Consider the following 65,883-nt stretch of genomic DNA (forward strand, 5'->3'; position numbering starts at 1 on the left):
TGTGGTTAGTTGTTTTGAAAAATATAAATAGATGTTTCAACGTAATGTTAACATATACTTTGTGAATTTATGTCTTAAATTTTTACTGCAAATGTCACATCCATGGAGTTGCTCCCGTACAGTTTGATATAGTGCTTGGACCCAGAAGCTACTTCACGTGACATCCCTTTTAACAGGTGGATACTCTCACCTTAGGCCAATTTACCTTACAGGACAAGTTTTTCTCATCCTGTTAAAGCGCACTATTGGTTATTTCTCCTTTTTGTTTAATACGTAATGTTGCTTGTTTCTTTTATACATTTATTTTAATTCCCCCAACCAATACCTTTAAATGTCTCTTTAGACTTTACCCAGTTTTATCATTGATTTAAAATTAAGAGATCAGTTCCATTAATAAAATGTTTCTATTCTACAGTGAAGTGGTTGCTGACAATCTCACCAGTTGTGTCGTTCTCCGGAGTGTTCTCTGGAGGAGAAATCTCATTCGGCATCTCCTCCGGCATCTCATCTGGTACTGCACCGGCATCTGAAGCTGCAGTCCAGTCTTCGTCCAGCCACGGACAGAAGTCACTGCAAAAGCTGATGGTCTCCAAATGTGACACTGAACAACAAAATGAGACACAAGGGTTCATTTTTAGAAACTGAGATTTATTCATAACACAATGTCTTCAAGAAACATAATCTTTACTTAATATTCTGATGATTGTTGGGATAAGGAAAATCAATAATTTATTTTTGACTATTCCTAAAAACTTAGCACATGCAGAACACATTATGTATATATATATATATATATATATATATATATATATATATATATATATATATATATATATATATATATATATATATATATATATATATATATATACTACCAGTCAAAAAAAAATTGTGTTTCTTTTGTTGTTTTTTAAGAGAATTATGCTGTTCATCAAGAAGGCATTTATTAAATGTAAAAAAAAATTGTAAAATCAATAAATATTTATTACAATTTTAAATAACTACTTTCTTATCGTATGTAGTTTCAAATGAAATTATTACTCCAGTCATTATTGCTTTTATCACTATTACATTAATGATAATAATTAATATTAGAGTGATTTCTGAAGGATCATGTGACTCTGAAGACTGGAGTAATCAAGCTGAAAATTCATCTTTAAAATCACTGGAATAAGTAATTTAATTAAATAATAAACTACTTTTGAGCAGTTATTTTATAGTGCAATAACATTTCACAATTTACAATTTGTACTGTATTTTTTCTTAAATTTAGCTTCGGTGAGCAGGATAAGCTCATTTTAAAGCATTTAAAATCTTACTGACTATGATTGTGTATATATATATATATATATATATATATATATATATATATATATATATGTAATACATTTGTTATTAAAAACAAACACCTTTTGCATTACTCAACTATAAAAACTGGCTAACATTTGATGTAATTTAATGCACGACATGTAATTATTAAAAAAAATAAATAATAATAATTGAGCATCATTTGGGGTCTGTCTGCCTGCCTGCCTGCCTGCCTGATTTTTGTCCAGGTACTGGGTTGTGGCTAGAAAGACGGATGAATCCAAGTGTGCGTGAGTGGATGCTAGGCATTTAACGCTTTGACTAGGCCAAAGTTTCACTTTAGGACAATTTACCTCGCACACATTTTTTCTGTTAAAACCCTATTATTGTTTATTTATCATTTTTGTTTTATATGTAACGTCTTCTCTGCCATTTATACATTATTTTAATTCCCTAAAAGCTTTTTTCCGCCCAGTTTTTATCATTTTTAAACCTTAGACAGCTTGAGTGTTTGCTGACAGTCTCACCGTTTGTTTTCTCCACATTGACAGAAGAGGGCTCATCAAGTGTCGTACTGGCATCTGACCCCGCAGTCCACTCCTCGTCCAGCCAGGGACAGAAGTTTCTACAGAAGTCCATGTTTTCCAGCACTGTAGCCGTCTCTCCGTTCTCTCCTTCACCAAACACAGGTGCTGTTGCTGCCATCGCGTGGACAACCACAGGCTGTGTCGTTTCACTCAGAAAGTCTTCGAGTTCACTCATGTGTGCACTCGTAAAATTAGTCGACAGATATTGGTTAATCATTAGATTTTGTCAAAATCTGCAAGCGCGTCCAAATAATAATCTTCACTGTAGCTTGGATAATCACTGAACTGACGTAAGAATTGTTAACGAGCGCTTATGTTCTATCGAGTGACGTCATTTTTGGAATATTTCGAACAGCTTCTCAGAGCCTCCTGTTTTTTTATAAATATTTCTTATGTATTACTCCACTAACACTGTTTTGGGGTCATTTTTATTTACTTATTTATTCACAGTGTATCGTCGTAAACAATAAACAACAGCCCTGTCGTGTTCTGCCTCAGAAACGATAGCTAGCTAATAATATCAAAATGCTAGCCAATCAAATCAATTTATTTTAAATTATAATTAATTTTTTTATTAAAATTTATTTTCTAATGTCCTAAAATTCAAAATTAGTACTCAAGTTAAAAAATATATAACATTTTATAATCAGTAAGTTCTTGACAGGCAATTTTAGTGTACACAATACTGTAATACATATTATGGTTTTATAAAGGAATAAAAAGGACATTACATACAAATATTGAATTATTTTATAGAGGATTATTTTAATTAATATAATTCTTTACAAGATATTTAGTCATTCTAGCATTTTGATGTAAATATGAATAAATAAAACATATTTACACACTCAAGCCAGTATTATTCTTGTAATATATATTTTTGAACTAATATGAAATTGGTGGTTCATTTCACTGTGGCGACCCCTGATAAACAGGGATTGAGTAATATGAAATTTATTTACATGTACATTTCCCCGCACACACATACATACACGTTTTATGTTTCTCTTGATTCTTCCTGTTTATTACTATTTAATTGTATATATTTCCCCAATAACTTTTCCCATATTAATTTTGGGGTACTAAATTTTGCACTGTGATCTTAAGTCTTTTTGATAGATTAGCTCTAGCTTTGGTATTGACTAATCTAATATAAACAAATATATTATTGCAAATCATCCTATTTTTATCTAAAAGAGATCTGTGAGGGGCAGCTGGGGTGCTGGAAAAAATGGTAAAAGAATGGGCACATTATATTAAAGAAATATTTTTGTAATATATACATTTCTCAGCATAACTGAGAACGCCCCATTTTGAAAATGAATATTTTTATCCATTTCTCACTGAAAATAGTCAATGTATTTTTGGTGCATTTAAACAAAACAGATTTATTAAACAGACATATTTATTAAAATAATATTTTAGTCATCAAACATATTTAGAAATTGAAAGATAATACAATGAAATTAAAGCAGAATAATGCGAAACAAATTTCAACCTACAAAATATTTAAAAAATAGTTTCTCTTAGTTAAGTTTATTTGTTTACAGGGTCAATGCACATTAATAAACATTACTGTAAAATGTGCCAGAATTAGCCAAGAATGGCTATTTTTTAACTGTAGACCCCTTACAGAATGTTAAGTCACACCTAAAATAGAAGCACAGAATAATAACATAAAATACATCTTGATTTTTCCTCTTTTTTTATTTTATTTGTATTTAATATTTTTCTATAACATATAAATTTGGGTGTACTAGTTTTGGACCGTTATCGTTATTTTTTTAGATTAGCTCCAGATTTGGCTTCAGTACTGACTAATCTAATATACAGTTGAAGTCAGAATTATAAGCCCCTCTGAATTATTAGCCCCCAGTTTATTTTTTTCCCCAAATTCTGTTTATCGGAGAGATTTTTTTCAACACATTTCTAAACATAATAGTTTTAATAACTCATTTCTAATAACTTTGTTTGAAATTTTATCTTTGCCATGATGACAGTAAATAATATTTGACTAGATATTTGTCAAGACACTTCTATACAGCTTAAAGTGACATTTAAAGGCTTAACTAGGTTAATTAGGTTAACTAAGCAGGTTGGGGTAATCAGGCAAGTTATTGTATAACGATGGATTGTTCTGTAGACTATCGAAAAAATGTAGCTCAAAGGGGCTAATAATTTTGACCTTAAAATGATGTGTAAAAAAATTACCTGAACTTATGAGCTCCTTTGAAAAATAACCGTCACTCTCGGGGCTCTCGAAAGCAAGGATAAAGCAACACGTGTTCGCCACCAGGGGGCAGTTTTGTGATGATTTGTTTTTAATAGTTAAAACCACACCAACGTGGTAGGATACTGAACAGTCTGAAGAACTGGTTAGTTTATTTATTTCAGAAAATAATTTGTGAAAAAAGTAGAATATTCTGTGTTAGGAAATATGTTTCATGTCAATGTAAAATTGTCATATAATCATACAATGATTAGGTGTTTTGACCCCAGCAGTAATTTTTTTTTTCATCAAAACCTTTGAGATGATGTTGTGCAGGTGTAAAATTATTGTGTAATCTTTAGTGTTCACTTAAGTCATAAATGAAAATCAACATTTAGAACATTTTTAATCAAAGGTTCCATTAGTAAGTAAGTAATGTGCATTTAGCCTATAAACACATGGCCATACACCAGAAGCGCTTTACAATCATGAGGGGGTCTCTCCACACCACCACCAGTGTGCAGCATCCACTTAGATAATGTGACTGCAGCCAAAGGATGACGACGCAAGTGCGCTCACCACACTCAAGCGATAGGTGTAGTAGAGAGACAGTAATGGAGCCAATTCGATGGATAGGGATGATTGGGCAACCATGATGTATAAGGCCCCCTGCTGCCCTCGGTAACACCACCTCCAACAGCATGTGGTCTCCCATCCAGGAACTGACCAGGCTCAGTCCTGTGGCTCCTGCCTAGCTTCAGTGAGCAACCGTCTTGGGCTGCAGGGTGATATGGCTGTGGCCATGTATACAACCCCAAGGGTTCTATATAGAACCTCAAGGAACCCTTTATTTTTTACAGAGTAGTGTTTACACTGGATATGTAGCCTAAATTAACAGTAGAGAACATGTATATAATGTGTAACATAATCATATTTGTCAAAAGGCAGACCAAGTTTACGTGCATGTAACCCCACCAGCCATAATGCCCACCCAGCCACTCTGAGCAGGGCGCAACCCACTGAATTTATGGAAGTGAATTTTTTATCTGAAATAAAATGAACTGAAAATTGCCTTTTGAATATTATATATTGTATCTTTAAACGGGAATGAATATTTTTAAGTGAATATGCCTTTACTGGAATTCAGTAAATATGAAGAATTAATTTAAGTATGAAAATGTGTTTAAGATATTTTAAGCTTTAAATAAACAGCTATGTTAAATTTCAGGACCTAAAAATACAAACCTTGGCAATCCAAGTCATTAAAATGCAAATAATTGATTCAATGATTGAAAATTCATCCTTGAATCACATGAGTAAATTCAGTTTTGAATGATATGCAAATAGATATTTATTCATTCATTAATTTTCTTTCAGCTTATTCCGTCACTATTTCAGACATCGCCACCGCAGAATGAACCGCCAACTATTCCAGCATTTTACACAGCGGGTGCCTTTCTAGCCACATCCCAGTATTGGGAAACACCCATACACACTCATTCACACACACACACATATACACTCAGACAATTTCTTTTATTCAATTCACCTATACCCAATGTCTTTGGACTGTGGGGGAAACCGAAGCACCCGAAGGAAACCCACGCCAACACGGGAAGAACATGCAAACTCCACACATAAATGCCAACTGGCCCAGCTGGGACTCGAACCAACAACCTTCTTGCTGTGATGTGACAGTACTAACCACTGAGCCATCATGTCAAATATATATTTCGCATGTAAAATAGTAGTATGTAGCCTAGCTAAATTACTAATATAGCCTATAGTCGAGTAGCTATTTGGTGATTTAGAAGTTCAGCAAATCTGTAAAATAAAGATTAAATAAATAGAAAGATTTGGTAACAAAAAAATAAAATAAATAAAAAATAAAACAAAGAATAGCCTGTACAACTAGTAACACAGCCCCCAACCTGAGTTAGAAGCCTTTTCTGGATAAACTTTTACAATGTATTTAATATCTTGTCAATAATTAATATATATAATAAAAAAATACCGTATGAACTGAGCTGACAGCTTATTTTGATGAATTAGGTGGATAATTGAACAATGACAAATATTCGCAGTATGAAAGAATAGGCTATGTGTAAGATTCTATGAAACGTTTAAATATTTAGGCATACTTAACTATTTAGTGTATTTAATGATAGTAATATGAATGCAAATATAATGTTTGCACACGATTTTAATACATTTAATTAACAAATTGACTCTAAAATCACTTCTAGGTAAAGTAAAGCGCATTTTTAAGTAAAGGTTTTTTTTTAATTGAGCAAAAATATAATATTCAACATTTATTAAAACGTTACTATTTAACACTATTCCATGGCATGTGACTTTAATATGTTTTCAGTAAACTTTGAGTAGCCTAATTAAATATTTTATATGCTATACTTCATGAGAGGGATTTACATTTAGGGAAAATTCGGGTTACCACAGAATGCAGGTCTAGTCTCCCCCATTTCAGATGAACATTGACAAAATCAAAAGCGCTTTGTCGTCATAGAGTCAGATTCCTGAAAGAGTTCTGGGAAGCTTTGCTATTTTGATGCGGGGTTTCCCCCCGTGCGGTTTCACATGCGTGCCTGCGGGCTGAGATTTGATAGTCCGCATCCAGTTTGACGTGCTTCACTAAAGGCGGGGTTTCGTGTCTTCCGGCAACCCTCGCGAGCACCTGACTCACCTGTGGACAGGTAAAGAGCTCCTAGATTAGGATGACGGCACGTAGACCTCTTCAAATAGACAGCTGGCGGCGGTTGTGATACTCAGTGCACGAGTTGTCTTTTCATTTCTTTTTCACGTTAACTTGGTTATGACAAAGCACTGAACGCGCAGGTGGACATTTAAGCGTGTTCTTTCAGAGAGCCTACTTAAACAGTTTTATAAATTTGTATTATCTGCACTTATGGCAGGAGCAAATCGCAATAGACGAGGAAGAGCTCAGCTGCCAACATGCTATCACGAAGGCTTTCTCGAGAAGAAATCCATCAAAGACAAGGTGAGTCAGCGTGTGTTTACACTTTTTTTTTTACGCCTTTTACACTTTTTTGTTCTCAATACAATGTTTTTTTCATAGTTTTTGAGGAAAAAATGTTTAATTTTTGACTTTTGAAGCAGTTAAATGTTTTAAAAAGTGCACTATAAAGCCCTTACCACAGCTCAGCTTGTTTATAAGGTCGATAAAGATGCTTTTTTTTGTCAATTTTATTGAAGGCACAGATATAGAAAGAAAAGGATTCTCTGTTTTATATGCTTTGTCTACATTTAACATAGGCAAAGAAAAGGGAAAAACAATATGATAATCATACTATAAGTAATAAAATAAAAAAACTCCCACATAACAAGCTAACTTGTTTTCAAAGACCTGTTTGAACAAACGAATATGACGACAAAGCATATCAAAACATTACAGAAATGATGCATTATTCCACTAGGTTTTTTCAAGGTAACTTTTAAAAGGATTACAAATTTTGTCAAATTATTCAAGTTGTCTTTTCAAATAGTATCTAATTCGCTCCAAATGTAACAGAGAGATTCTCTTCTCCAAGCCACAGTTTACATGTAGGGGATTGTTTCCCCTTTTTTGCAAAACAGTAGTAGTAACTTCTTGGCAGTATTTAAGCAGTATGGGAGCAATTTATGTTGTGTATTTGACAACAAATGCGTTTGTTCAGAGAATCCCAGAAATAAAAGCATTGGATCCAGTCGTAATTGCATTTTCAAGATCTCAGAAAGCACTTCAAAATTTTCAAGATGCTTATATTAAAGGGTTTATTTCTGTTACCTTTTTGTTATTTGTATGATTGAAGTCATTTGGGTTATAGACTAAAAAGTGAAGCTTTCCATAGAGGCTAATACAAAATTTAAAAAGGTTCTTATAGTTAATGATAATGTATTTACTGACACAAACTAAAAATTAACAACATGCAGAATTTATTAATCATATTAATGCTGAAATCAGTGTTAACTAATGCATTTTTCAAATCTATAGCTGATGCACTCACTGGAAGCAAGAACTAACAATGAACGACTGTATTTTTATAACGTTAACAAAGATGACTACTGTAATATATTGTTCATGTTGGTAAATAATTTAAATAATATTATAATAGAGTGAACCTTAGTAATGTATTTGTGTAACCCATGTAATCATATATTTAATAATATAAAATAGGGCTATGCCGATAAACGATATAATATCGTATCGCAATAAAATTAATGTCAATAACAATAATCTCTGGACATTTTACTCTATACTGATCTAAGAGCTTATCACACAGCAGAAATGTGTGACAATGGGAATCTGAAAGTGTGTTGATATTAGAGATTTTTGGCCACCGGCAATTTTTCAACCGAAAAGATGTTATTCCATTTAATTGACCCTTTAATTTTTGTGGCTTTAGTCATTGTTGGGATGCTCTTTTTTTAAATCTGGAAGCATTAACAACAATCAAAATATATATCGTTATCGTTCAATATGGAAAATAATCATCGAGATTGCATTTTTTGCCAAATCGCCCAGCCCTAATATAAACTACATTTTAAATTGATATCCTGCATAAATGGTCAATTATCTGATTTTGCTATATACTATACTTAAGTTGGGGTTTAGCACTTTGGACTAATTTATTACTACCATTCTTTTACATTCACACAAATATTTACTCAGGACTTATCTCGATATTTCTGTAATAAGATCATCACTCTCTAATTGGTACAATATTTGAATTCCTTTCAAGTTAATCTTTTACATATTATATTCAATCTTTAACTTATTTAACTTATATGTTTTTAAAAATGGATGTGTTTATTTGCTTATTGTAAAACTGTAATTACTTTTTACACTTGGAAATATCTTATTTTAGACCTCAATTTTAATACAAGAATACAATAATTTGATTTTGATTGTATTATACCCATAATGTAATGAGCATTTTTAATATAGTTTTGCAGAACAATATATATTGGACCCAGCGTGCTTGCTTTAAATTTATTTGTATCTAGATTGTAATTAGTTTCAGTGTAAAAATGTCACTATTGATCCTCAAGAAACAGAAGTGGCCAATAAAAGATTGTTGCACAATCGTCTGTCGCAACATGTAAATTGTTTGCTTACAGATGTGGAAATGTCAACAAAAACTTGTTTGGTTGCGTACTTGCATGCAAATTGAACAATACAGATAAAACATTTGCATTTCGTGAAATGGTAAGAGGGTTTTCTGTGTTACTGTCATGTTCTGTTCACAACACTCATGAGCTAGGCTATTTGTGGAAAATTAGTATTTTTGTTAGTTCACAATTCAAGCAAAGAATAAATATTTCATATTGTGATACTGCATGCACTTTGATTATAAACCTGATTGTAACCGTTATGCGAATTATTACAACTGTTAGTCCATGGATCAGAAACAGATTTATAAGCTTTAAAAATAATAATAATAAATTGAAATACACCATGATTACTTTATTTTATTAAGAATATGTTGTTTCAAAAATGAATATGCTACATTAAACAGTAGCATATTCCATATTTTGATGTTCTTCACAAAACATTTAAAATGAGACACTTGCAGCTAGCATTTAATTTGCTTTCTATCTACAGTATGTATAGAAAATCACTTTGTAAATTTGATTTGATGCCGACACCACAAAACAAAACATATTAAGCCGTTCATAATCTAATTTAGTTGGAACTTGATTGGAAAATGAGCATGAAATAAAATCAAGCCTCTGGGTTATGTGTTGTTTCTAAGCGTTTCTAATGAAAGGAGGAAAAAATCCTTTGTTTTCGTCATTCCTTTTTTCTGTCAAACTGGTTTGGTCGTTACATGTGTATGTTTTATAAACAAACTCCCTTTCAATGGAAAATGTATGCTGTTGAGAAACCACATATCCAGATCACATTTAAATGCAAAATGCAATTTCTCTTTGTACAGATGGGTCGTAAACTCTGGACCAGTTTGTGTGGAGATTCACTCTTTTTCTTCAATAGCAGCAAAGACAGTGTGGTAAGTGTATTTTACAAGCTGCATATTTTATTTAATTCGTTGTATCCCATAATATTTTCAGTTTGTGTATTTCCTAATAATATGTGAAATTGGATGGTTAAAATCTTTTTGCTTGTGTATGTTTGACTAGACAAGATTATTATACATGCACCATATACAACAACTGTTTGCTTATGAATACAGTATATCGAGAAGCTGGAGCTGTCGGATCTCAACTCGGTGTCAGATGATGGCTCTCGTGAGCGAAACCTAGATGCTGCTGGATTCACCCTGCACATGAAAAAAGAAGACGTCAGGATGATTGTATGGCTTTTGTCATTTTATTATTCTTTTATACAAATCACATTTTTTTGCATTTGTTTTATGTTATTTCAAATTGGTAACACTCACCCAGTGTCATACACTTTTTTTTTTTTTTTCAGGCCCCCAGCCTTGAAGCCAGAGAGCTGTGGAAAGGCTACATGCTCTCGATTGCTAAGGTTGGTTGTGCTTTTGAAAAGATCCTGATCAATATCTGATATACAGAGGGTAAAATAAGATATCACTGTTTTCTATGAATTCATATTTAAAGGCACTGTTGACTTGAAATTTTCACCAGATACTGGTAACAACCAAAGTATTCAAAACAAACAAAGAACCCAAAACTAATGCCTCATTCACACTAGCAGTGACTTTGTAGCCGTCTGTCGCTCTGTGTGCCGATCTGCTGCAAACACAGGTCTGTGGATGTCTACAGCACAGAAAATTACAACCGGCCTCTAAGGGAGCTGAGAGAGGATCACGTGAGCTCTACTGGTGCTCCTATTGGCTGTCGCTCAAGAAAGTTGAAGGATTCTCAACTTTTTAGCGTCGCTCAACACGCCCACCAACGGTCACTGTTGTTCACGTAGACAGAGGTTGCCAGAAGTCACTCACTCTCCTTTGAAATTAACGGTTGCTTGTCGCTTTGCCGTTGCGATACACTCGCTAGTGTGAATGGTGCTTAATAAGTTCAGAAATTAAGTTAGCTGTATTGAAAAAGTGTATTGGGGTGGTTATTATTATTATTATTATTACTACATAGGGGTAGGGGTTAGGGGTGTGTTTGCAAGTAAGCATGTGTGTGTTTGAGAGAGGGTGGGAAGAATGGAAGTTGGGAAAAAAATGATTAGTCTGTAAACCAAACCTCTGGTCCACACTCCGGAGGTGAAGGTGGCGGTAATGCACCAAAACGCTGGATGCTAACCGGCGTAAAATTCCAAAAAGAAGTAGCAGCTGTATTGAAAATGGAATTGTGAATTGGATGAAGATGAAACAAGGGTGGACATTTTAGCAAGACAAATGTCCCAAATGCAGGCAAGAAAACTCTCAGTTGGTTTCAGAAAAAAAAATAACGCAGCTAGAATGACCCTGACTAGAAATAAAGACTATAGAATACACAAGACATGTCACTTGTATGTTTTTGAATGGAGAAAAGTGTAACCGTTAATTTGGTCAATACAGCCCAGATTACTAGTACAGGAGCCAATCATCGATCGCTATTGACTGACGATACTTTGGGGGAGGGGCTCAGACCAGACGTGAGTTTCTGCAGATTGTGTGTTTCTAACGTTTAGAAATTAAACTAAAGAGACAGCTGTTGTTTAATTTTATTGGTGATTCCTAATATGAAGTGCTTGGCAAGGAGTTTTGAAGAATTTGATGTTTCCCTATCCAAACAGAATGCCCGCACATACCCTAGAGGCGTTTCAAAGATGGCCGCCAAATAAAATTACTTTACTTATAGGGAATTTGCTTGAATTCAATAGAAAATAAGAACTAAAGATCAGAGTTTATAGAAGGAACTCACAGAACCTTACAAAGTATTAAATCATTTTCAGTAGTTCTTTTCCCTTTTTCACACAACTTAATTCATGAAGTTGTTTGTTTAGTTGTAAGGTTGTTGTTTTGTTTACTTGTATGTTGTTTGGATTGTTACCAACATATGGTAATTTTTATGCCTACAGCACCTCACACTCATTTTACCCATTGTACAATGATTTCTAAAATCTCAGAGCACATCATGTTACAGAAAGTTTTAGTAATTGAAGTATAATTATATATATATGTTGAATGTTCTTCGAGTTTATTTGCAGTTAAACCCTCATTGCTGAATAATAAGCTTGTTAGAATAATTCATAGAGGTAACAGTTTGAGTGGTCATTTTTTATACTCGTCTTATTCATAATCTCTTTATTATGGATCTCCAAAGTTAATGATTATCCAACGAGAATGTTTTTCACTTGACTTATTGTTCGTAAGCGTATTAGATAATAGTTCTCACTGTTTGTGTCTCTCAGCTCTCTGTTCCAGTCTCTCTGAACCTGCTGCCTGGACAGATTCACGTGATGAGGGAAATCATTGAAAAAGAGAAAATACGACAGCGGCTTCCTTCAGCTTCACCGCCAGAACAGAGCTTTGACCCTTATGTTTGCGTATTACCAGACATGCCTATGTAAGTTAAAACAGCTTGATTTAATAGCGTAATGATGAAGCTGACGTGACGTTTTTGGTGTTAAAAGCTTTCTTCATTCCTAGCAGCGACAAACCGATAATGTCCCGCCATTGGTTAAGCTCATGTTGGAGTGTCGGATTGGTCAACTAGTGGCGTGACTTGGTCTTGGCTCTGCTTGAAAAAAATATTAATTATTTTTACTAATTATACTGCTACACAGTATTACACACATGCATTCAAAAATGCACAATGAAAAGACAATATATTATTCTTTAAGCTGTTTAAAAGTCGTCTAATGCACTTTTTTGTCCCATTGACTTCCATTCATATTCATGCCAACGCAGGAGCTCAAATCTGCATTTTTGCATGTTTTTAAGAAAGTGCGTATGTGTGAAAATGTTTAACTAAAAGTTAGAATACAGCTTAATGGTGGCTCTGCCCTTTTAAGCTGTTATTAAAGAGATAGTTCACCCAAAAAATTTACATTTCCTCATTTACACTTACATGAGTTATTCTAAACTTGAGTTTCTTTCTTCTGTTGAACAATAATATATTGTGCAGCCCTATTGTTTGTTTCCGCATCAATATCGCAATGTGCGCATCCGCAATAGTAACATCGCAAGATATGCAATGTTGAGGCTGGATTGTAGTTGACTAGGAGCTGCAAAATTGTATTTAGTTGCTGTGTTTACACACAATTTATATGATTTATGTATATCTAGATTTCAACAAAGTCAAAACAAGATTATTTTGCTCACCCCATTGGCAGATAATTTTACTTGTTTTGGGGGAAAACTTAATTTTGACTTATTATTTCTTCCAAAGTTGGAAACAAAACAATATTTTTAGTTGATCTAAGATGTTTATTTTATATTTGGACTGGAAATAAGACAAAGCAAAGTAAGAATTAGCAACTAATAAAGTTATGGTAACTAATAAACTTGAATTTAATAGGGGCAACACGGTGGCTCAGTGGTTAACACTGTCATCTCACAGTAAGAAGGTCGCTCGTTTGAGTTGCAGCTGGGTCAGTTGGCTTTTCTCTGTGAAGTTTCCCCCACGGTCCAAAGACATGCACTAAAGGTGAATTGAATAAACTAAATTGGCTGTAGTGTTTGTGTGTGAATGTGAGAGAGTATGGATGTTTCCCAGTACTGGGTTGTAGCTGGAAGGGCATCCGTGTGGCAACCCCTGATGGATAAAGGGACTAAGCCGAATGAATTGAATAGAAGGAAAAACATTTTTTGCATTATGATTATGCAATTTCTGTACCTGAACACTGTTAGACTCCTCAGAAAACTGACAAACAGTGCTATTCAAACCATTTTGTGAAACTGTATTCATATAGCAATATTTATCGCAGAAAAATAAAATATTGCCATATCAGATTTTTCCAATATCGTGCAGCCCTACTAAACAGCATATTCTGAAGAAGCTGGAAACCAGCATCTGTTGACATCCATAGTAGGAACAAATAATCCAATGAAAGTCAATGGCTGCTGCTTTCCAACTTACTTTGTGTTAAACAATAGAAAGAAATCCAGTTAGGTCTGGAACAAGTGAAGGGTGAATAAATAATGACAGAAATGACATTTTTGTCTTTTTAACATGAGTTTCACAAGTGGTCAGCTGAGATTAACCTTGTTTTGTTGAGGTTTACATCGCTTTTTAGCGTGACCATCCACGTATTACTGAATGAACAATCCCATGTTGCATGTTTTATGAGTGGTAAAGCAAGTGAATGAAAGGGTGTGAATGGCAACTAAGATTTTAATTGCAGTCTGGATTATTTATTTTTTTTGTAAAACACACCAAAGTACAAACCCTTATTTTAGTGTGTTTCTAACAACATGCAACATAAAGGTCAGATCAATAGACGGAGAGTGCATTTGAGAGTGTTTACACTACACAAGCAATCCAAAAAAAAGACATTTTCAATATAAACTAATTTCAGACCCTGTTTACACCTGCGTTTACTGTCATGATTAGATTAGAATACCTGTGTATATATGAGATTAAATGGTTTCACACATTTCATGTAAATCCAAACACCACTATTGTCTTTTATTTTTTTTTGGTGTTCATGTAAATAGAATGATCTAAATAAGCATGCCTGTTATGTAATAACACAATAATAATGATGCATATTCCACAGGTGTTTTCATAAAGTGTCTCGTGTGGAAGCTGAAATTTTATTGGACAGAAATCCTAATGATGGAAACCTCCTGCTGCGGCCGGCTCAAGATGGGACGTCTTTCTCTCTCACCACTCGGCAAGAAGTTAATGGGTAAAACACACACTTTCATCTCTACTCAATACAGAATCATGTTGAATCTACACGCTGGACAGCCAGCTTGCAAAGGCATTATCTGATGCACTGCAGAACTTAATTTATTGCTATTTATCTTCTGAATTGCTCCCTGTAATTCAATAGTCTTGAACCTTAGACCTTGATCTGCACAATACGACATGTTACACAATCGCATCTTCTGGTAAATTCGGCTTAATGTAGTTGTTATGGTTGAGAACGTATTTATCCTAAAGAATCTTTTTTGCTTTCAGCAGATCAATATTTAAGCATTATCGAGTTTTTCGGAGGCCTGAAGGAGGATTCGTCATCGATCTTGATTCTCCTGTGAGTAATACATTCTTTCTTTATTTTCTGATCGCTTTAAAATTAAAGCTGCAGATAAATAATAGATTTTATTAACCAATATGCCCAGTAAAGCGACTCTGAACGTCTAAAGATTATTTATAGGCTTGTAGTTTAGTGTGAGCACAAAGCTCTTTCGAAAGCACTTTGTACACATATGTGATTGCTCTGAAAGCAAAGAGGAAGTTCTGATAAGAAATGAGTTTTATGGCCGAGTGTTGGGAATCCGACGCAGTGGCTCTGTACAGCTCATGTGTTATACATTAAACAAATCTTAAAAGAGACTCCAGAGTTTTACTGTAGGTGAGTAAGATGTTTTGAGAGCCCTATCTCTCCACATTAATCTTAAACCACACCCCAGAAGTTTTCCTGGTTTTTCAGTTTACGATTTTAAGGGTAAAAAGTGCATGTATTGTCATCTGACCTTTATTTTTTGCATATACCAGTTGAAGGCAAAAGTATTGGCCCTCTTGTGAAATTGTCATTCTATTTCTAATATTTCCCAAGTGCTATTTAACAGTTTACTTAATTTTTGTCTTTGCCATGATGACAGGCATACATCCTATTTAAGTGGTTCACATACTAGTATTCAGCTTTAAAGGGCACCTATGATAAAAATCATCTTTTATAAGCTGTTTGGACAGAACTGTGTGTACTATAGGTATAGTGTGTCCACAGTCAAATTGGGGTGATATAAAAAAATGCTTAGACTTGTCTTTTTTTTTTATAAATATCCTGACGTTAAAATAGGATCCAAATCCTTCCCACTTTGAGGCCCACCGTAACGTGATGTAGGACTACAGTTTTCCCGCCCACTGATTTGATTGACAGCCATGTATTAACATGTCTCCATAGTAATGTCTATAATCATATGAACAAGACCAGACGTGCGCAAAGCAACCAGGTTTAAAAGAACTGTTTAGTGTGCTGTGATCATCAATCATCATCAAATGTGATCAAGAATCAGTTTAAATTGTTATTAAAACAGTGCATGTTTGTAATGAATTACAGCAATTTTTACCGTCTTTATCGCCACAGCCGCATGCCAGTACAATTATAAAAGAAGGCGCTTCAATCCTGGTTTGTGGACGTTAAATCAGGTTTATTTTGTACATTAACATAATGGATGCCCACACAGCAGTGGAAATTAACGTGTATCCTTTCACATTTGCCGTGCAAAAACAGTGCAAAGTTAAATGCGTGTGCTGTTTGTGTCTCTGCTGTGTGTGTGAACTTCGTAATGGCATTGTGTTTGACTCCTTGCAGAAAGACTTTTTACCTCCCCAACAAATACATCAAATAATCATTGGGAAAGTTCTTACTGTAGCATTTCTCCCAAACGTTGAGATCTGCTTCCTTCATATCTGTCAGTCTGCTGTTTATCAGCTGAGGCGGAGATTGAGGCACACACTGACAGGCATGTGGGAATGGTGGGCGGGGGGAGCTAGCATTAAAGGCACAGGCCACAAAAACAGCTACAATGTGTTCAGTTCTAATATTCTGAAAGGTATAATAAATAATCTGATGGGTGTTTTGAGCTGAAACTTGACAGACACATTTAGGAGACTCAAAAGACTAAATATTATAGAAAAAAATAGAAAAGAAAAAAATATTATAGGAAATACTCTGAAAAATGTCTTTGCTCTATTAATAATCATAAACACTTAAAATTTCACCAGAGCGCTTATAATTTTGCCTTTTAACTGTACATTCTTTACCTTGGTGTGTATTTATTGTTAAATCTTCACCACTGATTAAACATACACTACTTCTAACTGATCCCAGCCATTGATTCCTTTACTCTGGTATTGTGTACTGATCACACACACTGTTCATAAACACACAGATCAACTGTGCCACCCTGCACGATGTGGTTAACAAAATGGTGGAGAAGACCGGCGGGGTTTTGGTGCCTCTTCATATGGAGAAACACTATGATCAAGTTCTAGGTACGACTGTTTTGTGTTGACTGTAACGTGAATAAGAAAAATCCTGTTTGTCAGCCACACTGGCATACTTGGTATGAATCAATCATCTAGAAAATGTTTACTATAATGAATGACCGCATGACAGGAAAGTTATGAAACAAACCTTCATACAGTAAATCACTCCTTAGACATTCCATCTGGCTGACGGAAAAAAGCTTGACTGTTTTTTTGACTGACATGTAAGCTAAAACGGCAAGCAGAAACTTGTTTGAGAGCTGAAACAGAGCTATTTCACTATGAACACAGTCTCTTTAGTTTGTATAGTTGCGTGAATACTTGTCATTCCATTCTGCTCGAAGCTGGTGGTTTTAGTTCTCTGTTTTTCAGACTTAATGAATGCCTGCATTGTTAGAATTGATTTTAAAGTCAAATGATTTACAATTTAAATGCACTCATAGGTTTGGTTCTGCAGTACACTTGCAAAAGTGATTGTATTTACATACAAAGCTTTTTAAGTTCAAGTGAAGTTTCTACTAGAATTGGGTAAGCTAAATTGTCTGTAATGTATGTGTGTCAATGAGATGTATGGGTGTTTCCCAGTAATTGGTTGCAGCTGGAAGGGCATCCGCTGCATAAAAAAATATGCTGGATAAGTTGGCAGTTCATTCTGCTGTGGCGACCCTGGATTAATAAAGGGGCTTAGCTGAAAAGAAAGTGAATGAATGAATGAACATGCACTGCCGCTCAAAAGTTTGGGGTCAGTAGGACTATTAAATGTTTTAAAATAAGCTTCTGCTCACCAAGGCGGCCTTTATTTTATCAAAAATACAGTACAAATTGTACAATTGTGAAATGTTATTGCACTCTAAAATAACTGTTCAAAAGTAGTTTATCATTTAATAAGTTTTTCTCATGATTTTAAAGATGAATTTTCAGCTTGATTACTCCAGTCTTCAGAGTCACATGATCCTTCAGAAATCACTCTAATATTTATTATTATTGTTCTTGTTATTATTATTAATGGTAATGGTAATAAAAGTAATAATTTCTGGAGTAATAATTTCATTTGATACTGCATACAGTATTAAAAATTGTTAATATTTAACAAATGAACAATTTTTAAAATATATTTAATAAATGCTGCCTTGATGAAATGAAAGCTTTTCTTTAAAAGAAAACTGGAAAAAAAAACCTCACCCCAAACTTTTGACCTGTAGTGTATTAGTAGGTATGGGCCGGTAAAAGTTTCTGACAGTATGATAACCTTGGATAAAAATACCACGGTATCACGGTACTGTGATCACTGCTCTAAAATAAGTTTTTTAAATGTCTGGGTTAAACAAACAAATTAACAAAACTTTTATGTTCACTGAATTTATTTTAAGAAACATTTATAATATTTTGAAACCGTAAACATGTCAGGCTAAATAGTATAAATGAATCATTGCTCTCTTTATTAGTTTCAAAAACACAGATTTCTTTACAACAAATAAAAAAAATATTTAAAAAACTTGACATTTACCTTAGGAACGGTATAACAGAATAATTTAGCAGTTATAAAACCTTGCCTTTTTCAAACTGCGTTAAACCATGGAACCGGTTATCATCCCATGCCTATGTATGAGGGATATAATTTAGTCTTAAAATAAAACTGCAAACCTATTCTGTCTTTTGCTTATTAAAATAACTGGTTGCGTTTTATTTTATGGTGTTCTTGTTAGAGCCTTACTATACATTTAAGTATTATTCATTAACTTCATGTAGTTACTGTATTTGTTATTTCACTAAATTTGTTATTACTATAGTGAGTACATGAAACATGGTACAGGAAACAAAGAGACTTAAAAACAATTATGGTGTTTCCATAATTTTTTTTATTATTATTTTAAATATTGCTGATGACAAATTAGTAACCTACTCTGTAAAAATATCCTTCAAATGAGCAATTTTCCATATTTTGTGATTCATGTTTTTGTTTTTCCCAGTTTATTTATGTTTTTGAGTTGCATTATGGGATCCTGATCTTGCTTCCAACAACTTTTAACCTTGAGACGTACTAAAAAGTGACTTATTAACAATTTTAATAGTTTAAGGTAAAATATTATCTTTGTTGCTGTTGTATATTATGGTTCCAAACCTTGTAATAAAGCAGCACATTTGCTGTTATTTTATTTCTCAATATTCATTTATTCATTCATTTTCCTTTGGCTTGGTCTCTTTATTCATCTGGGGTCGCCACAGCGGAATGAACCGCCATTTTATCCAGCATATGTTTTACACAGCGGATGCACTATTGTGAAATATTTCTCAATATATTATTTTTTATGCATTCTATTATTTTAAATTTGATCAAATGTCAATAAAAGACACTTTGTTAAACTGTAGAGTTGAATTTTCAACTTTAAAATTCAACAGAGCAGAGGTTAACATCCCATAATGTAATTCGCAACAGTAAATAAACAGAAAACACATATAGAAACTGTCAATTAACAGACATTTTACAGTGTGATCATTACACTCCAAAATTAGCAAATTATAAAGATTTAAAATGACATTTGATTAATATTTGCAAACTGAAATGTGATCCAAATGATCCTCGTTCTAAACAGACTCCATATTAGTACAGTATGTTTACTAATGTTACACTGAAAGCCATTTGTGCTTGTCTTCTGTAAATCGTTGTAAAAATGTAGTCAATATTTTTGGTCAGAAAAAGAATTAACAAGATACATTTTGTAAACCTTTATTTTTAATTTAGTATTTAATTCTTAATCTTTTAACCTCATTGTTATTGTCTTCTCTCTCAGTATATCTTGAGAAAAATGAAGAGAACGGTGAGCTGAGCAAACACTGTGCCAAACCAGACCCTTCATCTACACCTCCAGTGCCCCCACTCAAACCTGGTAACACATCATCCTCATAAGCACACACCGCTAATCAATGTATCTACCGTTTCAAACAGTGAATTAATAAGTGTTTAACTTCGACAGCTCGACTTATAAAAGTTACTATAAATACCTCCTTTTTTTCATTTGCATCTTTAGTCACAAAGGCTCACAGGTTCAGTTCAGAACACGAAAATGAATACCGCAATATCCCATGTAAGTCATCATCCAGCAACTCTCTGTCTTTCTTTTGACGCTGCTGCTGCTTTACTTGGAGGAATTGTATATGATGTTGCTGTTTTGTTGTCTGTTTTTTGATTTGCAGGTGGAGGAGACTATGAGGAGGATGAAGCTGCATCTCTTGCACCTCCAGTTCAACCACGTGTTCCAGGTGACACAAAAAGTAGATCATTCAATGATATGTTCTCACATCATTTTCCCCTGAAGTAATAGTTCACCCAAAAATAATTCTCAGGTTGTTCCAAACATTTGTGTGTTTATTTTATTCCGGTAAACACAAAAGAAGATATTTTGAAGAATGCTGGAAACCGGCAGCCATTGATATAAATAGTATAGAAAAAATATATACTATGCAAATCAATGGCTATGGGTATAGGCTTGTCACAATTAATATATATTAAATGATCGTGCAATACTTGGAGATGACCTCAATAATTTTTGCCGTTGAAGTATATAGTTACAAATAACATTAAAGCCATTTTATAATGACATTTACATTCTACCTCACTGGTGTCAAAAGTTATAATTGGACATTTACCTATTAGGACATTTAATAGTAAATATAATTGGACGTTTGCCTTATTAACGTCAATTTCTAGAATCTAAATAACCGTAAGAATGATACATATTTTAAAGTGTTTGGCTATTTGAATTATTATATTATCAGTGACATAAAATTATCTAAAAATGACAATAATATGGCTTATTGCAATTTTTTTTTTCTTTCTGACAATATATCACATAACAAATATTCCTTATCATGAGGGGCCTAGCTACGGGTTTCCAACAAAGTGTTCAAACAGTAGTAAATACAAATGTTTACCTTTTTCTCCTGCTGTCAGAATTCATTTCTAACATCTTTGAACACCTTCTATTAGGATTCAGTTCATTTAATTATTCCTCTTTTCATTGTTACATTCATTTTCATTTTTGGGTGAACTACACCTTAAAGTACCGGATCATTCTAATATTGTTTTTTGTTGTTGTTTTAACAGCACGGCATTTGCCGTACCAGTATTCAATGCCTCATGAACCAAGCACCAGTTCAGGTGAGGTCAACTTTTCTAGTGTTTTGTCCAAAATAGCCATATATTACCATCTGAGATTGTGTGTGTGTGTGGGGGGATTTTTCAGTGAACATCTGCTTTATAGTTTTTGTAAGGGCAGGTTTACATCTGAGGTCTGTTGCACAAAGCAGGTTTGTGATATAAGCTAACTTAGGCTACACGGCTACTCCAGAACAGGTTTTATTCTTTGCTAGAGATCGCAAACCCAAACTCTGCTATGAATACAGTGATACTGATGTAATAAAAAATTTACTGAAAGCCTTTCACACTAAAAGCATTGTTTAGTCAAAATGATCTTTTGTTGCTAATCATTTATTTAAAATAGATGATTTATACTTTGTTATACTTTTAAAATAGTTTTGAATTGTCAGTTAATATTAATTAGTGTCAAATGTTCAATTAACATTTAAATATTTAATTATAAATGAGCTTTGAATGTATATAAAGCTTTTAAAATGGCTGTCTTTTGAGCTGCTTGTGAACCTACATTAATAAAATCAGTTGATTGATATAACATTTTCTTTTGGAAATGTTATAATAAACATAATAATGTTTTCTTTAAGCCTTCTGAAAATGTACCCCATCAGCAGCATGTATTTCTGCCTTGTAAATGCACTGTTATTGGCTGTTAGTCAAACTTTCAGCTGTATGGCGTACGTCACAAACTCTGGATGAAACCCCATGTTAACAGAGCACGTTTATATGAAGTATTGTGAAACTACTTAAGCTTATCTTAGCCAGGTTGGTTTCACAGTTTTCCTCAGTTGCTTTGGTGCATTTCTGCCCAACACTAGTACATTTCTGCACAACAGTTCATACATTTCTCAAAACAATTGGTACTAACTGCAAAACCTAGTAGATAACCTGCAAAAGCGCATCACATGCTCAAAATGGAGAGCTCATTCCTCAAAAGCAAGTATTGATGTCAATGAAAGTGTCAGTGTGGTCAAGATGAAAAGTCCTGACACCATTGTTTATGAACAAGATAGTCAAACGGCTAGTCATGTTTTCATTATGACAGTTTACTCTGTTAATGTTTTCCAATGCAACAAAAGTCAGATTTTGGCGACACGTCCTGAAAATGCTCAAGACAGCACTATAAAGTATTTGCACAGCCGTTTGAAAACTACAGTAAAGGTAGACATCACTGCATTTAGTGAGGTATCTGAGTACAAGACACTGAATATGTATGTTTCACATTTTTACTGCATTTGCTCTTTACAATTCTAATTTATTTAATTCAAATCAATTCACCTTTATTTGTATAGCGCTTATACAATGTAGATTGTGTCAAAGCAGCTTCACATAAAAGGTCACAGTAAATAGGAACAGTGTAGTTCAGTTTGTAGTGTTTAAGTTCAGTTCAGTTAAGCTCAGTTCAGTGTGGTTTAATAATCACTACTGAGAGTCCAAATATTGAAGGGCAAATCCAACAATGCGCAGCTCTACAGATCCCGAACCATGCAAGCCAGTGGCGACAGCGGAGAGGGAAAAAAAAACTTCACTAATGGCATTGTGCAGAAGAATAAATACACTCTTATTTACTACAAACATACACTTCCTTTGGGTAGAGCTGTGCACAACTGTAAACAATATTACAGTACATGTTGAAACTGAACCTACAACATACACAGGTCTGTAAATCATTCATCAAATTTAGTTTTTAAGACATTTTCAGGAAAATAAAGATTAAATTGTTTTTTTTTTATAAAATTATCTTGACAGATTTTGATAGTTCAACATTTCTGTATGTAAAGACTCCAGTAATGAAGTGAGGACTGTTAGTTTTATATGGATTAACTAAACTTGTGAATGCTGAATAGTCAAATTTGACTGATATGACAAGCAAATGATAATGTTATAAAACAGCAGAGAGTTGTATGAAAGCAGTTGATGCATTTACAATTTGTTGGAAGGAATGAGAAACAAAAGGTTTGAGAAATGTGGGAACTGTTGTGCAAATGTAAATAGTGTTGTGAGAAATGCACCAAAGCCACTGAGAAAAACTGTAAAAACCCAAAACCCTGAGTTTGTTCAACTCGCTTTGTGGAACAGGCCTCACAGTTAGCTGCAAAATACGAAACTCTTCACCAATGTTTCGCTGGACAGATTGCAGGATTACTAAAATAAATCATCATGTTGTCTGCTTTGACGTAGACTGTGAACGAAAAGCTCTGGTTCCTCCTGGCTATGGTAAAAAACCCCTCAGAAGCAACAGTCTATCAGACATGCCTAAAAATACTCCCAAGCAGCAAATCGTCATGGGTAAGAACAAGTTCATGCTGCTTCTCCGCAATATTTTCTGCTTCTGATACATCCGTAACCCGCTGTGGTTTCATTCTTGACAGATGAGCTGGCGAAGGTTATTAATAGCAGACGACCCATCCAGGAGTGATTGTGTGATGATGATGATGATAATAATGGTTTCACTGTGGAACGAGGAGTAATTCCTATTAAGTATTAAGCTTAGGCTTAAATCTCCGACACATTTATATGGCTTTTATTGCTGAGGAACAAGCCCTGGAATCAAGTTTTCTTTATCGATCCTTGTAGCAATAGATCAGTGTGTGTCTGTAAATCACCTCTGCTGTTTGTGTAGTTTATCTCATTGACTTCTTGTTGATTTATGACCATTTTAGAAGTTGGTCAGATGTAAATATTTGTCCGTGTCAGATAGCTGGTCTACGTCTCCTGTTTTCAGGCTTGATTATGAATGATTGTGACTCTAGTTTGTGGGGAAGTTGCAGGTCTTCTTTCTCCAGATAGACAATCTGTTCAAATGAATATTGTTTTGTCTGTTCCTGTTCAACTTTGTATGGTATTTTTTATATTGTTTAGTTTGAGAACAATACAATGATCATGGAAAATAAAGTCATATTTTCTTCCTTTTATACATCTGCAAGACAATAAGTATGTTTGGCATTTGTTTTATTGACGTAACAGGAAGTGTAACAGTTTTGGTGTTTGACTAGAAGCACTGCAGGTTGTATTAGATTTTCCAAAACATAAATGGGTGTCCTTGTTTACTCATAATAGTAAAATAATAGAAATGGTGTTGTTCCAAAACTCTATGACTGACTTTTTCTTTTCTGAGATTGCTTTTTCAGTGTAGTTACTATTTGGAGCTTAATGGAAAATCTGCTTCAGTAAACGGTGTTCACTAACATTCAGATGCTTTTATGTTTATCTATGGAGCCAGATCAGTCTCCAAAAGAATACATTTACAAAATACAATTTGTTCATCTGTAAACAATTCATGAATTCACAAGTAAGAATGATCTGGATTTGGATTTGTGTTTTTTAATCGTGTTTTGAATTCGCGAATCCGATTTGCATATTTTTAAATCGTTTTTTGAATTTACAAATTGGATTAGTGTGTTTTTGTATCGCGTTTGGAATTTATGAATTAGATTTGCGTATTTTTTTTTTATCATGCTTTGAATTTACGATTTGGATTTGAGTATTTATGAATCCTCTTTTGAACTTACGAAATGGATTTGCGCATTTATGAATTGGGTTTTGATTTTACGATCTGGATTTGTGTGTTTTTGAAACTTTATTTTCTATCATGTTTTGAATTTACGAATGGGATTTGCATATTTTAAAATAGTTTTTTGAATTATAAATTGGATTTGCATATTTTTGAATCGTGCTTTCAATTAACAAATTGGATTTGTGTATTTAAGAATTGTGTTTTGAATTCACGAATCAGATTTGTATATTTTTCATTTGCTTTTTGAATTTACAAACTGGATTTGTGTTTTTGAATCGTGTTTTGAATTTAAAAATTGGATTTGCATATTTTTTTTATTGTGTTTTTGAATTTGCGAATTGGATTTGTGTATTTTTAAATTGTACTTTGAATTTACAAATTAGATTAGTGTATTTATGATTTGTGTTTTGAACTTACGAAGTGGATTTTGTAAATGTGAATTGTGTTGTAGATGTATGAATTCTATTTTGTAAATGTATTATTTCTGAGACTGATTTGGCTCCACCCATATTCTAGTTTAGCATTTTTAAATGGGTTTTTATTTTGAGACTTTCAGTTTAGTTTTGGATCATTTCATTAATGGTGTTTGTTAGTTTTAGTTTAGTTTTTATATACTAGTTCCACTTTTAGTAGTTAACAGAACTCATTCAGTGTTGACCTGAGCAAAGTTTAATCTTTGCGTGGCTTAATGAACTCTTGTGCAATCCTCTTAATATTAATAATAAATAAAATCCTATCTGAACAGACACTTAGGCCTGTCACGATATCTATGTTTTGTTGTACGATATATTGCACCAAAATATATTGCGATTTAAACAATATTGTTGTCATTTTTTTGGACCATATTATACTACCTATTATATAATGCCAGAATGACAATATAAGATCATCACAATGTAAGTGCACTCTTCCAAACCTTTCATAATTAGGCACTGGAATCAGAATGTGAAAACGCATCACAAATAAATAATAATAAATGTTAACAAAAAAGTAAAGGTATAAACTAACAGAGGCTGCAATATCTGCTGTCTAATTTCAGTTGTCAGACATCTGGAATATACTATGGTACTATAGTGCTTTTGAAACAATACTGCCATTGAAACCTCAAATAGAGATGTTGCACAATCAGCTAAAATGTTGCTAGAATAGTTTATGTATGGGCGATTCTATATTGCATAACCAAAAATGATTGCGGTCATGTCCATATGCTTTGCGATAAGTCGATATATTGATTATTGTGACAGGCCTACACACACTCATCCCAAAACCCACACAAATGCAACAGAAACAAATTAATGTAGAATTATGACAAACTTCTTCATCTTAAAGATCATTTATGTACTTAATGACGGGTTTAGTTAATTTTTTGGGGGGCAAATGTGGAAGTTAGAACATGTTTTATAGTTGTATTGAAAAGATGTTTAATCTTGTGCTTCACCGATGCATTTAGCTATAAAAGAGCATGTACAGCTGCTTCTCTACTCAGATTTTCCAACACAGAATGAGTGCTCATTAATACTGAAAATGACTAATATTTTTGCTAATTATTTTTCAGTTCGATTTCAGTGATCTGTTACTCCTTTCAGTTAGCTTTAGCTTCTTTTGTTTTTTGATATTTTGACAATTTTTATTTGTCTGAACTTTTTTTTTTTTTTTTTTTTACTAAAATCATCTTGGCTCCAGTAACAGAAATTTCTTCTGCAATCCAGAGAGAGAGAAACAATGGGTCACAGAGGTTTGGAACAAGGTAAAGATGAATAAATGATACACAATTTTATGTTTTTGGTCAAATTTACCTTTAAGACGACAGCAATATGGCAAAAAAATACTGTAGATTTCTTTGTTATAGGTGATTCTTTACCACAAAACCAGTCACAGGTGTATTGATTAATTTGTATGAATTGGGGTTTGTACATCATCTTAAATGAGCTTTCCATTGATGTATGATTTGTTAGGATAGCACAATATTAGATGATCTGAGAGATCCAAAAATATTAAAGCTTTTTAATTAGTCTAAACCAGGGATGCTCAAAGTTTTCCTATGATAGGCCAAAAACCTCATTTGATTGAGGCTAGTGGGCCAAAGGTAAATATAGTTGGTAATTTATTTATGAATATTTTGAAATAACTAGAAAACATTGATTTATATTAACTAATACAGTATATTATACATTACATTTTATAATGAGCTTTACAACTCATTTGTAACAGAATGGAGTTACACTAGTTTTTGTCTTGATTTGCTCGCTGATGTCTTCTTCATAGTCCTCTATCCATCGAGTGACAGTATTTACGTTTTAAAAACTCTGATTCATTTACAACATTTAATTTCAGTTTGCTGTTTGTGTAGCTCAGCAATGGGGAAATTACCAACCTACGTCACACGGGTTCAACTGCGCATAAAGGTTGCAAATAAAGACCAGATGCAATAGCAAACATGCCTTGTTGTGCGGTAGGATGCCAAAATCAAAAGTCCAAAAAAAGAAAACTTAAATTTTACGGTAGACCACACAGCTTTTAATGCCAACCGCAGACGTTTTTAGCTAACAGCCATCAGAAGAGCTGAATGGAATGAGGACCTAATTAAAAAAGCTTGACTCTGCAGTTCTCATTTTATATCAGGTAAGTTCACGCTATGCTGAATCATACACATTAATCGTTTTGATTGCAGCAATGATTTTAGCAAAAACAGTCAAATATGGTGAATTAAACTGCGGACACTGAATGCTAAGAATGAAATGTAAAAATGTAAGTTGACATACCCTGCCGTACAGGTGCAGTTCACTGTCAGATTGCAGTTGTTTTGCTTGTTGATGATTACCCAGGCCTTGTATAACTCAGTCTTCTTTCCTTGTCTTTGGCTAGGCAGAACCTCGGTTTTGAGCACTACAAAGTTTTGAATCTGGTATTCATGGAACATTATTTCTTGCACATAACCACACAGAACACAATTGTAGGCATCCAAAAACGTGTAGGGCTTTAACTTCTCTCTTGTAAAATCACTTGGAGTTTCAATAAGTTTGGGAGGGTGCTATCGCAAATGGACCTGTCAGACGAACGCCGCTCACTTTAACGTTAATTTTGCAGAATAACTGCTCATCACTGGGTGACGATGTAAATAATATATATAAAATGTAATCAATATAACTCATCTCTAATACAACAACAAACTCTGTACGGATGTCATTCCCTCGCTGTAAATGCTAGTGCTCCCGGGTTTTTTCTGCAACCTAGATGCGCGCGCATCCTTAATGTTTACAAACCGGTAATTCGTCTATAAAGCAAACAAACAAAAAAGGTTATGTCAAATTAGAAATGAAATCTCTCCATCATTCTCACTCTCTTCTCGGATGGGATGGTGGGCCAAATCAAAGGTTACAATGGGCCTACTTTGGCCCACAGGCCCTACTTTGGGCATCTCTGGTCTAAATGAAGTGCTTAGAAATGCACATTAATTTAGTAGGAAATTACAGTATATTTACAGTAGGAAATTGACAAAATATCTTCATGGAAAACAAGTCCATTACTTAATATTCCAATCATTTGGGTGTAAAGGGAAAATCTACAATTTTGACGCATTCAATGTATTTTGGAGTATTGCCAAATACAGTATATACCCTTGCAACATGAGTCTGGTTCTGTGGTTCAGGGGTGCGTATGTATGTATTACATACATCTTTGCAGCAGGCGTACAAAAAAGGTCAGTTGTGGTAAATATTTGCATAAAGAACACTGAAAATGTACTTTTCTGAACGAACACACACACACACACACACACACACACATCATTGACCGTGCGAGACCAAATGAGAAGTGAAATCTCCTCCTCAGATGCTGGAACTGCTGAATGAATACATTCTATAAAAGGCATTTGATCTCTATGATTTAGCTTGTGATTATTGTGCTACCTTGATATTAGTTTAAAAACATCGCAGATACTGGAGGCATATCATTAAAGACATTCAGTGTGTAAATATAATACGCTTTTATCTGAGCTTTAAAACACCAACATGCTGCTGTTGCGTTAAAATAAGTGTTGGAAATGTGGCTCGTGAATGAACAAATGCTAAAACGAGTACAATACCTTTAGCCCTTAGGCTATTTAAGCTGGCTGCATGTTGAAATGGAGTAATACCCCTTGTCACGTCTTCATTCAGGACACTGAAAGGCACAGGATCCAGATCAGTGAGCTAAAAGGAATGAGGAAGGCTAGAGAGAACTAGAGCAGCTTCTCCCTCATACTGATGACTGAAGAGCCTCCAGGCTTGTTGTGTCAAAGTTAGCCAGGTGTTCTCCGCACCTGAGCAGATGTGCAGCAGTTCTAGAGAATGGATATGTTAATGTGAGTTAGGTAAGGCTGGCGTTAGAGCTGCTTGTGTTACTGTTTCTTTTCTGGCCGCTCAACACGATACTGGGTACCTGAAGGCCCGTCTGCACCGAGAAACTCCCATTCCACACCTACAGGGGGCGAAAGAGAGCAAGAGTTAGGTCACAGATAAAAAAAGAACACGCTGTTATTAACGACTGACCAAATGGCGTTCTAGTTCCCTGATACACTTGTTCATCTTCAGAACATAAATGAAGATATTTTAGATGAAATCTGAGAGCTCGCTGACCCTCCATAGGCAGCAACGGTCACGAGATGTTTCAATTCCAGAAAAGGAACCAAAAACATTCCATGCAACATTCAGGCTGATTTATACTTATTCATCAAGTGCACAGATATGTACGGTACAGCCTTTGCGCGGTTGCAAAGCCCTCGCTGTGGACACGCATCTCTCAACAAAAAAAATTGTAGCTACACATCGCATTGACACGCAGCGCAAACTCTGTAATTGGTCAACTTGATAGCTGTGACAAATGTGGGTAGGACCGAGAGCCACATGATCCACATGAAGTGTTGAGTCCCTTGAAGGAGCTCCAGATGGAAACTTTTGTTTTGTGTTTACATTGTTTAATGAAGATGCACGTCCGCTAGGTCCTGGCTCTGAATGAGCGAGTTTGGGCCACTTGCACATTAAGGTACTGTTCAGAAAAAAACAACACCCGCGATGAAACTCGACACGGAGGAACATAACCTCACTGCCAGCTAGTTTTCCGAAAACAGCATGCAGAAGTATAAATGCATGACAACGCGCAAGGTATGCGCCGTGGGTCACGCTGATCACTCAACGCAAAAGTATAAACCAGCCTTTATTTGTTCAACTGTAATCATACGGAGCTCCAAGAACACTTCTGTGTGCCAAAATAACTAAAAATTACATCGTTCACCAATGTCTTCTGCGCCACAATTGGGTGCGCATGTACTATGAGTAATATGCTAATACAGGCTGCTGTTGCACAGATCAAGCTATCTCTGACTATTCTATCTATTTAACTGTCTATCTGTCTACAGTTGAAAGCAGAAGTTTACATACACTCTATAAAAAGGCACATGACCATTTAAACAAAAGGCAGATGTTAATGTGACTAAACTTTTTCTCTTTCAGGTAAGTCAGGGTTATCAAATAGTTTCTGTTATGCTTAATAGCAGAATAATTTAGAGAGAGATTTTTTTTAAGAAATTGTTATAACTCATCTTGAAAGTCAAGTTTACATACAATAAGATAACGAAGCCTCTGAAAATACCCAGATGACGGGGTCAAGGTTTTGGAAGTTTCTGATTGGCTAATTGACAACATTTGAGTTAATTGGAGGCACAACTGTAGAATAGTATTTAAGGAAAACCTCAAACACTCTGCTTCCATGTGTGACAACATGGGAAAATCAACAAGCCAGAATCAACATAAAATCCAGATTACAATTTGCTAAATTACACTGGGAAAAAGACTAAGGTTTGGAGACATGTTCTGTGGTCTGATGGAATTAAGATTGAACTGTTTGGCCATAATGACCAGTGTTACATATGGAGGACAAAGGGGGAAGCTTACAAGCCTAGGAACACCATCCGAATTATGAAGTATGGGGGTGGCAGCATCATGTTGTGGGCTGTTTTGCTGCAGCAGGGACTGGTCCACTTCACAGAATATATGACATCATGAAGAATCTCAAGACATTAGCCAGGAAATTAAAACTTGCAAACAGACCATGACCCTAAGCATACTGCCAAATTAGTTAAAATGTGCTTTAAGGACAACAGAGTGAATGTTTTGAAGTGGCCATCACAAAGCCCTGATCTCAATCCTATAGAAAATTTGAGGGCAGAGTTGAAAAAGCTTGTGCAAGCAAGACAGCCAACAAATTTACACCAATTCAGTCAGGAGGAATGGGCCAAAATTCCTTCAAACTATTGTGAGAAGCTTGTTGAAGGATACCCAAAACATTTGACCAAACTTATACAGTTTAAAAGCAAAGCTAAAAAATACCAAGGAAATGTATGTCAACTTTGAACTGTCTAGAAATTATAAAAAAATCTCTCATTATTCTGCCATTTAGCAAATGTAAATGATTTTGGTAATCCTAACGGACCTAAAAACGTAAACGTTTTAGTAAATGTTTAGTCTGATTTACCATCATGTTCCTTTTTTTAGAGTGTATGTAAACTTCTGGTTTCAACTGTGTATATAGAGACTTTTTACTTTTCATCTGCACCAAGAGCCGTTGCAACTTCCTCCCAAGTGGTTTCCTTAACCTACAAATCTTTATATTATGTAGATTATACTGTATGCTGTTTGCTTCTCAAGCTCGTGAGAAGAGTCATTCATTATAGTCTTTTTAGGGGCACTCAGAAGACAATCACCTTTGATACCATGTGATTTTGTTTTTGATCATCAGCACGATGCATATACAGTAGTTATAATAATATTTATTCAAATATAGATATAATGAGATTTATAAATAATCAAATTAGTGTGCAACTTAAGCAAAACTGACACAATAAATTGTTTTGAATTTGGTTTTCGTAGTTCTGCTTCCCCAAAAAATATATATATTTAAAAATTGTAATGGAAATCTTAAAAATCTGCTGATTTTTTAAATGCATTTATTGGCTAAAATTGCTACTTTTATTGTCATTCAGTGTGTTTTTGGTCATGATCAATGCGTTGGCGTTAATAATTGACCATAAGCAGTGCTGGAAAAATAGACCTGGTCACGGCCCCGATCAGGGCTCAACAATAAGGACTGCCCGATGGCCTGGGGCCAGCGTGAGAGATGCCCGGAACAATAGACATCGTTCAGGCCAGTGCTGCCTTCTCACAAAATTTTTATTTGCCTGTGACTATTTTTCAATTGCGTGCAAATACACTTAGAATTCTTATGTCTCAGAGTTGTGAACACCATACTGTTTTTTGGTTCCTCTTAACTGATTGGATGCTGTGAGCACGTTTTTTTTTTTCCCTAACCTGTTAACAACCAGAACAGTGAAGAGGCGGCAACATAACAGCAACATCAAATTATGAGGCTAAAAGAAAACGTCTGTTTCTTATGTCTTGGAAGCAGACATTTACGTGAGTACAACACGACGAAAAAAATGAAGTGATGTTTTGCACAGTTTGCTGTCACTTTAAAGTCAGCCACCTTTTGTTTTGCAATAAAATACCTGCACATTTTCCATACTGCTATACTTCACTGCTAAATATCTGAACATTTTTTAAATATTTAAATTCTAGATTCACAGACATTATTTCTGACACATTATTTAAAATATATGACTTAGAAATAACTATTAACTTCTTTTTTTTTTTGGTGGGGCCAGTGAAAAGTTTGGCAGGTCAAGTAAAAATCTGAACCACTGGTCCAATTGGGTCAGTAGAAAAAAAAATCCTTAGTGTTGAACCCTGCTGATGCTTATATGCTACTCACTGTGGCACAGCTTGGGCATGTGATATGAAAGCAGCATCTGTTAACATTTGCTCTGAAAAAAACAACATGTGAAAGAGGCATAAAGGCAATATGTCATACTGCTATTAGTAAACAGACAACCATATTATGTTACTGAGGTGTTTTTTACCGTTTGAAGGTGTTTTTTACCGTTTGTTCCCTTTTTTGACACACAAAAGTGTTCTTTGAGCTTCATATGATTATATTTGAACCACATGTAATGTTGTGACAGTGTTTTTGGTTCCTTTCCTGACTTTAAGCATTTGTTACCAGCGCTGTCTAAAATATCTTTGTTTCTGAAAATGAAGGAAGGTCTCAGGGGACTGGACTGAAATGAGGGTGAGTAAATAATAAGAAATGTCATTTTTTGGATGAAATAACCCTTTTAAAGCAACATAAACAATGGTCTGGTGTGCCATCATTTCTAATGAAATCACGGCGGTTTTTGGAAGTGTGAAACTATTTGCTTTAACATATTTCACTACAGCTTGTAAACAAAAAAATAACTTTGTCAGTAGTATAATGAAGCCTTCTTACGTTTCTGTAGAAAGATTTCCAGGACACACAATAGGAACAAGTCATGATGGTCGACTAGCCAAGCATGGTAGATTCTGTGCTACTCTATCTTACACCTGAATCTTTTGATTGGAAATCACAAAATCTAACTTCTCTCATTCTCTGATGAATGTGTTTAAGTTTAATGCTGTTTAATACAGTACATGATACAGTATTATTAATACAGTACTGTTTAATACTGCTCAGTTACAGACTTTGGGAGAAGTTGTATCTTCAAAATCACTGTGTTGAAAGCACTGCACTTATATCTTGTACATGCAGACGAACATGTTGTGACATCTTATGATGGTATGTCAAGTTATATTTAGACTTCTGCATTCTTTTCCAGTCTATTGCACACAATCTAGATGTTTTTTGCACGCAAGAATGAATCTCATGTAAAACACTCTCTGAAACACTTCTTATTATACTTAACTTGCCAAGTTTTATTATTATTTTTTTTAAATCCCCCATTTATGTGTGATTTTATTGTAAAGTGCAAAATTGACCGAATCATATCTTACCATAAAGGCTGGTATAACAGGCTGCTGGAACTTGGTTCTAAAGGTATGAAGGAGAGTTTTATTTCTGGAGTTGTAGAAAGACAATGTGCCTGAAAAGAGCGAAGAGGACAAAAATGAGTTTTTACAACTTTAAAGAGCATAAATCTAGTAAAAATGAGGTACTTTAATACTCCTTTTGTAATTTCTACATATGTAAAAGGACCATCTGTTACTTTGAGTTGGAGAAAATGTGGTAAAATAGGAGATTATACCCACATTTTTTAAAAATATCCTAAGATTCAAGAATTTTGGAAAAATGTTCAAAAAGAAATAGATAAGAAATAAGATCTAGAAATACCCCTTGATCCAGTTGTGTGCTTACTGGGAGCACTGTCCAAACAAATGTTTAATGAAGAAGCAAGATTTATACTAAGGATATTTTTACTGGTTGCAAAAAAAATTATAACAGTACTTTGGATGGAAAAAGGTTCTCCAAATGTGCCTCTATGGATTCAGAGATTTAAACAGGTCTATGTAATGGAAAAAATGACTGCATGACTCCGGTATAGACAGGGTATATACAGAACTTCTTAAGCTGAATTTATTACCTTTTACTACCTTTTTTTAATACCTTAATAAACGTAATACCAGCACGACTTAGAGCTGCAACTGTAGTGGCGTAAATGAAATATCTTTCCAAATGGAGTAAATTGCAGATAACATATACATTTAAGTAAAGCAGAGGGATTAATCAAGATGTCACAGTGGGCCTTTTAGCCATAGTTTTTAATCAATGTCATATATGTCATCAATGTCAGTAGCTGCTCTTCTAAGAACAGTTCGGTACGGTTATGGTTGTACGGTTGAGCCTGGAACAGCACATCATGATTACAAAACGTTCTCGGCCTGGAATTCTCAGCTCGGTTAGACAACCATGCTGCATGGTGCCGATAGATTCTGTGTGTTGACATCGCGGCTCTGTTGCCAAGCTTTTTCCAGCCCAAAAGCTGTCCAAAACCCACCCAAACGCACAGAAAACGCCCAAAATATTAGATTAATATTTTATTTATTTTGAATTGATTTAAATCTAAATCAACCTAGTTACTTTTAACTGTTATAACTTATAATCATACAGAAACCAACACCATCAGTCACAGAACCACAACATAATCGGATCACATTGAAACACTGCCCCCCTCTCACCCACACACTGTACTACCTATTAGAGTATGTTTTACTTTTGAAATGGGGTTTAAATTTGTCCCATTTGGTGTTTTAAATTCCTTTGAGCTATGTAAGGTGCTGCTTGTCAATCAGACAACGCTTCTATGTTTGTTCTTGCTGTCAATTGCTGGAAAAAATGATCGCTAAAAGTGTCACGATAAACCGCTGTGAGTTTAACTGCAGGCGCTGCGTGATGCACGTGCAAGCGAGGTTATATTAACCGTCTTCTTGCAGACGTGGCAATAAGCCTCGCGGCTGTTGCCAACTACAGGCCTAAGCCAGTCTTTAAATCTTGAGTCCTCCAGCCAGAGGTCCGAAAACTTGCATTTCCCCATGTAATTTTTATTTAATTAATGACCGCAAGCGAGCTCACCTATATGGTTGGCAGCAAGCCAGCCGGGTACCCACTTTGTGTCAGCGCCTGCGCGCAAACGAACACCACCTCACATGATATTGCTCAGGTTCTACTCTCACCATATATACATAAATCCACACAAATTTTAGAATACAGGCCTGCACCTAACACAAATCGAAAATGTAATACCTCGTCAGATGATGTTTATTAATTTTAATACTTTTTAATGCCCTTAATTCTGGCTAATTTCATTTACTACCTTTTTACAACCCCGCGGACACCCTGAAGGGGTAAAATTGTTGGGGAAGGGGTTGTTTTGGAAGAAAAAAATATATTTAAAAATCTTAAATTAAAAAGTTAAAAAAAACAAACAAAAAAAAGTATAAATCTTTCTGTGATCTATGAAAAAGAAATTAATTAAAAATTGTGATACATTTTTTGGTCCATATACTATTTAAAGACAGTAAATTACGCATGCTCCATTTGTGTTTCTAAACTATATTTGAAGAGTTCCATCTGAAATTTTCCTCTAAAACTCACATTTTACTCAGCCTCCTATGTTTATGTTCAGTCATTTCACTTTAAACACAATGAAAATAACCTATTCTTTGCACTGAGAGTAAAATTACAGAAAAAATTACTGATTTTTTAATTCTCTAAAAGTATTCTCTAAGTGTGAGGCAGTTTGTATTCTCTAGAAGTATTTTCTAAAAGTAAACATGAGCCAGGCTAAAACTGGGTTTGTGTTAAATGAACCCACAGAGGTGCTGGAGTTGGTTATGGGAGCCTACGATAAGAAAGCTAAGCTGAAGAATGACTGATTATGTAAAATAACTGAATATGTAAAGTATTGATTATATATATGTTAAAAACTCATATGAAGTTAAATCTGTGAAGGGCATTCAGGAGAGTGAATAACATATTATCAAGTTAATGTACCATCATGACAATGTATGTAAACACAGTTATTTTGCATAGGTTGCATCTATGAAGTGATATCTCTGTCATCTATGCGGAGCAAAAACACACAAGGTGAAAATGCATGTATAAAAGCAGGATGATGGTGACAAAACACTTCAGATTGTCTAGGGGCGACTTCAGGTTGTCCTGAAGGGCTGTTTTCAGACATCTCGGCTTTATTATGTTAATGAAGTCTATTTTCTGGTATCCAAAACTTCCAGTCAGATAGGGTCTAATTGATGAGAAGGTCGGCAACTACGACACTACACACAACAGCCTGAGAAAAATGCTAATTTTAGATGAAAATTTCAGACGGCACTTTGCATTTAAACTCTTCATAACATTTTACTCTTAATTTGCCAAATTAAAAATCAATTAAAATGTAATTAATATATTAAAATATATTTGAAAAAATATATTGACAATTGATCCTGTAAAAGTAGTATTTTTATTTTATTATATTTTTATAGAACAATAAACTCCTGCTTTGAATATACCGCTATTTAAAAATATCCAAATAAAGTCAATATATTGGTCAACCTCTCTATAAAACATAGACTATCTGACACCATCATCTAGCCAATTCTGGAAGGACAAGCATCTAGCTAGAGTAGCAGCAGCTGAACTGACCCTCTTCATAGTTGCAGTAGATGCCGATGCGGTCAGGAATAGAGCAGTCCAGTGTTCTGGCTTTATTATTGTGCTTGGCTGTGAGGCTCTGCTGTAGCCAGTTGTTCAGATGGATGCACCACGACGCATTGCTCTTCCCCAGCTGATCAAAGCGACCCAGAGACCTCAAGGCCACTCCTGCTGCGAACGCCTTGCTCTCCTTATCAAAGCGCACCTCCCAGTAATGCTGGCCCGCGTCAATCATGGTGTCTCCTGCACAGACACACAAATTGGGGCGTTTTTGAATAAACTTTTGAAAACTTGCAGTTTCGATTGTTAAATACATTTGTGCCGACTGACCCAGGACGGTGTAGGACTCTGCTGTGAAGCGATCTCTGCCCGCTCTAGCAGACGGCGCTCTTTTAGGAGACATCATGGCTGTCCTGAGGGAGAAAAACTATTAGGAGATGCAGGACAGTTTATTTGTGAAATGCACATATTCTATTTTAAATTCTCCAAAAGGCTATGAAACAGTTTTGTTTTCATATACTATATTCCAGGATGGTTTTAAGAGTGGGACACAGAGCCATATATAATAACATTTTGTGTCTTATTATACCCATCAGTGTTGGATGTTATATTAAAAGACTAATTAACTACTAATTACATCATTAAAATTTTATTTCAGTGACTTTTCTAATTACTTTGTCTGAAAAGTAACTTCAATAGATCATTTAATTGCTTGACTGAATACTAATTTTAATTTTTTAAACGCACAGACATGAACAATCTAACTAAGGATCTGAGAATACTTGTAGCAATCTTATGTGTTGTTTTTATTTTCATTTGTTTATATTCATTTATTCTTCATTTTTTAATTTTATTTAATCATATGATCATTAGCCATTTATATAATTATCATTTTATTGATCATTACTCATTAGTTAATAAATTGATTATTATTTTAATACATTTTATAATTATTATTTTCCCATGATTATTGCTTTATTATTACTTCATTTTTCCATATTGTTATAATCTTATGACTGTGGATTTAAGCGCCACTTGTTTTCATGAGTAAGAGATAAGAGAATGTCTCCATTTCAAGGTCTGTATGGTCTCTGGACAATGCTGTGAAGCAGTAATTTTCACAACTAAGATTATTCAATAAACTCTGCTCTTTCTTTATCATTATTACTTTGTCTCCTGCTTCTGCTCCTTTCTAGTTTTCTCAGTCACCCATATATTGATAGGAGACTGTTAATTCAGTTGAATTCTGGTTAATAGGTTTTAATATTGGAAACTCTGCTGACTTGTCCAGATACCTGGAGAAACATTTTCTGACAAGATCTGGTGTCCGGGGCTAGATCTTATTTACCTGGAGATCTAACAGACAATAGAAATTAAACTTTTAGTTTGAGTCAAAGCAGGAACTTTTAGCTTTTTTAACACTTAAGTATGTTAAACATGTCACCACCAATAGCCTAGTGGTTAGTGCATCGACAAATAGCACCCAGGTGCTCGCGGCGACCTGAGTTTGATTCCCCGCTCGAGGTCCTTTGCTGATCCTTCCCCTATCTCTGCTCCCCGCACTTTCCTGTCTCTAATCTCCACTGTCCTATCAAAAAAATGTTAAACATAGGTTTTAAAAATAAATAAATCTAATTAAATAACCATATTTCACATACCCTATTGACAAATTTCTTACCAATTTCATTGTTTCTTAATCATGCAATTTTTTCGATCAATTTAATATATATAATATCTAATATTTTATTTATATATATATATATATATATATATATATATATATATATATATATATATATATATATATATATATATATATATATATACACACACACACACAAACATACAATTACTCTGCTTCTCTGAATTTATACCTTATATCTTTATGAAAAAAAATGAAAAATAATCTCTTGACATTTTTTCAGTGGAAAAGTAATTTATCTCAGTCTAAATAATCTAGTCTAATTATAGAATATAATTATAAAATAGTCTAATAGTAATCTTATCTCTCTCTAAAAGTAATTGCAGTAACTAGTTATTATCAACACTGATACCAATAAACATCAAATAAAGGGATCACTAATCATTTTTAGAAATGTAATTTATATATTGACTGAGTCAATTAAAGAATGGAATAAAAGATCTAAAGTAATCAAACTAAAAGAGCCTGTGAATCAGAATGAAATCGTCTGGGAATGTGAATCGATACAGAGCCCTGAGCCCCTGTAAACTAGACACACTGACCGTCTGTTTTCTGTTTACTGTAGCAGCGATGAGAAGCAAAGATCAAACAGATGTGTCTAAAAGGGCAGCAGCTGTTCAGCGGCAGTGCTGTCATATGATCTGTAGGTGTGTGTGTGAATCTGACCTGGCAGGAGAATGCATTGGAGAGTTGGTCCTGTTTTTCTCCTTACGGATGTCCTGAACGGCAACCTTCCCACCACTGCTGTCCCATTCCACACTGAGGTCCTCCACCTTCAAGTTCTGATGGGACGAACTTGCGTCCAGTTTAAAGACGAATGCTGGAAGATCAGGGTAAGAGGTTAAAGTATGTTTATTTTTCAGTTTTCAACACTTCCAATGTTACTCCTTGGGTTTCACAATCTGGGAGGAAAATCTGACTTACTTTTGTCCTATAGAAAATGTGATTGTGTGGTGGTTATATATACAGTACAGTTGAAGTCAACATTATTATTATTACTTTTTTAAATATTTCCTAAATGATGTTTGACAGAGCAAGGAATTTTTCACAGTATTTCCTATAAGATTGTTCTTCTAGAGAAAGTCTTATTTGTTTTATTTTGGCTAGAATAGAAGGAGATTTCATTTTTTTAACCCATTTTAAGGTCAATATTATTAGCCCCCTAAAGCTTTAGATTTTTTTTCGATTGTCTACAGAACAAACCATCGTTATACTATGACTTGCCTGATTACCCTAACTTGCCTAATTAACCTAGTAAAATATTATGTACTGTCATCATGGCAAAGATAAAATAAATCAGTTATTAGAAAAGAGTTATTAAAACTATTATGTATAGAAATATGTTGAAAAAATCTTCTCTCCATTAAATAGAAATTGGGGAAAAATATGGGGGCTAATAATTCAGGAGGGCTAATATTTCTGACTTCAACTGTATATAGCTATATAATATGGCTGAAAAATAACAGCATATGCAGTATTTATGTTGCATAGAGGTATGGTAAAGAACATTTATTTTATGAACCAAACATTTGTGTGTTAAATGCATAGGTTATTTATACAAATCAGATCAGGCCTTACTATATTTATTCCTTACTTTATATTTATTATGAGGCCCCCAGTATGTTCTGTTACTCTATTGGCTAGACTGGATTCAAAGGTGAACTTAGTGCCTCACAGAGCAGAACATAAACACTAATGGCACCTTGACATTAAAATAAATTTAAATTAATTTAAAAATTGTTTTAAAAAATAAGCATTAAAATAGCAATAAAATTATATTGCAGTATTCAACAACATTCCATAGTGGCTAGTATTAGCACACTCTTCCATTAGCACACTCTTCCACACTCTTTCTGTATTTTTCTATTATTAATAATTAGAATTTTCATTTTTAAAAATGTTTTTGTTAAAGTTAACACACATACACTACTGGTCAAATAAAATTATTAGTCCAGTCATTGCTTTTATTTCTATTACCATTAATAATAATAATAATAATAATAATAATAATAATAATAATAATAATAATAATAATAATAATAATAATAATAATAATAATAATAATAATAATAATAATAATTATAGTTAATCTTAGAGTGATTTCTAAAGGATTATGTGACTCTGAAGACTGGAGTAATGAAGCTGAAAATTCATCTTTAAAATCACGTGAATAAATTATTAAATTAAATTTTGATGAAATAAATGCAGCCTTGGTGAGCAGGAGAAGCTTATTTTAAAACATTTAAAAATCCTACTGACCCCAAACTTTTGACCTGTAGTATATACTGAAAACATCTTTCAAGGACATGATTACATTATTGTTCTTTTAGTGTTAATTACACTAAATGTTTGTTAAATTGACAACCATAAATAGTATTTCACAAAAGGGCAGACGTGCTACATCTGTGGCCTCTGAATCAGCTTTAGTTTAGTAGGGCTGGTGCTTTGTAACTTGTGTAAGACTCTTTTTTTTCTGTGTGAGAAGAAACCTCATGCCTCATTACCTTCTGTGTGTGTGTGTGTGTGTGTGTGTGTGTGTGTGTGTGTGTGTGTGTGTGTGTGTGTGTGTGTTTGTGTGTGTGCGTGTGCACAAACATTACGCTACTAACCATGTGTTTCCAGAGTAACCGGCTCTGAGAATTCACCTGCCACTGCTTTATTACATGCCTTCGCTCTAAAGGTCATGTAGCGCGTGTCAAAACGAACGCCTGGAAAAAACAGATGACATCATAACAAATACATCTTTATTAAAACTGTCACATCCAGAACATGCATCAGCATTTACTGTACCTGTGAGCGTGTACTCAGTTTCTTTAATTCCTTCCACCACCATCCAGGGATAGTCTTCACGAGCCCGCGGTGGACCCTCGTGATTGGTTTTCCGATGCTCCAGGATGTAGTGGTCAATTTTGGAGTCGGGTTCTGGTAAGGTCCACACCACTGTCACTGTGTTATCAAACACCTGGCATTCAGCCACATGAATTTCTGGCGTAGCCGGCACTGAAGGTGAACAACAGAGAGATCTGATATCGGAGAGCTTTACACACACTAACCAGAGCCTAAACTTTTTTTTGTTTACATGAAACCCAACAGTCTAAAACTTTTTCATTGAGAGCCGTGGGCCAAAGGTAAATATGCCAAACTATTTTACATTAAAGTTGCCATGGGTAATTTCATCATTTATTTCGTGATATTAAAAAAAGAAGAAGAAAATATTACTTTAAATTGTATTATTTAATGCTGTATAACTTTTAATATGATACTGTAACTTAAAAAACATAAACAATCACATTTATAACAGTGGAGTTCAATGCTGAAAACACAGGTGAGCAGAAAGTGCCAATGACTTGATTTGCTCACCAAAGTCTTTGCATAGTCGGGTGACAGTATTTAAACTAAATCTGATTAATTTACACCATTTAATTTCAGTTAGCTTTTAACTATAAAACAAATAAAGGGTTACATCAAATTTTAATTCACAATCTCTCAACCGTCCCCATCATTCTCCCTCTCTTCTCAGATGCGATGACGGGCCCTAGTTTGGACATCTCTGGTTTAAAACATGGGGAATTCTGAAATTATTGCTGTTTAAAATGTAAATAATGACAATTCAATGATATTTGTAAATACATGACACACACGTTATGCTTATTATTTCACAGTACAGCTATAGGAACAAAGTTTAAAGACCATGTGAACATTCTTACTCTGGATTTACAATTTGAAATCATCAGTTATTTTGAATTCTGACAAAAAATAACAATATTTTCATTAGAAATTTGGAATAAATGTTATTAGGCTTTAATATATAAAACAAATATTAACTTTTTATTTAAAGCTATAAAGGCATGTTAACCCTAAAAAAGTAATTTCATAATAAAAAAAGTTTTAATTTATAATTGTAAACATCATTCCCAATAATTAATTGAAACAACATCCAACCATTATTTTGATCACAAATACCACACTCAGCAGTAATTAGGAATTACTTCTGGTACGTATTATTGAAAACACAATGGGCTCTATCTTAACGATCTAAGCATTAAGCATTGAACATTTAAGGCGCAAAAGCATTAAGGGCATATCCAAATCCACTTTTGCTATTTTAGGGACAGAAAAATACAGTTTGTGTCTCCAGCACATGGTCTAAGAGGGTTGTGTTTATTCTCTTAATGAGTTATGAGTGTGTTTTGAGTATAACGTGCATTAAACCAAACAAAGTCTCATCTCCCATTCCCTTTAAGAGTCAGTTGCGCCGCGCTATGGCACATTTGCTATTTACATGGTGGACTTTGTAAGTGGAAAAACTGAACACTTCACTAGCAAGAAAACAGTAAACAGACATTTGCAGCGAGGATAAAGAATGAGCCTTCTCCATTCGGCCTCTTTACTTTACTTTAACTCTTTACTCCTTTACTTTAGTGGAGTAAGGAAACAGTGTTGTATGCACCACTTAGGACAACCATTAGCCTACATATTTAATTTAATTTGTTAAGCGCAAAGATTTGTTTCAAAACTGTTTCTAATATTCAGTTCTAATTTGCAGCAAACAAATATCTAAACAATAATAACGAAGAGTAGTAAAAAACTGAGTTATATCCAAACACACGTCCTATTCTTATGCCCCATATAGTGATGCATATGTCTCCAAAACTCGAAAGGTGGACAAATCTAAACTTGTCTTTATTAAAACAAATATAAATATGAATATAATAAATAATCCTGCTAATAATAATAACATAATACAAATGCTAATTGTCATAAACAATGTGGCGCAAAATTACAGATTACAGTTGCGCTGGTCTAAAAATAGCAACAATCGTGCCAAACACGTCTTGCACCTTATTGCGCCGAGTGTATGATAGGGCCCACTTTGTGTTTTCATGCACAATAAAAACCTGTTCTAACAATTTCCAGGAAAATCGATCTGCATTTATAGTATGTGCAATTTGGAAAGTACTAGTCAAAACTGTTACACCATCAGATACATATTGACACAATACATTGAAATGACGCCAGTAAAACCATTTACATGCAAAGTAGGTGGGAAATCTAGGTGTGTGTCAATTAGCCTTTACTTGAATTGTTTATGCCATTTCCTCATTGATGCAACACTAACCTGGAAGAAACGTGATGGACTGAAGCAGGTGTCTTTCGTGAGTGAAGTCCACCATCATGTGATTCATACTGTCACTGGCCTTTGCTTTCAGGGACAGACGAAACGCCGGAGCCATAGTCACACTGCAGACACACAGACCCACAGTAAACACTCACCGACAGTCTACAAACACAATTAAGCCCATGTGACCGAATGAACGGGAATGTGGGAATGACACGAAAATGTCACAATAAATCACTCCATGCATTTGAACACACACATACCCACACACACACCCTGGGGGGTCTGACAAAACAAACAGAGAGTGAAACAACTAATTTACTAATGAAAATGACTAGTACTTTGCTAAAATAATAAATAAATAAAAGTTTGGGATTAGAATTTAGTTTAATTTTCATTCTTATTATTTTAAAGAAGTGTCTCCTCCTCACCAAAGTGACATTTATTTGATCAAAAAGAACCAAATATTACATTTTTGAAATATTTTTTCCAAAAATGTTCTATTTGAAATATTTCTCAATTTGCATGTGTTTTCTAATGTGATTTATTTCTGTGATTCAGAGATTAATTTAATCCAGTCTTCAGTGTCACATGATCCTTTAGAAAATCATTGTAATACACTACCTGACAAGACTTGTCGCCTGTCCAAGTTTTAGGAACAACAAATAATAACTTGACCTCTAGTTGATCATTTGGTATCAGAAGTGGCTTAAGTGAAAGGCAAAGGCCTCTAGATTACGCTTATTTTACCAAAATAAAATATGATCATGCCATGATTTTTAATTATTTAATTAGGGCAGTAAGGTCTTGTCAATTAACAGAAATAATGTACAGTATAGAATATAAAGTTATAGTGCAGTGGAAAAATAATTAATATTGTGTCTGACTCCCATGAGCTTAGACGACTGGCTGCATCCATACATCTCTGCAATGACTCAAATAACTTATTAATAAAGTCATCTGGAATGGCAGACAAAGCGTTCTTGCAGGACTCCCAGAGTTCATCAAGATTCTTTGGATTCATCTTCAATGCCTCCTCCCTCATTTTACCCCAGACATGCTCAATAATGTTCATCTCTGGTGACTGGGCTGGCCAATCCTGGAGCACCTTGACCTACTTTGCTTTCAGGAACTTTGATGTGGAGGCTTAAGTATGAGGAGTGATATATTGCTGAAGAATTTGCCCTCTGCTGTGGTTTGTAATGTAATGGGCAGCACAAATGAATTGATACCTCAGGTTGTTGATGTTGCCATCCACTCTGCAGATCTCTTGCATGCTCCCATACTGAATGCAACCCCAAACCATGATTTTTCTTTCACCAAACATGACTGATTCATGTGAGAATCTTGGGTCCATGCGGGTTCCAATAGGTCATCTATTGTTTGTGATGTTTGTGATGCAGTTCAACAGATGATTCATCTGAAAAATCTACATTCCGTCACTTTTCCAAATGATCAACTAGAAGTCAAGTTATTATTTGTTGCTCTTCAAACTGGGATCGACGACAAGACTTTTGTCAGGTAGTGTATGTTGATGTATGATTATTTTTTTTTTAACTGCTTCATAGTTTTGTGAAAATGGTGATAAATTTGACGTCTTATAATTATTTGACGAAAAAAAAGGCATTTATTTGTAATATTACTGTATTAGTTTCCACAAAAATATGAAGCAGTCTAACAGTTTTTCACACTGATAATAATAAATGTTTTCAAGAACAGCAGATCATCATATTAGAATGTATTCTGAAGGATCATATGGCACTAAAGACTGGAGTAATGATGCTGAAATTTAAACTTTGAATCACAGGAATACATTTTAAAGTGCATTCAAGTGAAACATTTATGTTAAATTGTCAAAGTATTTCTAAATTATACATTTTCTAACTGTATTTTTGATTAAATAAAAACATTAAAACATCTTACTGATCCCAAACTTTTGATCGGTAGTGTATATTAAATGAGTCAATGATAAAAATGAATGGACATTTGGGGGAAGAGTGTTTCTACAACGAGCTCAATCAAAGCTGTACAGTACCTATCCTTTATGTCTTTAGCCGCCTGCAGCAGAAAGGGAACAGAAGAAGAGAAAGATAGGGAGCGACAGAACTGAGTCTCATTGAATCACAACAAAACACAATACATCAGTCACACCAGCACGAGTGTTAGCGGGAAAAACAAGCAGCGTCTGACACAATCTGCCACATTGTTAGAGATGCAACAGCAGTGCCAAAAAGTTAAAAGCACATAGTCAAATAATCATCATCAATGCTTTAACAAAGTAAAAGTTTTAAGTCAAATATCGTAAAAGCAAGTTTAAAATATAAAACAGTAACTGGGTTGATGTTCCAAAGGTTGAAAAAACAAAAAGTTGTTAAATCAGAAACGATTAATCATTTAGATCTTGTATAAATTCCTGTATGAATAAGTGGTACCTGAGTGAAGCTGTCATTCTCTGATGAGCAGAGTGTCTGATTGGCAAATTCCAGCAGTTCCTCTGAGCTCTCTAGAGCTTTGGTGCAGGCACCCAACTGGCTCTAAATGGACCATTCCGATAATCACAATATCACTGGTTAGTTGCATGTTAGATTTAGTTACATAATTCAGGTTTTATGACTATCAACTTTTTATGTCTACTAAAAAATCAAATAAAATTCAAATTTGTCACATTCACAGTATGATATGCAGAACCTGCTTACACAACCACTCGTGACCTTAATTAATAACCAATAAAATGGCAAAAAGACTCTAAATTTTGGAGAAACAGAAGTTATGTGTTAGAAAATAAAAGCAAACATAAATTATTTAAAGGCATAATTACCAGTAGTATGCTAAACTGTGTTGTAGGGTTCTTGTATTTTGCATACTGCTGAGGGTTCACCTTTGCAACTGTAGACTTAATATTTTTTTTGTATTTGATTTGAATACTTTTGCTACCTGTTTGTTTGCTTGTTCTTGTAATTGCCAAATATGTGTTCTAAAAGTATTACTTTAGTATGAAAAGAATATGACAAGAATATAAATGCCCATTACTGGACAAAAGTTTGGAGTTAGAAGGTTTTTTTTTAAATAAATTAATGATTAAGCAGGGATTCCTGAGCATTACTGGACAAAAGTTTGGAGTTAGAAGGATTTTTTTAAAATAAATTAATGATTAAGCAGGGATTCCTGAGCAACAAATCAGCATATTTTAAATGCTTTCTGAAGGATCATGTGATGCTGAAGACTGGAATAATGATGATGAAAATGCAGCTTTTCATCACTTTGTTTTAAATATATTAAACAAAAATAGCTGTTTTAAAGTATAATAAATTCACAATATTACAGATTTTATTTTCAAATTAATGCAGCCTTAATGAGTTAGAGAGTAGAGAAATACTTATATCAGAAACTTAGAACAAAAAATTTATTGACCCAAATTTTGGTTGTGAATGATCAACAATATTATTTTGTAAAAATCATATTTGACAAAGTAATTCTTAGAATAATATATACCTAATATAAATAAACAATAATACATGAAAACTGTGGAGGACAATACAATACAATGTAAAACTAACTTCAGTTTGTTTAAAAAATTTTGGTGATGCAAGTCACAAAATAAACTGTATATCATATATCATCAGTGGTGGAAAGAGTACTAAAAAAATCACTCACGTAAAAGTACTATTAATTGCCTAAAAATGTAGTGCACGTAGAGAAAAAGTATCTGTTGTCAATATTACTCAAAGTATGAGTAAAAAGTAGCCCTTTTAAAAGTACTCGAGTAGTGAGTATCACGCTGTAAAAAGCTGATACATTTACATGTAATTTGTGGATGTGTAAACGTAACATTCTGTAGTGCATTTAGTTATTGCCAAGCAGGCACACAACGCCATAAGATGTTAATATTAGGTTAGATTTAGGTTGTGACGTCAGGTGACCAAAATTCAATGTCTAGCCAGCGTCTCAGGACAACATTATTTTGATGTTCAATACCGACGTCAAATTAATCAACGTCACATTGAAATTTAGTTGATTTTAGGTTGTGTTAGAAATTGACCAAAATCCAACGTCGAGCCAACATCTTAAACCAACGTCATATTGACGTCAAATACTGACATTTATTCGTCAGGTATGGCAACCAAAATCCAACATCTGATAGACATCATATTGGTAACGTCCACACAACATTAGGCTGTAACATCATTAGACGTTGATTTTAGGTTGGACGTTGGACATTGATGTTGGCCTGACGTTGGGTTCTGACGTCAACCTGATTTTCATTTCCAAACAAAATGCAACGTCCCCATGACGTTGGGGTACAATGTCAATCTGACGTCATCTCTGGGTAAAGTCATGTAAAGATTTTGGACATCTTCTTTTGGACACTTTTAATGCTTTCAAACAGTTTGCTGGAATTATAAGTCTTGAGGTAGTTCACTATGATGCGATTTACTTTCTATGTGCATATATCTTGCATTTCGTGCCTTGTACTTGTACATGTGTGATGACAATAAAGTTGAATCTAATCTAAAAAAAATGTGTGATTTAATTGGACAGGAATCACAGGACGAAATTTTCTAATCCCCATAGACAAGAAAAAAACAAAGTAGTAACTGTAGGTTGAAGGGAATTCGTGGAGTAAAAGTACCGATACAGCACTAAAAATGTACTCAAGGGAAAGTAAAAGTACACATTTTTAAAGCAACTTAGTAAATTACAATTTCTGAGAAAAAGTACTCAACTACAGTAGTTTGAGTATTTGTAATTAGTTACTTTACACCACTGGATATCATAGAGATTAGAATTACTATAAACAGATGAGTAAAAAAAACTTTCTGATTTCAAGTTTACACTTTACACCAAACTGAAGTGCTTTGAAATCATACCCTTCCAAGAAAGAACATACAGTGAATGAAGAATGTAATGACTGAGGTCAAGGAAGGTTTAATAGTTCGAAATGTGTGCTTAAAATGCTTTGTTATGCAATCTGGATTATACACACAGGCACTGTAATCCTCAAGGATTTCTTATTATCCTTCTCTAAACATGACACATCCAAGTCACGCTCAAGCTCTAAAGCCATCTCGATCTGCCTTTTACTGATATATCTGATCATTCAATCTAGTACATAAAGTGTCCCTTTTATGGATTTTTGAAAATTACATTTCATGCAGTGTGTAACACAGCTCTAAGCGAATGAAAACATCACGCAAAGTTTTAAATCTGAAAGCACACCTTGTATAAAGTTATTGACTCTCAAAAGAACGAGTCGACTCAGAGTCATTTAAACAAGTCATTTTTTAAAGCTAATTTTATTTGCTCTCTAAAGCTGCTCGCAGTAGACCAATCAAAACAGACTGGGTCATCACAACACTAGCTACGTTTAAAACCACCTATTTTTATGCGCATCAATTTTGAAAATGCGCATAAAAACATATTCGCATAACTGAGTAGGATAAACTTTTTATTCGATAAGAAAAGATGTGTATAAACTATGATGGAAACACTTTTACCGAACAAATTCCAGTATGCACATTAAAAAAAAAGTCAAGTGAGATTAAAGTGACCCATTCAGAGTGAGTGTCTGGTAAACAACTCACTGATTCAAGTGATCCATTCAGAACGAGTCTCTGCTAAACAACTCACTGATTCAAGAGATTGGTTCAAAGTGAGTCTCTGGTAAACAACTCACTGATTCAAGTGATTGGTTTAGAGTGAGTCTCTGGTAAACAACTTACTGATTCAAGTGATTGGTTCAGAGTGAGTCTCTGGTAAACAACTCACTGATTCAAGTGATCGGTTCAGAGTGAGTCTCTGGTAAACAACTCACTGATTCAAGTAATCCATTCAGAGTGAGTCTCCAGTGAATGATTCACTGATGTTACAAACTGATCTGAATAGGGTTCAGCCTATGAATGTGGTTTCACTTGAATTTTCAGTATGGTTATCAGAGTACAACAGCAATCTTCACAATGCTCTCACCTGTAGCTCATATGTGCGACTGGCTCTTTCCTGCTTGATCCGTGTAACCATTCCCTCTTTTAGGTCATCCAGGACCAAATGTAGTGAACTAAACTCTGACTCCAGGTCTTCCTGTACTCGGTTTGAATTCGCCTGCAAACATCATAACCCAGAGTTTAAGCAGCATGTCTTCAAACTTATTGATGGTTTAGTGAAATAAACACTGTGCTTAAAACATCTTAAGAGCTGACATTTTCTCACTCATCAAACAGTTTGATAACTAAATGTGAGTAAAGAGAACTGGCCTGCTGTAGTGATTACCTCTAGGTTCTCCAGATTCTGCTTTAGAGAACAAATGAAATTTTGAATTTCCTCATTTTTCAGAGCCAGTGTCGTGATAATCTTCCTCAGTGACTCCTAAAACATGAAACACAATCTTAACCATCATCAAATGCCACATCATAACCAGAAAAGAAAAATAGGTTAGAGGATATCTGATTATAGAAAGAGGAAAACCTGCTCGGTTCTAGGAAGCATATTCTGAATAAATAAAAGTGTTTATTGTTATATTCATATTAGAATTGTACCATTGTTTTTTTGTAACCATTTTGTGCAGCAGAAGTGACAGAAGAAAAAAAACACGCATAAAATTCACATATGACCAATTATAATTTTAAAGTTTTATGACCATCACAAATATAGAAGTTACATATATATTTAATAGAGTTCAATAATAACATGTTTAAAGTTTTATTACTGTGCTACTATATATGGATCAAAGAGGAGACCTGCCTTTATGGAGTCCGCAATAAATTATGTACAAAAAGCATATAAAAGGTCTACTTGTATTAAATATCTAAAAATGTCTGCTTTCATGTTTCATACAGTATAACTTTTGTTAAAATTATATGTAAAAAATAAAAAAGAATGTGCCATCACCATTCAGCATTACAGATACTGTATATCAATGTGCTGAAAACAGAAACAACATTCTTATTCTGATCTGTACTTATTTTTACAAGATAAAGTGTATATATATATAAAATCAGATAAAACTTAGTCGTTTAAAAGATAGCGTAGGAAAAGTATACATATTTAAAATATGATAATTAATTAGTATTTGATTATACACTGACTGGCCACTTTATTAGGTACACCTTACTAGTACCGAGTTGGACCCACTTTTGCCTTCAGAACTGCCCTAATTCGTTGCGGCATAAATTCAACAAGGTACTGGAAATATTCCTCAGACGTTTTGGACCATATTGACATGATAGCATCACGCAGTTGCTGCAGATTTGTCAGCTGCACATCCATGATTCAAATCTCCCGTTCCATCACATCCCAAATGTGCTTTATTTGATTGAGATCTGGTGACTGTAGAGGTCATTTGAGTACAGTTAACTCATTATCATGTTCAAGCAACCAGTCTGAGATGAATTGCTCTTTATGACATGGCGCGTTATCCTGCTGGAAGTGGCTATCAGAACATGGGTACACTGTAGTCATAAAGGGATGGACATGGTCAGGTAGGCTGTGGGGTTGACATGATGCTCAATTGGTACTGGGCCCAAAGTGTGCCAAGAAAATATGCCCCACACCATTACACCACCAGCAGCAGCCTGAATCATTAATACAAGGCAATATTTTTGGCATATAAACTATTGTTAGACTGATTGACAGCTTAGTGTGCATCTAATTTGTGGTGCTAATTTACAATACCAATTACCATTTGCTCAGGAAAAATTTAATTATCAAAGCTGTATTACATCTATTTTGATGCTCAAAAAGTCCTTAGATTCACATGTCTTTGATCTCACTGTGTAGAACAATATTAAGTATGTGATATGAATAGGATATTGTTTTGCTTTTGTTGAACAGTTAGTCACAGTTTTATTTAAAAGATTGTTATATAATTGGAATAATTAGAATATAACTCAAAGGTGGTGGGGTTTTTTTTTCAATAAAAACAAACTACACTTTAGTTGGCGATGATTAAGTGCACCTTTGTCAGTTTGATGTCATTCGGATGACACTGACGTCATTATTTCCTTGTCTATTTTGAGTGCTGCCTCAGGGCACGAGTGCAGACTTGCAAAAGAGATTCAACTGGTATTTATTTTTAGCTCATCCACGGCTGAACAGAAATGACATGTTTCCTTGTCATATCGTCCAAGCCACTTGCACTGGATTAAGTCACTGATAAAGAGCCGCACAGAAGCGGCTTTATATCCGGGGCGCCTCCCTGAAGCCTGACACTCCTAACAATACAGGCCGGTTCAGGATTACCCTGTGCCAAAATTCGCACTTGCTTGTGGGTTTTTATATGTGAATAAACAGTAATATTATTTCTTTTTCTAGGGAAAATGTCCAGTGATTAATATTTTAAAACACGACTCGTTTCACGTTACAGAGCTGCGAGAACCGGGGCGTTTCTGGCGATTCAAACTAGCTCTTGGTGACCAACTTGGAGCAATTTTCATTCACACGTCACAAATCTTAAAGATGCGACGTTGTTTCTTCTGCACTTCGTTACTTTTACACTTTCTTCTTTATAAGGACACATTTTCACCAACACAATGGGCGGAGGACGTTTGGAAGTGAAGCTACAAGCTAACGGCATTTCGTATTTAGTGTCTCTTTCAGCGCAGCATCCTCCGTCTTTTTCATCTTAAGTGTGTCCGACATCCTTTCCTTAAACGGTGAATTCCTCTTACCTTCTGGTCGTCCATGCTGTCCGCATGCAGCACCTGTTTCAGAGATTCTCCGGACATTTATCCCAGGTCGTCCGCTACGGCGCTTCTCCGTTGGTACTGATGTTGCTATGGAGCATTGCATCCTCAACGACTCATTAGCGGCAAAGGGAGTTCTGCGCAGGCGCACAACAAGAATGTTGGGTAATGTAGTTTTCCATATATACAATCTACAAATAATCACTCGTTTTGTGGTTATCTATGTCACGAAAGTACTGAATTCTGTTTACTAGCTAATGAACTGCTTTTGTATATGTATATAATATTGATGAATTTAAACGTGACTTAACTATTTAGCATATACAAGTGCATTTATTTACATTTATTTGGGAGATCAAAGGGAAATGAAGAAGGCATCAAGCCACTTATCAAAGCAATACTCATGTAAACACTGATCATATTGCAAGTGAAATTTATAATCTTTTTGCAATGTCACTTGTTTGAAAACTTGTTTGCTCTAAAAATTTCAACTCAAGTCATTGTTCATTGATAAAGCGCTTTTTAAAAACAACAAGTGCTTACTAAAGTGCTGTACATATGAGACTCTCATATGGTATTAAAAGCTAAAGGGATGGATTTTAAGACTAGATTTATAAACAAAAAGGGTTGTGGCCTGCCTAACATGGAGAAAAGAAATTTTTCCAGAGTTTGGGAGCAGCCACTGCAAAGGCACGGTTCCCTTGGTTTTTAACCCTGTGCACGGAACAGCCAAAAGTAGCTGATCACCACATCTAAGTGCCCTTGAATTAATGAAGACAGGTCTCTTGCTAGTCCATTTAGGCATTTAAACGCCAAAACTAGAATCTTAAACTGTACAGTGATGAGAAGCTAGTGTGGGTGTAATGTGCTCCTGTTTGCGTGTGCATGTCAGCAAACGAGCAGCAGCATTCGGCACCATCTGCAGACGAGTAAGGGAGACATGGCTAATACCCACATGGAGGGAATTATAATAATCTAGCCAAGTCAATATAAAAATATGTATAAAAAATAACTAAATAAAAATATATGTACGTATATATATATATATATATATATATATATATATATATATATATATATATATATATATATATATATATATATATATATATATATAAATGTATAAAATATAAATATACCCTTTCAAAGTCGTTAAACGACAGAAATGACTTTACTTTGGATAATAGCCTCAACTGGACAAAAACTAGCTTTAATTACTGAATTAATCTGTTTGAAGTCACTATCCATAATAACACCCAGGGTTTTTTACATTAGGATTTACAAAAGGATTTAACACACCAAGATCCAGACAATCCTGAATTCCCCTGGATCCAAATACCACCACTTCTGTCTTTTCTTCATTGCACATTAAACAAATTACTACCAACCATAATTTAATGTCTTTAAGACAGTCTAAAATTGGTTTTATGGACCCAGCATCTTTCAGTTTTAAGGGCAAATAAAGCTGTGCATCATCTGCTTAAAAATAAAATGAAATCCCATACTTTCTACAAATATACCCAAACGGAAGCAGACATAGGGAAAACAGAATAGGTCTAAGAATGGAACCTTTGAGGTACTCCACATGAGAGAGGTGCTGACGAGGACATAAACTCCCCTAGGCAAACAGAGAAGCTTCTGCATTTATATAATATAGTAATACATATTTATAGGAGGAGGAGGCCTTGGGGACACTCTGGAGGGACTTTGTCTCTCAGCTGGCCTGAGAACGCCTCAGGATCCCCTCAGAGGAGCTGGAAGAAGTGTCTGGGGAGAGGGGAGTCTGGGGTTCTCTCCTAGGACTGCTGCCCCCCTGACCCGGCCCAGGAAAAGCGGACCAAAATGAGATGAGATGAGTAATACCCTAAGCTTATTAGAGCTGTTTAGTGTAAAGAAGTAATTGATTTTTTGTGGCTAATGTCAATATCACAATAATATCTGTATAATGATAAAAGTTTCAATTATCACGGAAATATCAGTCATATGGAAACACATAAGATAAAATTCAAATACTTTCTTTTTAATTATTTTGAGGGGGATTGTGAAATCAACGATTATGTGCAAAACCATTTTTGATATCCTGATTTCTACAATATCAAAATAAGAAAATAAACAGGATGATGAACATTAGACAAGGACCAACAATATACAATGCCTGTGGCACAAATATTATGAATAACAGACATTTTCATCAACATTCAGATATCAATGTCAATCCATATGAATGTATAAGGCAAGGTATAAGAACAGTGGTTGGTCATGATTTTCTTTTCATGCTTTCACCATTTTAAACACATCATCCATAGCATCAATCATCCAGTAGATATCAAGTATATTTTAAAAATAATAAAAATTAATTATAGTTCAGCTATAATTAATATGGGGGTATAATTATATGCTGTTTAAAATAGTTTTAGGGAATAAAACATTTTACTGTTCCAAAAGTATTTCAGTGCAACTTCCCACATACTGTATAGATCACCAAACTGCTGCATTAATATGGTTTCTTCTGTGTAGCTGTGCCAGCAGATAAGTGGCAAATCTAGAAGATAGCCAGCTAAACACAAAATGACAATATCTGATGATTCAGCATTTTTACGCAAAACTCCATTAAATCATCCTGGAGTAGCAATTATTTTAAGTGCCTAAAGCCGCTGGAACAGGAACATCCACTCAAGCACCTGTTTGATCTCTGTATATTAAAAACGGCTGAATGGAAAAATGAATAAAAGAGAGCTCCTTGTTGTGTTTCCCAACCACATGCTCTTTCATCCTCTGTATCAAGGGGGACGAGACAACAGAACTCACGAGTTCAATAGAGCGGTAACTAACCACAGATATGGATGAATGAGAGATTCCTGAAGCATGGTGGTGATGGCTGAACTGGAGGAGCTTCAGGTTATAACATTGTTCACGTGTGTTTTGGGGTGATCAGTAGCGGTATGGGTCGCTGAATCGGAAGGGTTTGATCTCATTGACGGTGCAGAGGAGGTCATGCATTCGTCTTGCTCTTCTCTCCTCCAGCATGAGCCTGCGGGAGCGCTCTCGAGCCAACTGATGTTCTGCTCTTTTCTCTGAACGCTTCCGTCTCAACCACCTGTTGCGCAAAAGAGCAAGAGAAGGTGCTTCACGTTGGTTTTAAGGATAGACACTGCAGGTGAAGGGGGAAAATGCACTAATAGTTATCACCACGACACCAACCCAATTGATAAAATGCATTGAAGGGATATAGTTCACCCAAAAGCAAGAACATTTACTCTCTATTTACTCACCATCAGGTGGCTGTAAACCTTTATGAGTTTCTTTCTTCTGTGGAACACAAAAGAGAATAGATATCGAAGAAAGCTAGAAACCTGTAACCATTGACTTCCAGAGGAGGAAAAAACAAATAATAAGGCAGTGGTTAAAGGTTTCCAGCTTTCTTCGAAATATTTTCTTCTGTGTTCAACTAAGAAGAGAAAGTCAAACCAGTTTGAAACAAGTAAAGGAAGAAAAAGGCCCAATGCCAATTCTATCCCTTAGCCCTTTCCCTTACCCCTTCCCCTTGTTTTGCATGTTCACATAAAGGGGTAGGGGTGTCCCAATTCTCTTTAGCCTGTAGGCGTAGGGCTAAGGGTAAAGACTAGATACCCGTTGAAACTGAGATTTTTCAGGACCACACTTGAAACCAAGGGGTGAGAAAATTTCCCATCTACAGTACAGTACAACGACAAAATGGCTGCACACGGAAGTCAGGAGATACACAAATGAGTATTTTTTGTCATTACTACGAATTTTTACAACAAACAAGCAGATGTTTTAATACAGTCATAACGGCGTTCGTGTTTTACCGTCATGGTTATTAAAAAAACAAAGAAAAAAAAACACTAAATTTGGTTATCTATAATCCATAATAAAATATTGTGAATAGTAATCCCATAACATACTTTCACATCTGACACTCGATGACATTCGAAAACCCTGTCAGAAAAGTCTAGTGGCTAGGAAGGAATGACCTTTTCACAGTGTCTGGTACAATGTTAATGTTGCTTTCGTGTGTTTACATAGATGAATATGACCACTGTGTAATTACACCTCAGCGGGCACAGGACGTTAACATGATGTCAGATTGACGTTGTACCCCAATGTCGTGGGATGTTGCATTTTGGTTGGAAAAGAAAATCGGGTTGATGTCAGAACTCAACGTCAGGCCAAAGTTGCATTTGTTGCATTTTGGTTACTTTCCAATGCAACCTAAAAACAACAAAATATTGACGTCTTATGATGTTACAGCTTGACGTTGTGTGGACGTTACCAATATGATGTCTATCAGAGATTGGATTTTGGTTGCCATACCTGACAAATAAATGTCAGTATTTGACGTCAATATGACGTTGGTTTAAGATGTTGGCTTGACGTTGTATTTTGGTCACTTACTAACACAACCTAAAATCAACAAAATATCAACGTCATTTCACATCGTTATTGGACATCAAAATAACATTGTCCTTAGACGCTGGAGACCTAAATCTAATCTAATATTAATGTCTTATGACATTGTGTGTGTGCTGGGACAGTACAGTTATGAGCTTATTGCCACATCATATCATAATGATAACATGATATTGTTGCCTTCTGTGATTTCCTGAAGTTATTTACAAAAAATAACCCAACTGGAATAACTACAGCAGTCGCCATCATCGATCTCATATGAAGTAAGAGATTGCAATGACATAGGATGACATGTGCAGGTGTTGTAGTGGTGTCCCATTTCTTAGGGGTAAATTGAAGCCCTTCCACTTCACACTCGGTTTCAATGGCCAAGGGGAATGGGAAGGGGTAAAAAAAAATTAGAATTGGGATTGGGCCTAAATGACTACAGATTTTTCCTTTTTTGGTGAACTATCCCATTAAGGGTTGCAGACATTACTTTTGCAATGTAAATTTAATATGTAAATATGCAAATGGGGCATTATTTTATTAAATATGCACTAATTTGCATACTTTTCAAGGCCAAAAATAGCCCAAATATTTTTCAAGCCCAAACGTTGGATGATGCAACATTTGAAATTGTTGTTTTATTTATTTGTTTTATATGAGTGTGTATGGATGTTTCCCAGTGATGGGTTGCAGCTGGAAGGGCATCCGCTGCGTAATATCATCCAAGTGGATGTTGCACACTGGTGGTGGAATGGAGAGACCCCCCTCTCATGATTGTAAAGCGCTTTGGGTGTATGCCCATACACAATAAATGCGCTATATAAATACACATTACATATGCTGGATAAGTTGGCGGTTCATTCCGCTGTGGCGACCCCAAAGTAATAAAGAGACTAAGCCAAAAAGAAAATGAATAAATGAATGAACATCTTAGAGTCAAAGGTGTATACAGATGGGATTTCAGGGGTCTATTTTTATCACATTTCAGTAATTACTTTGAACAGTCAGAAAATGAATGTATAAATATATAGCTCTGTAAAAAAAGAGAATACAGATATGAATAAAACTGTAACATCTAGTCTGTGCAAGTGCTGCTGAAATGTATATTTGTGGCTCAGAGCAGGAGACAAAACTCATTTTGTGAAAACAGCCTTTAAAATATGTCGTATATGAAATCTACAGACATAAATTGATAAAGTGTGATAAAAGAAACGTTTAGAAGTGTATTTTGGATAATTTCTTTACATTACAATTGAAAAAAAAATGGTTTACGAAAGTCAAAAATCCCAAATCTTAAAATTGGAAGGTAGATGAAAAAAATTGTTCTATATACTGTATATGGTTTGAACTCACTGTCTGAAAGCCTTCTCGCTCTCCTCTCGGCTATGCAGGCAAAAGCCGCTGTCTTTTTCCAGTCTCTTCATCTCTTCTAGCTGTTTGTCTTTGAACTGCTGTTCTTGTTTCTTCTGGAGCCAAATTTTAAAAGCCTCCTCAGGGTCGCCACAGTCCCTCTGCCAGAACAACAGCAGCAATTATAGTGACAGTCTTATTGATGGCATCAAGCCAGCGATTATAAAAGATAAATCAATGGACTCTTAAATGGGTTCATAAAAGTTCTAAAATAACTGTCTGCTTGAACACCAAATCAGCATATATAAATGATTTCTAATGGATCATGTGACCAAAAAAAAAAGAGTATTATTAAGGTTGAAATTTCAGCTTTTAATCACAGGAATAAATTCGATTTAAAATTGTAATAATATGATGATTGTTAAGCCATTATATGGAAAACCTATTAGCTATCATATGACCTATATCGATATACTGTCTATCTTGTCCCTAATTATAATTAAATCAAACAAATCAGAAAGAAATTAAAATAATGAAAGTATAAAGCTTTAGGCAGATGATTTAATTTGGCTATTCTTGGCAACTAAATGATTGCAAACTCCAGTCGAACATCAATTCTAATGGATACAGGGCTCCTCCTTGTGGACATACCCTGCAGCTCATTCTCTCCATTTCCTGGGCTTTGTGGACTCTCCTGTCCTCCTGCAGCTGCTCCCTCTTCCTCATGAGCCACGACTGGAAGGCGATTTCGTTCTCCTGACGCTTCTGCTCCTCCTCTTCCCTTTTCTTCATCTCATCCTGAAAGAAAACCAAAGGACGCAGGGAGAAAATTCAGAAAATCTATTGTTAATCCTCAGACCAAAATGTAAATCAACTTTAGAGAAGATTTTTAGCTGAAACTGAGGTTCTGTCTTATTCATTAAATACAAATCAATGGTTATTGCAACTTTGAAAGTCCAAAAAACATATACACCTTAAATAAAAAAATACCCATGCCTCCTGAAGATACACTAAGGCCTTGTTATTAGCTTCTTGCAACATAATAATGTTTGCAAGTGTACATGAACACTCATGAACTGATGCTGTGTGTTTACAATGGAGAGGGAGGACGTGTGTGTTGTATTGCACAATAAACTGGTACTTGTGCTTATCCTGGATATTCTGATCTATATGAATAGTAAGATTAAATTTATGGTCTAAATGTTAGCTCAGAAGATTCAAACATTCATTTGATATATTTGATTATGTGTCAGGAATGTCATGAAGACACTGTTTGCTAAGGTTGTAGATTAAAGGTTATAATGCTGCAAATAATGTTTAATTTCTTGCAGAGCACAGATCTAAACATATTATCAGGAGCCATGGCTATTCATTTTGTTTTGCCTGTATGTTTTTTTTACGTTAACTTGTATCTTATGAATAAGATCACAGTTTGAGCTAAAAAAATCATCTTTAAAGAGATCAATAAAAATCAATGAAAAAATGGAAATTTCCCATTTACTCATACTCAATTGGTTCTAAACTTATGGATTTCTTCTGTAGAACAATAAACAAGATATTCTAAAGAATGTTGGGAAAAAGCAGCCATTTACATCCATAGTAGAAACAAAAATATTATGGAAGTAAATAGCTGTTTTTCCCCAACATTCTTCAAAATATCTTCGTGTTCACCCAGGGTTTCTGCAGGTTTCAAATTTAAGACTTTTTAAAACCATTATGAATGAAATTTTAGACTTTTACAGGGCTAAACACTAATGATTATTTCTAATGGCCCGGTTGGGCAAATGGAATTTTTTTTTGCTTGCCACAAAAACAAATTCTAATGTAATTATTTCTTAGAAACAAACTTTAATGTGTCAAAACAAGAAAACTCTAGTTGTACAGTATACACTATTCTCAACATAATATTTTTTTTAATGACACGTTTAACAATATTAAAAGTCAATTTATTGTGGAGGCAATTACATAAATAATCAAAAATATATATTTGTTGGCTTTTGGTCCAAATTGATTCAATGAAACTTCTATTCAACCTAATGCATTTCTGTTATTATCACGAGGAACTGTGTAATTGTTTTTAGTTTTCTATCCCTGACTTTATTAAGATGGATTGCTGGTGATTGGATGGATGTCGTACCAATTTGGTAGCTTAACTTGGACAGAGGAAAATTAAGACCTGTTTAAAATTAAAAGACCTACAACACAAAGTTTTTAAAGCCTAAAATTTTGGTTTTGAAATTTAAGACATTTTAAGACCCAGTTGATTTTAACACCCTGTTGACAGAAGAAAGAAATAGTAAACGATGACTTTAATGTTCTACTGAAAAAAAAGTCACCTACATCTGAGTCACAAACGACCAGATAGTGAGTAAATGAACAGCTTATTAAGCAAATGTGTACCTTTTGTACATTTTAATTTCTGGACAACTGAAATATTTTTTATGTTCACCTCTTTGGCTTGCCTCTCCCTGCGCTGCTGAAGTTTGGCCAGTAATTCTTTCTGCTGTGGCGACAGGGTAAAAGTGGCATGTGAAGGAGCTCCATTTGCAGACTGGACCCTTCGCTTGGTGCCCTGAACCCATGCTCCTCTTTGGGACGGCCTAGCAGAACTGGGTCTATTTCTGTGCTTCGGTGGAGGCTTGGGGACGTACAGAGATTCATTACCAGGGGGAAAAGGTGAGGTCAAATTTTGCCTCGGCGAGGACACTGGACTCTTATTGAGATGCTGACCAGATTCAGTTTGTCGTAAAGGTGCTCGCTGATTGTCGCTGTGAGAAACTGGCAAGGGAGGAAGCAACCCTTGACTTTCCACTTCCTTTAGACTCACCAGATCAAACTTTCCATCTTTTTCGACCAAAACCCGTCCTTCCTTTCCTCCCCCATTGTGCTCATCCTCAGGACCGTCCTTGTTCTGGTTCTCTTCTCTTTGCGAGATCTTCAGTTTCTGCATTTGTCCAGACACCTCTTGCTCTTCCTCTAAGTCTCCAAAGGAGGCGCTGTTGCTTTCTTGAGCATCAAACTCATGAGCAGGAACCACCAGGTCAACCAGAGTGTCTTTAAACTGCAGCCGTCTGCGTCGCATATGGTCTGGAGGATCCTGGTCCTGGAGTTGCTTGTTAGCCTCTTGAATTTTATCCAAAATATATTTCTTTTCTTCTTCAAGGTCTTCATCGTCACTTTGTAAGTGTGGAGATGTTATAAGCTCATCCCTGTCAGGATCCACCATACCCTCTAATGGCTCCATAGGTGTCGGCCACCTTTCACCCCCTTCCTCATCATCCATTTCTTTGTGGTGGTTCAGGACTTCTTTAAAATCATCTTCTTCCAGTTCTTTGTCTATCTGAGCTTCAATGTCATCATCATCCTTTGTTGAAGAAAATAATGTATGAGAAGGGCAGAATAAGAAAAGTCATGCAAAAAAAATATGCCACAAAGTGGATTTAATTCATGAGTTACTCTCTCTTCGCTTGTTCAAAACCTGTTTGAGTTTCTTTCTTCTGTTGAACACAAAGATATTTTGAAGAATGTAGAAAGCCAGTAGACTTCCATTGTATTTTCTTTCTACTATGGCTACCAGTTTCCAGCATTCTTCAAAATATAGTCTTGTGTTTTCAACAGAGGAAAGAAACTCAAACAGGTTTGGAAACAACACTTGAGGATGAGTAAATGGTAAATAAATTGGCTGAACTATTCCTCTAAGGAGAGTGTGTTCTCTGAAGGCTGAATCAGATACATAGAGTGTATGTGCTGAATAATGCAACGCAATGAGACATAGTTCTCTGGGTGAGTGAAAGTGTGTATGGATCTGTGTCAGCGGGGTGGATTTCACGCACACACAGGTACGGCGTCTGTGTAATGCAATACCACACACACTGTCTTCGAGATATGAAGCTGTTTCTGCCAACATTGTGTGTTCACTAGCTCACCTGTTCCTCGCTCTTGCTCTCCTCGCTGATAAGCCAGTCCAGATCTTTCTCAAAGTCATCCTCATACTCATCCACAGTGTTTTTAACTGCAGAAACACTCATTCTGTCCTCAGTTTCTCCCCATGGAAGGATCCTTGCTAAAACACAGGAGAAAGATCATGAGATTATTCTAAACCAAATATCTGCATAGTCTTAAATCTTAAACTAATTTTCTGATATACATTTATATTTAGAATTATTTGAAATTATAATTATTCATTAATGATTTTATTGACAAATTTGATCATTATTATTTCTCAATTTAACTTAGTTACATCATCATATCGAGATTAATATGATATCTAAGCATCACATAGGGGACATAAATATGTTTGTTGGTTTGTTGAGGTGGAACGGGAATATAAAGAGATTTATGTATTACATAAAGTTCATTAGATTAGGGTTTGGAGTCTTTTGAATTGTCAGAAAAGGTGTGTAGACATGGAAACAGATCCATAATAAAATCAAACAAAAAATTAAGAAAATATACATCTACTTATTTTAGCAAGTTGCCAAGAAGTTAGTTTGATTTAATGTGCTGAAGAAACTAAAATGCAAAAAAATCTGTCATATTATCTCTGTTATAGTACAATTCTATTATCCCAATAGAAATAACTCCACATAAAAATATTGTAATTTGGGGCATTTTATTGTACAGAAAATTAAAATTTGTCCAAATAAAAAATGTTTTCTGTTACTGTGGATGAATACCAGGGTTACTCCATTAAATCTTGTTTTCGTAACACTTCTGACATTGATATTGTGTTGTTTTACAATGAATATATTTTGAAAGCATGGCATCCTTTGGTATTTTGACCTATTCTATTTATCATGCTCAAACATTTATTATTTTACATTTAGAAAAAATATATAACCATTAGTTTGCAGATCAAAACAAATATTACGTTTTGCTCATACACATAACATCCCATTTTACATACATACAACTTTAAATTTTAAATCCAAAGAAATTAACAATTCCAAAATGGTCTGTTATTTCATTTTAACATGCAGTGTAGTGTAAATATGTCGACATAACCCTGGTGGTCTTCTATGTTTATAATAGAATTGACCTACTCCTCGTTTGCTTTTCGAGTTAGGTTATTTTCCTGCGCCTCAAAATGTATACTCTTACCTTCAGAACTTCTGTATGGTGTTGCCTTGCGCTGAGTGCAAAAAAAATAATGTAGGTATGTCAATTCATTATCCGCTCTCTCTCTCTCTCTCTCTCTCTTTATTTATATCTATATATCAGAGAGCGGGTCTCTATGCGCTATACCTGTACAGTAGAGAGCAGCTCTAATCCTCGGCTGATCCTCGCCTTCAAAGAACCATGTAACAGGTGTTACTATAGAGACGCACAACACGTCCGGTCGTGGTGCGCGCGCATGCGCAGACTCTGTAAATGTAGACGGGAGATCCAGCCAGATTTTTATCTGTGATACAGTTAGTGGAAAAATAAAAAAGGCACAACAAAGGCTACTGTGTTTTGTTTGTTTGGCCAAATTGTTGTGCATAAAGAATTCAAGTTTATTTTACGTACACTTACTTAATAATATTTCTATTACCCTGACACTTCTCTAGATTCCACATTTTTATTAAATGCTCAGCACTTGAATTTTTAAAAGTTTAAGACTTCCCCCTTTAAATTAAATTAAATTAAACAAATTAATATAGAATTTGGGGTAAAAACCAAGGGTTCACACAATGCCATGCATGAATGAATGAATGAATGAATGAATGAATGAATGGCAAATAAAAACATTCAACTACAAATATATTTATTTCTTTTCTAGAACACATTCTTTTAGCAACCATGCAAATATTCCGTTCAATTCATGTTTATTTCTATAGCGCTTTTACAATGTCGATTGTGTCAAAGCAGCTTAAGAAGATTACAGTGAATTAAAACTGTGTCAGTCCAGTTGTCAGAGTTGAAGTTCAGTTTAGTTCAGTTCAGTGTGGTTTAATTTTCACTGCTGAAAGTCCAAACACAAATCCATCGATGCACAGCTCCTCAAGTCCCAAACCAAGTAAGTGGTAAGGAACAAACTTCACCAATTGACGAAAGTGAAGGAAAAAACCTTGAGAGAAAGCAAGCTCAGTTGGGCAAGACCATTTCTCCTCTGGCCAAACTTCTTGTGCAGAGCTGCAGTTTAGGCGCCAGAGGCTGGAAGAACACTGGTCTTCCATCATGGAGAAGGCTGCAGGTGTGAGCAGCTCCTCAGTAGGTGTTCAGGCTGGCCCACGGGATCAATGCGGAGACTCGTCTGTCACTGGGTTTTTTCAGGAATCAGTCTCATGCTCTCCACTCCTCCATGACCACTACATCTGCTCAGGATACGACCTGGTCCAGCATTATGAAAATAATATAATAATTATAAAAATTTGCTCAATTACGTTTCCCCATGTATTCCTTTATTTTATTGACTTCACAATGCTAGCACAATCATACTTATTATAGACCATTTTTATGGATGTAAACAATAGCAATGGTCCTTCCTGGTTTTACATTTTTAATTTCTATAGCTTCCGAGAATTCAAAAAGGTCCACATATTGATAAATAATGTTGTGATAGCTGTTTTGAAGTGAAGGAATGATTAAATTGTCTTTTGTTACAGTTGTGAAATAGTTTGACAACAAGCAGGAAATGTTCATGGGCCAATGACATCACCACATTGAAATGGTCTAAAGCAGATAGTGTATATAAGAATTTTAAAATTAGCACTTGCATTTTTAATGAAACCCAAAGTTAGAGCAAACAAAAAGTTTTAGGAGCTTTTTGTTGCCCAAAGCATCAAATCACAGTGTGACATTGGACTATCATTACACATCAATTTTTTTAATGTGTACTTACCTATGTGCTGACAGACAAGAGACAGACAAAAAAGTTTTAACCCCTTCCAATCCTGTGCCCTTAACAATGGACATCACATGTCAGCCCATGTTTTTTGTGGTTCCTGAGCATTTAATTTAATTTAAAGCCTGCAGTCCATGAGAGTGGACGATTGTCATCCAATCAAATGGCAGTAAGGCTTAGTAAATCCACTACACTGAAAAGCAGCAGGCGAGCAGGGCATCGCTTCACTCTAGACACAGACATTTTATTCAGATCTCTCGATATGTTTGCCAATCATTCATAGATTGTATGTAAAAAAAGAGGGATTGCACTCCCTAATTAAAGTAAAAAAATTATAACATTGCAAGCTTTAGATCAGGATTTGTTTTCAAATTCGTCTGTCCATTAGGATGGATTCAAGATCTGTTACTGAAATGAAATCTCCTGTGATGCTGACTAAACTATTTTATATACATAAAACAAACTATATCGATGTACTAATTCATTGCTGAAACAATTTCATTTGCAGAATATACAGATCTTGACGATTTTGAGCATAGCAGATGGAAAAATGGACATTATGTGGAGTGATGAGGAAGATGAAGATAAAGTTTGTTATAAACAAGATGCAATCTACAGTATACAACAAAAACCTCATAATTTAAGTAAAAATTTTACAATCTTAATGTTTGTGATTTTAAATAGAAAATTTCAAGATTATACCAGCAATCATCTATGTTTCGGGAAGTAAAACTTCTCTGACCTAATGTCCACTGAAATGGACAAAAATAGGTCGTTGAATTATTTTAAATTATAATTTGGTCTCATTTATAGGAGCCTCAAGAACTGTGAAAACATACTTTTGCATTTTTCATAAACTTAAAACA

The 65,883-nt window shown here is 34.8% G+C and overlaps 3 protein-coding genes across 6 annotated transcripts; 1 reads left to right on the forward strand and 2 right to left on the reverse strand.

The window, feature by feature from the left end:
• Positions 1 to 6,731: 6,731 nt before the first annotated feature.
• Positions 6,732 to 24,269, forward strand: stap2b (signal transducing adaptor family member 2b). Of its 4 annotated transcripts, XM_056463818.1 has the most exons (15): positions 6,732 to 6,815; positions 7,035 to 7,120; positions 10,059 to 10,130; positions 10,314 to 10,433; positions 10,553 to 10,609; positions 12,449 to 12,603; positions 14,759 to 14,890; positions 15,166 to 15,238; positions 17,103 to 17,205; positions 19,992 to 20,087; positions 20,229 to 20,285; positions 20,395 to 20,472; positions 21,305 to 21,358; positions 23,534 to 23,641; positions 23,725 to 24,269. In XM_056463818.1, the coding sequence occupies exons 3-15, from the start codon at positions 10,059 to 10,061 to the stop codon at positions 23,769 to 23,771; spliced, it is 1,152 nt and encodes a 383-aa protein (XP_056319793.1). In that variant the 5' UTR covers positions 6,732 to 6,815; positions 7,035 to 7,120; the 3' UTR covers positions 23,772 to 24,269. The 4 variants fall into 4 exon arrangements, with proteins under 4 accessions (XP_056319793.1, XP_056319789.1, XP_056319792.1 ...); XM_056463814.1 differs by lacking the exon at positions 6,732 to 6,815 and having other exon boundaries at positions 6,827 to 7,120; XM_056463817.1 differs by lacking the exon at positions 6,732 to 6,815 and having other exon boundaries at positions 6,827 to 7,120; positions 20,395 to 20,460.
• A 3,946-nt stretch (positions 24,270 to 28,215) lies between these two features.
• Positions 28,216 to 52,497, reverse strand: fsd1 (fibronectin type III and SPRY domain containing 1). Its single transcript, XM_056463819.1, has 13 exons — positions 52,408 to 52,497; positions 50,012 to 50,107; positions 49,712 to 49,843; positions 46,180 to 46,281; positions 45,783 to 45,805; positions 43,748 to 43,869; positions 41,419 to 41,628; positions 41,238 to 41,336; positions 39,295 to 39,448; positions 37,257 to 37,339; positions 36,918 to 37,169; positions 33,770 to 33,858; positions 28,216 to 29,327 (listed from the first exon to the last, which is right to left on the reverse strand). The coding sequence occupies exons 1-13, from the start codon at positions 52,462 to 52,464 to the stop codon at positions 29,217 to 29,219; spliced, it is 1,530 nt and encodes a 509-aa protein (XP_056319794.1). The 5' UTR covers positions 52,465 to 52,497; the 3' UTR covers positions 28,216 to 29,216.
• A 2,330-nt stretch (positions 52,498 to 54,827) lies between these two features.
• Positions 54,828 to 62,233, reverse strand: ccdc181 (coiled-coil domain containing 181). The gene is made up of 5 exons (XM_056464402.1): positions 62,118 to 62,233; positions 60,641 to 61,555; positions 58,843 to 58,989; positions 58,195 to 58,352; positions 54,828 to 55,519 (listed from the first exon to the last, which is right to left on the reverse strand). The coding sequence occupies exons 1-5, from the start codon at positions 62,217 to 62,219 to the stop codon at positions 55,354 to 55,356; spliced, it is 1,488 nt and encodes a 495-aa protein (XP_056320377.1). The 5' UTR covers positions 62,220 to 62,233; the 3' UTR covers positions 54,828 to 55,353.
• Positions 62,234 to 65,883: the final 3,650 nt, after the last annotated feature.

Source organism: Danio aesculapii, chromosome 8, assembly GCF_903798145.1.
Source record: "Danio aesculapii chromosome 8, fDanAes4.1, whole genome shotgun sequence".
NCBI classification, from domain to species: Eukaryota; Metazoa; Chordata; class Actinopteri; order Cypriniformes; family Danionidae; genus Danio; species Danio aesculapii.

What these genes read in the sequence shown, in the direction of transcription:
- stap2b (XM_056463814.1), top strand. Translation starts at nt 7,028, where the DNA reads ATGGCAGGAGCAAATCGCAATAGACGAGGAAGAGCTCAGCTGCCAACA. An exon ending in AGAAATCCATCAAAGACAAG is followed by an intron (nt 7,121 to 10,058) that starts GTGAGTCAGCGT and finishes CTCTTTGTACAG; the next exon opens with ATGGGTCGTAAACTCTGGAC. An exon ending in CAAGCAGCAAATCGTCATGG is followed by an intron (nt 23,642 to 23,724) that starts GTAAGAACAAGT and finishes CATTCTTGACAG; the next exon opens with ATGAGCTGGCGAAGGTTATT.
- fsd1 (XM_056463819.1), bottom strand. Translation starts at nt 52,464, where the DNA reads ATGTCCGGAGAATCTCTGAAACAGGTGCTGCATGCGGACAGCATGGAC. An exon ending in AACTGAGTACACGCTCACAG is followed by an intron (nt 41,337 to 41,418) that starts GTACAGTAAATG and finishes TGTTTTTTCCAG; the next exon opens with GCGTTCGTTTTGACACGCGC. An exon ending in CTGTTATACCAGCCTTTATG is followed by an intron (nt 29,328 to 33,769) that starts GTAAGATATGAT and finishes CGCCCCCTGTAG; the next exon opens with GTGTGGAATGGGAGTTTCTC.
- ccdc181 (XM_056464402.1), bottom strand. Translation starts at nt 62,219, where the DNA reads ATGAGTGTTTCTGCAGTTAAAAACACTGTGGATGAGTATGAGGATGAC. An exon ending in AGAGCAAGAGCGAGGAACAG is followed by an intron (nt 61,556 to 62,117) that starts GTGAGCTAGTGA and finishes TCTTCAACAAAG; the next exon opens with GATGATGATGACATTGAAGC. An exon ending in AGCGAGAAGGCTTTCAGACA is followed by an intron (nt 55,520 to 58,194) that starts GTGAGTTCAAAC and finishes TTTGCGCAACAG; the next exon opens with GTGGTTGAGACGGAAGCGTT.